The 72,089-nt window shown below is 47.0% G+C and overlaps 2 protein-coding genes across 2 annotated transcripts; one reads left to right on the top strand and one right to left on the bottom strand.

Annotated features, from left to right (window-relative positions):
• Positions 1 to 18,489: 18,489 nt before the first annotated feature.
• On the bottom strand, positions 18,490 to 35,446 carry LOC120839700. The gene is made up of 11 exons (XM_042286928.1): positions 35,362 to 35,446; positions 31,062 to 31,125; positions 29,080 to 29,291; positions 26,695 to 26,781; positions 26,531 to 26,605; positions 25,299 to 25,331; positions 24,898 to 24,951; positions 24,100 to 24,168; positions 21,600 to 21,880; positions 19,286 to 19,448; positions 18,490 to 18,698 (listed from the first exon to the last, which is right to left on the bottom strand). The coding sequence occupies exons 1-11, from the start codon at positions 35,444 to 35,446 to the stop codon at positions 18,499 to 18,501; spliced, it is 1,323 nt and encodes a 440-aa protein (XP_042142862.1). The 3' UTR covers positions 18,490 to 18,498.
• Positions 35,447 to 36,292: 846 nt separating this feature from the next.
• On the top strand, positions 36,293 to 37,462 carry LOC115317565. Its single transcript, XM_040210058.1, has one exon. The coding sequence runs from the start codon at positions 36,293 to 36,295 to the stop codon at positions 37,460 to 37,462; it is 1,170 nt and encodes a 389-aa protein (XP_040065992.1).
• The last annotated feature ends 34,627 nt before the right edge of the window (positions 37,463 to 72,089 follow it).

Below are 72,089 nucleotides of genomic sequence, written 5' to 3'. Positions count from 1 at the left end.
AGTCAGACAACTTCGTCATGAGTGTTTCTCGTTCTTTTGCTGGTGTTTCTCTTTTCATTTGTGCTTTCGATTACCTTGTCGATCATTTCATACTTTAAACGCCCAGTATGGGCTATATTCTTACGTTTTAAACATGTTTTTTAATTTTTTTTTTATTTTAAAAATTTTTCAGGTATGGAGTTCAGCGACATCAATCAGAGTAGTGGCAAGAAGCTACATTTCGAGGGATTTAAATATGCTAAGAAAAAGGCCGTCGCCTCAGGCGTTCGTTGGTGTTGCGTGAATAGAAGCCGAAGCTGCAAAGGGGCTGTTTTTACAGAAAAAAGCAACCAGCAGCCAGGAGTCTCAGTGCAACACATGCACCCGTCAGACTCAGCGCTTATACAGGTGTCGAAGTTTTGAGCAGAGTTAAAGACAACTGCACGAGAGGCGAATGGACCTCCAAGCGCAGTCTGCGCGGAAGCACTTCGCAACCTCCAGAATTCCGCGAGAGCTCGAATCTCAGCCGAAAAAATTTTCATGAGGAATATTCGCCATCTAAGAAGTTCCCTCCATCCACCAATATCAGCGAGTCTTACCGATCTTGTCATTCATAACGCGTGGACGACGACCAGGGGATCATCTCCGGTGGAATTCCTCATCTATGACAATGGGCCACAAGCACGCTCAAGGATCATTGCCTTCGGAACAGCAGAATACCCACGGCTGTTCTCCCAAAGTGACACAATCCTCAGGGATTGATACTTCACATTGGCACCAAAGCTGTTTCTTCAGGTTTACGTGCTACACGCTCCTCTTGGTGAAGGCGCAGTCCCAGTGGTGTACGCCAGTGGCGTGACAAGAAAATACATTCGGGGGGTGTTTCAAAGTGCTAGTGCAATCACGCACACAATAGTATATATAAAAAAGTAAAAGTTCGGGGGGTGTTTTGACACCTGCACCCCTCCCCCCCCCCCCCCCCCCCCCCTGGCTACGCGCCTGGTGTACGCCTTCATAGAAAACAAGACGCAGGAATCCTAAAAGAACTTCTCATCGGTGTTGTTGCCGCTCGGAAACCAATGGAGCTTCGCCTGACCCGAACCTCGTGATCACCGATTTTGAGACAGCTGCCATGAACTCTGAGAGTGCACTTTTCGAAGAGCGCATCACCAACCGTGGGTGCTATATTTATTTTCGCCAAAACACACGACGAGAAATACTAGAGCTCTTTTTAGTGTCTCTTTATGAAGAAAGCGACTTATATAGGCAGTTTGTTGGTATCATGAATGGGCTCGCATTCTTACCTTTGGATGACGTCGCAAACGGGATGGTCTTCTCTCGGACGATCACACCTCCTGAAGCAGAAGAGCTTATCGGCTACTTTGACAGCACTTATGTCAAAGCTACGTTCCGCCGGATTCTAACGAGGGATGGAACGGTGAGGCTCCGGATATACGCACCGAACATACCTCCAAGCATTTGGAACTTCCATGTCCCAACAGTGACCGCAGACCGCAAAGCAAACAATGTGCGAAGGCTTGGAATAGAAGATTTTCAAGCATGGTCGGTGACTGTCATCCCTCTGTTTGGAGAGCGATCGATGCCCTGTGATCTCAGCAGACTTCTGTCGCCCAGGTTCTGACGCAAGAGTTGACCGGACATCCACATCCAAGAAGAGGACGATGAAGGTATACCGAGAAATGCCACAGCGACTAACACTCTCCCGCAGTACCTACAAGCGAGGAGTACCATAAATGACTTTCTGAAGGGCATGGGCCATATTAACACATCCCCACAAAAAGTGTCGCTTCAAGATCGTTAACTTTTTGCTGAAACATAGTAAAACTTCTATTGTGCTCAAGAGCATATTTATTTCCATTGTTATTTTCTAACATTGTATCGGAAGATGCGGTATCTGCACGATAAATTACTTATTTTTATTGCCCCTATGGCGAATCGACATGTGACTAATGGACCGTATTCCATTTTCATCACTCACCTTAAAAATAATCGCTGCAGATATCAGCGACATTTTATACAGAGCGTCAAACGTGTTTAAAAATTGACTTGGGAACATTTTGTCCAGGTTGGCACTTGAGGCAAATTGTCCGCGACCATATTGTCCCGCACCATATTGTCTGGGACCATATTGTCCGCGACCACGTTGTCCTACATCCGCCTTCAGGTTGTGAGAAATCCCATAAAAATATGGGAGTACAGTAGAGCGGCTCCTTTATTGCTGTTCCGTTTCTCTCTTGCCTTTCATAAACATTTCTAATTGCCGTTTGATAAAACTGTCATCATATCCTACACGAGTCAACATCTTCCCCTACCTTTCTGTTGGTTCAGTGATGTGATAGAAACACGACCTTTCTAATGCGTTCCTGACCAATGACTTTACAATCCAAACCTTCATGGTCTTCGAATGACAACTCATTCTTGGCAAAACCGGTTTTGAATTTCCCTTTTTGTTGTTTTAAAATAACCCTCAATTCATAAGAATACGAAAATCTAAATACTGCAGTACAACTTCCTCCGGTTGTTCCACTGTGAACTTTAATTCTGAAGCCATTGATCTTATCACACCTCCTTTGCTCGTTGATAGACCTGCCGTAAACGTTCAAATTAAGATGTCACCAAAAAGAATAGAAGGTGTTATAAGATCAACGGCCCCAGAATTAAAGTTTACAGTGGAAAAGCCGGAGGAAGATGTTCTGCAGTATCTAGATTTATGCATTCACATGGATCGAGGGTTATTTCGGGAATACGGAAAAGGAAATTAGAAACCGGTTTTGCGAAGAATAAGTTGCCATTCGAAGACCGTAAATGCTGGGGTTGTAAAGTCATTGGTCAGGGACACGTTAGAGAGGTCATGTTTCCTTCATATCACTGACGCCACTGTCAGAGAGGCTATTTTAGTGTCATTACAAGCGAGTGCACTTCAACAAGTCGAAACACACTCGAAGTGTGTTGATGCTACACGGGAAAACTTAGATTCACTAACAATTATGGCAATGACGAAGGGTAAAGTAATGGGCATGCAAAATATTAAAGTGCATACAAATATTTTCATAAATAACTTCGTCGTCCTAATAAAAACACGTTACCACACAGTGTTGCGCTAAGTCCCGAGCTTTAATCCAAATTTAAATTCAACTTGATAATTATGGTCAGCCATTATAAGCCAGTGATGCACGTCTGCACGCCGGTATACGATGCTCAACCAGATTGAAACGGGCAGGGTGGGGATTGAACCCAGGATCCCTGGGTTCTGCAGCGCCAGCTTTCGCTCCGCGTGCTCCGAGCTGGTGTGCGCGAGGCGCCGCGACCCCACTGGCCAATCGGCCACTCGCCCCTCGCCACAGCAAAGCATCATAGAGTGTGTGGGGGGGGGCGAGCTGGAGAGCGATATCTGCGATATTGGACAGTGGAAGCGCGTGATGAGGGCACTGTTCTCCGTGAGAGCCGAACGCCTTTCAGATGAGAGGTAGCTGAAGCTGGATGCCGACACATGCAAGAATTTCGAGTGACATCAATCAGCAGTTGCGGGTCAATGCCTTCACCATAGCTGCTATCATGACCGACAGCCTACCCGTGATGAGTCGAGAACGGTGCCGTTTCCAGAAGAACGAACGGTGGTTTGAAAACATGTTGCCCCGTTTGGGCGAGTTCCATTTCAAGCAAGCCTTTGGCGTCTCTATTGCCAACTTCAGATTTCTGCTAGAGTCTCGCAGGTGCCTCCTGGCCATCGCTGGCCGTCGCGAAGGGGCCAGGGCAGGAAACTAGATTAGCCGGTTGTATTTCTACAATTCACTACTTTCTTGCCAACAGAAAAGTGCGCGGCTGATATTACTCCTATCGAAATAATACTAATTTTACGCAGCGTTATTTTCTTCTATTGTTTTTTCTCCTTGAACGTTGCTATCGATATTACACACTCGGTCTACCGGAGCGAGGGTAGTGTGCTCCCCGAACTCACTTCATCGGAAGTGTGTTCTTCGGGCAGGGCTGGGGATTGAGCTCAGGATCACTGGGTTCTGCAGCGCGAGCTCCCTCTCCACGTACTCCGATCTGGTGTGCGCTAATCCCACTCGGCCACCGATACCCCTCAATAAAGACACGTTAAAAAATCAGTCGTTTACAATTCTCTGTAATGCCAAATTGGAGCGCCGCTCTTGAGGAGGAGGAGGGGAGGGTATGACGGGGAGGCTGTGCAGCTGCTCCCCCTCTGTACCCTCCCATCCTCCTCTCCTGCTCCCATCCTTAACGGAAAAGTTTCGCTAAACTCCCCGCTAAACTTAGCGGGGAAATGTTCCCGCTGAATTGGCGTGTGACGTCATATGACAAATCAGGTAAAAATTTGAGTATGACGCCACGTGACGTCAGACGAATAAAATTTTCCCACTAAATTTAGCGGAAAAACTTTCCGACAAACTTAGCGAAAATTTTTACCTCCAAATTTAGCGGGAAGAGTTCACCCTCATTACGTCACACGTGACAACAGACGTGACGTCAAGTGTGGCGTCATTTGGAAAACATCCCATGATGCAACGGGCGGCTACGCCGGTGCCGACGCCGCTCAGACCGGAAACGGGTTCCTAGGAGCTCCGCTCTACAACAACGTTACATCATGAATAATGATTTTTACGCCAATTGGATGATTTTGATCGATCAATGCAAGCCCAGATAAAGAAAGAAGCATATCCAACTTTGGTGTTCCGCTTCATCGCACGGAAGTCTACAAGGAGGGCCTGACACTGCTTAATTAGATTATAATTATTGTGTTGTCTCGAATAGTTACATGCTGAAACGAAAGTAGGCTCCATCCTTCTCTGCTAACCAAGATAGCCTTTGGAATGACTGACTTTGTCGTCGTCCTTTATCAATTCACAGCGGCGCTAATCTTGGTTCAAATCAGCCGAAACTCAACGTTCACACCAGTATTTTTTCGCAATGCCACTCTTCTACATGTCCTTTCTTTCAAGAATTTCTTATTCTTTATAAAATAAAATCTACGCCACGTTTCTGGCTTTTGTGTTGTTATGTTTTACTGTGTAAACACTCCTATCAATGCCACGCACTCGATCGAGTGAGGTGAGTTCGTCAAACTCACTCGAACCCAAGTGTGTTCCTCAGGAAGAAGTCGTGTGGCGCACCACAGAAATGACACTAAAGGCGAAGTATACTTGGTTGAAGTGCTCTAAACTAGCCCGTCTGACAGGGGTATGGATCGGTCGAAAGGCAGTGTAAAAGATTGATTAGTGTAGGATAAGATGACAGTTGAATTAAACGCCAATTCGAATTGTTTATCACAGGCAGGAAAGAAAAGAAACCGCTTTGCTGTAATCCCATATTTTCATAAAATTTCTCACAACCTGAAGGCATATGCGAGAGAGTTTGGAGTGAACACAGTTTTTAGTTCAGATTTTAGGTGGAACGAATTGACGCCGTTTCAAACAGCTGCGAGTGGGTGCAAAAAGGCATATCGGAAAAAATCGGTTTGTTGCGAGACTGGTGTTGTGTATGAAATACCCTTGAAGTCTGGATTTAAGTACGCAAGGCAGACGTCACGCTGCATCAATAACAGATTAACGAACATCAAAGAAACACAAAGAACAATGCACAAAACTCGGAAATCGCAAAACATATTCATGAATGTAAGAACTGCACGGCGCTCTGGTCGGAGATTGAAATCATACACAAAGAGAGGATCGCTGTAAAGAGAATAGTAAGGGCGACTGCAGATAAAATCTCTAGGCTTCGCTACATTTTGGAAGCAATTAAAAGCGTTTTCTAAAATTGTAATGTCAATCCTTTCTTTCTATGTGCTACCTTGGTTATTTGGAGGGCGAAATTGACGGTGATCGTCAAAAAGAACTGTAAACCCCTATTTCTCTACATCTGTTGACCCAAAAACCGATTTGTTTTTTTGTTTTTGTTCTTTTGTTGGATTTTTCTTGTATTGGTTTTCTTAGTCAGAAGTGCGCACAGTGTTTAGAATAGAACGGGAAGATATCCTCTTCTTCAAGTTCGGATGCGTGTTACCTTATCGCGCCGACCTGTAAGGTTGTTCACATTCTTGCATTGTGCGATGGAGACTGTGGCGCTTGAACTCTATAGACTTTGCGCTTCTGTGTTGGTGCAGGGGACCTTGAGATTAAACTAGATAAGGAGGTGGACGAAATAAATGTGTTGCCTGAGTCTGAGACGCCTTCCTATCTATTTTCTGTCTCTTCTACGTTCTGATGTTTCCTCTCTACCCCAGTCTCAGGTTAACTCAACATGGTTAATATTCACCAGCTCGCGTGCACCCTTACGATATTTTCTCTGACCGAGTCTGTGTTGTTAAAATGCTTTTTAGGAAAGTGCAGGAAATGTTTTGCTGCGCTTAGTTATTTAATGAATTCACACTAAATCGCTTAATTGTTTTTAATGGTTTAGGGCTCAAGCTGTGATTTGGAAAGCTGTAGAGCGCATTAAGCAACAGACACATAAGTTGTTTGCAAGCTGACACGCTTTGCACTTATTTTTGTTAGCCTAAGAAGAGAGGAAGAAAATTATACTATATAAAATACCATATGACAACGCGCCCGCGCTTTGCGCTTGGAGCGCTCTCAAAGTTCCCTCAGGGAACGAAGTCGACCTCATCACTGACGCGCTATCCGTGACAGGGTTTTGCGGTAGCAGATGCTCGCGCTTATCTCTGCGGACTACCCCAACACGAAGCTCTGTCTCTGACGGCGCGCCAGTGCTAAGATGGGCTTCATTCCCTCAGAGCACGCCTGATGGCGCTGAAGCTCGATGCGCGGGCACCTTGTCATATGGACATTTTTTCCTGTATTTCGCGGGCTTTTTTTTTTATTCTATTTAAAAGAAGCGTGCAAAGCGCATCATGTAGTAAGCACCTTATTTGTGTATTTTTTAATGCGCTCTACAAGTTTCCCATTCACACCTCGGCTCTTAAACGAAAAATGAAAGTAAGCCAATTAGTATTAATTAATTAAATAACTAGGCTCACCAAAACCATTTCGTACACATTCCTACGACGCTTGCTAAGAACATACAGTTGGTTGCACTCCCGCAGAGCGCTTCACTTTTTTGTGTAAAGTTTTGTGAAGTTTATCTGGCACATCCTGTAATAAAAAATAACAAAGTTTTCTTTTATGGCGTTCACCCTTCCGTCAGACTGCAAGGTTTTCAAAGTTTGTGGGAAGTCGCCATTATTTCAGAGCTCTCTATTTGCCTGGCGTGGCCTGACTGTCAAACAGATCGTTTCTCGACATTCTCGAACACCCTTAAATTGCACCACCGGGCGCCGTTTAACGGCGATTTGCCGCCTATAACAGAATATTTCAGTTGTTAACCTAGAATTAAAGAGCACAAGAAATTCGCGGAGTTCCGCTGTGGTTTACTTGAGATGTACTCTTACCTGACAGGAGCTGGAGTCCACCGGCATGCTTGCCAATGGTGGCACGATCATCCTTATATCAGATGGAGAAGAGAATGTGGGACCATATATCGCCGAACAGCTCCCACGGCTAGTCGCAAAAGGCGTCACCGTTCACACCTTTGCTCTTGGCTCGCGAGCGGAGCAGAAGTTGCAAGACGTGGCGCTTCAAACAGGAGGGAGAGCATACGCCTTCAGAGACCTTCAGAAGAACAGCATTTCTTCGCTGGCGATCTCCTTCGTCTTGTCTACCACGTCACACCTCGAGGACAGCCAGAAGCCGGTCTTTGTGAGTTTGTCACAACGTTATTAGATGAACTCAGTTACGGAACTGCCCAAAGTCAATTTCGGTCAGGAATTTCTGAATTGAAGCTCAAAACTTTTTATCTTTACAGAAGTTCATTTTTGTAGCCTCATGACTTCAAATATACAAACTAGAGCTCTTTCTGAATAATTGTAATTAACTGAGGATGCGTGCTCTAATGTACACAGTGGGACTCAAGGCTAACTTTATGGGCTAAACTTTGCTCAAAAAACGTTTTTCAATTACTCAAACAAGTTGCATGCAGTGCTTAGGCATCAAAAGTGACGTCATGGGTTGTAGTAGAGAGAAAAAAACAGTCATTTTCGGAACTGATGCAGACAAAGAAGTCATACTTGCGGCACAGCTATCTGGTCTTGGAGGCACACTGCCGTCGGTGATCGCAAGAAATATGGCCTCAGCTGCAGTTACTGATGCCATTCGTCTTTCTCTTACGCGTGTCACTCGATGGCTGTTGGCAAAGCAGAAACAATTCGATTGCCATGCAAAAATGAACACTTTTTGTATTCTTCGCCACTCATGGCGGCGATAAGTTTGGGGTACACTACTTCCCCACCAGTGTATGAAAACTTTCTATTTTTCTTATTTGTAATGGATAAACGAATATAGACATCGATCAACGAGCCCAGCTTCTCATTGGGCTTAGCTTGCGTGGCGAAGCGGCAGTTGAAAAAGGGCGAAATTTTGTGCTACCCTATTGGAAAAACGTACAAGAAACAAACCTGCTGCTTGTACAGTTCTGGTATGACACCACCGTAATTTCTTTGTGTTACTTATGCAGCTAGTTTGGTTTGGCGTTCTGCATAACTGGAGATACCGGCACCGCTATGGCTCCGGGTCTGTCTATACTGGCAGCCACTTTGCTTGCCGATATGCTTCGGTGTGGCTGGTATGATTTTGCGTCCGATGACGTAGGCGACTGCCGTCGTTCCAACAAAACGCTTATACCACGGGACCACCGGTATAACCAAATCATACATGCAGAAAGACGACCGCCATCTTCCAACAAAAACGTCCATCGTTCACCACCGCTATCGTTACATACACCATACATGTCGAAAAAGAACATAAGCCACGTTTACACGAATGCGACTTAGTCGTATTGAATCCAGTTGCCGCATTCAATATGCGGTCATGTAAACGGCATAATGCGCAAAGCGCATCGCATTTTGGAACGGGGAGGATTATCGGAAGGCGCTCGCTGCGGGAGCGAGTGAACAGCTGAGAACATGGCGGCGGCCAATCTCGTCGGCGGCGCGGAGAGCGGTCCCGCAATTTATTTCCCGAGAACGCAGGCTTTTATTGCGATCATAAGTAAGCGGAATATAGCGGAGCTGCTCGGTGAGGGCGGCCCCGTCCAAACCTTTGCGAAGTACGACTTGCGCGTCCGAAGGGGTCACAAAGGCTTCGGTGCAAGCACGAATGACACCGAGAGCTCCGAGCACTGTAGAGCACTGCATGGGAGCGCAGAACGAGCAGCTCCTACCTCGGTGCAGTTCCTGGCTCCGCAAGAGCCTCTCGGACTCGGGGTCCGGTTGGTCTGGTCGCGATCGGCGAGGTCTAGCGCGGCGAAACGCGGAGGCTTCCTCAAAGCGTGCACACACACGTCGCCTCTCGTTCAGAGTGAACCGGCGGCCCGGCCTGGAGTCCTAAACGCCTTCCGTCTCCCAACTTCTTCCACAGCACCGAAGACAGCGGGCACGATCTTTACGTTCACTGAATGCGTCGAAAGGCCTCCACGTGCGATGCACCGGAAAACGTGGTGCGGCTGGTGCCGGAACGGAACTGCATAACTTCGAGCTTTGAGTCAACGTGCACGGCAACAAACCGATCGTGACACCAAGCCGCGGATACCGCATCGCCGGTCGACAGCGGCAAACGGCCCGTTGCTCGTATCGTGGGCCGCGACTCGTACTCGGCCAACTTGGCGTCTTTTCGTGGCCCCTCGCGTCGTCGCAGCCAGCCACAAACCCGACAAACCCACCAGCCCGAAACCGTAGCGACCGTAGCCTGCGTTGGAGAAAAGCGAAACCGAAACTTAAAGCTTCCGCCCAGTGGCTTCCGCTGCCGCGGGTTTTCTAGCTTCGCGGCTTCCACTTCCGGTCGTCGCGGAGATGGCGAAGATAGAGCCATAGAGCGGTGTGGGGGTTCGTTGGCTCGTTTACGGTTACGGGACAGATGTTTTGCGGTCCGTTTCTACTGCGTCTCTGGCTCTCAACTGGACGGCACCTCTCATCGTTCAACCAGGCGTGGTCAGCCTGCGTCAGGCCGGCTCGACTCGTCCGATCGCCGGACTGCAGGCGACTTCCAAGTACGGCCGTTAGGCCTAGGATCCGTGAAACGGTAAGCGAATCTCGTCCCGTTTTCGTTCTACTTTTAAATTACGTTAGGTGCGCTACAGTATAAGCATGCGTGCCAAGTGTTCATGACAATTTTGAACTAGAATAATTGTGCTTCATTGCGGTCATTTGCCGAAAATGTAAATCGAGCAATGAACGAGGAGCCATGCTTGAAAACGGTGTATGTACGATGTTAACTTCTACCTGGGCGGCTAAGAAAAAAAAAAAGACTGGTTACGGTTGGAAGCGAGGCTGGTCCCAATGCAATGGTAAGCACTTAGAGCGCCTTTCTGAACGGCATGTAAGCAATATACCGATCAACGAGACGAGCGACGGCGAGAAGCTACGAGAGCCGGCGCCGAGCGCCGAAGATTTCTCACTCTCGCTGCTTGCGCCGCTCGGTTCTTGGGCTTCTAGAAAACGTCGCTCATCGCCTCGGTCGCTCGCACCAATCGCTTTCATAATGTGTGTCTCGTCGCGCGGCTGACTGCCGTGTTTATTCAATATAAGTCGACCTTTTTTTTTTTTTTTTCTTCTTTTTCTTTTTGGAAATTGTGACTAAAGAATTTCGACACCTACATTCGCAACCAAATTTTGCGACCCTACCGGAGGCATGAAGCTATCGAGTCACCGAGCCGGCGTTGCCGTAGAGCCGCGCCGCTTCTTGTTTCAAAAAGCTTTTGGTTGCCGAAATGGCTCGCCGCCCGCGGTGGCCGGTCGGGCGTCGGATTTCGACATCCGGCCTCTAGCGTTCCCCTTGCTGGGCAACGGGTAAGGAGTGGAACGCGATGCGCCATGCACTTTACCCTCCATCCTCGCAAACGCGCACAAAAAAAAAAAAAAAAATGTTATTTTTGTTAGTTGCTTGAGGCGGCTCGGCTCGCGTGTTGCTCATGGCGACACGGCGGCTTTGCTTGCGTCTTTGTAGTTTGTCTTCCGTCGCTTCGCACCTTTTTTCGTTTCTTGTCGTCATTTTACAACGGTGTCAGTGAAGTATTGCTGCGAATTTGCGAGGATGTCTACCCAGCTGACGAAGCTTGGGACGATGATAACATGTCCAGAAGTTCTGACGGTGATGAAGTGTTTGGCATCGCCCCGTGATTTAGCTGAGAGTGATGCAAATAAAGGTTTTTTTCTTTCTTTTGCCCAAAATTTCCCCTGTTCTTAAAAATAAAAAAAAAGATCGACCTATATTTCAATTCTTTTTTTTTTTTTTTTGTTCTGGGTGGATCCAATAAATAGGGTTCGACCTATTTTCGAGTAAATACGGTAACTTTAATTTTTATTTAGGGTTACGTCGGACGCAACTCGAATGCTTGACAGCTACGTTGGGCGTAACTTTAATTTTTATTTCGGGTTCCGTCGGACGTAACGTTAGACACTCCGTTACACTTAAGGAAAATAGGGGCTGCTGGTTCATCATATAAAGTTATAAACCAACCATTTGTGTTTAATTAAAATGCATCACTGACCTAAAAAAAAATACTGCTATCCTAGAGTTTATGCTATAGGAATGTAGCGCTTCAGATAAATTTGTTAATTTTTACTTTTAGTCCCTACCCCCTCCAGATACAACATCTGGCCTAAAGCAGTGTTCCGGATCTCCTTCCAAGACCTCAGGCGGGTCGTCATTCAATCCATGAGTCGGCGGCGTCTCATGGGCGTGTTGCTGGTGCTTACTGGATGGTGCTACCGAGGGAAAAGTGGTCGTGCTTGGGCAAGGCAAGTATGGCCGCCGTAATTATAGATATTGTTTTTACCTTTGCTCGAATTCACTTTTAAGAAATGCACAGTTCGCATGTGTGCATCTCTCAATGTTTCCACAGTTGGCTGTTTTTTTTTTTGTTTTTTTTAGTGCTCTAACTCTGTCAGCGCTAGTTTCTCTAGATCATGCAAATGGGATGCAACACTAAACCACATATGCTCTCGCAACAAACAGTGCTGTGCAGAAGCACAGTGGAATTTACTCTAGCTTTATAATGCAGCACAAAATGGTTGACTCCAAGTATAGCTACTTTTGTGACTCCGTTTAACCAAAAGCTCCGCCGAAACAAACTTGCCGCCTTATAGGTAGTGCAAAAGAACCTCGCGTGCCTAACCTGGAGAAGGGCATTTTTTTTCATAGGTCAATTTTTCCTTAAACCAATACCTTCAGCCTCCTTGAAATGTTAACATTATGTGACACACGGAAGAACAGTAAACTCTTTAATGTTGGCGAACCTTTAATTTTCGCGGCCTTTAATTTTGCAGAATTCAGTGGCTGCGATTATGTCCTCTGTGACCGATTCGAGAAGAAATAGGGGCCACGAAGATAAGGGGGTTTTACTGTACATCGGAGGAAAGAGGAAGTCACTTATGTTTGTATGCAGGAGTAAAACCAACAACAACAATCATGGTGTCGACACTTTGTAAGCCTATCTGCGTATATTGAATGATATCAATTTTGTTTTAGTTCGTTAAACATTGTTGCCTGTACATTGTGGGATGTCGTCTTCAACACGAGCAGTGGTTTTCTTCTCAAGCAGGCAGCATGGACGCGTGCCGCAGCACAACATAGTTCATTTGCAGGTGGTACCGCAGGTTGAAGGATGGTTGGCACAATATGGGGGAATCACAATTCAATGTTCTACCTCGGGCGTAGACAAGATTTGCTTATTCTAAATCATTTTGTCTAAAAATCTGGGAGTTGCGATGAATGTACCCGCATGGTTGGAAGGGCCAGACAAGCCTTGTGAGCGCTTCATTTTCTAGCGTCTCAGTCCTGAACCCACTCACGCACCACATGTGTAGATGTTCCGATAGGTGGGAGCACTTATTTGGAAAATGGTGAATGGCAACTGTTATCTTTATCAGACTTTTGTATTATGGTCAAAGTTGAACTGCATATTTGCAATACTTTTTCTCACTTAAAAATATGTCATACTAAAATATGTAGAATAGCCGATGACAAAAAGAGAATGGCTGGGCGTCCTCCAGCACGTGCTTGTGCTTTTCACCCCACTTTGAACAGATGTGCTTGCTCCAGGCTCATGAGGCGCTGAAACGTCATCGAAGGTAGCAGACGGGCTGGTGGTGGAGCAACGGAGACTTCTCCCTGCCTTTCTCATGCTGTCAGTGAGCGTGTACCTCTATACTCTAACTTAGCTTAACCTGCACAGAGCTGAGGAGAATAGGCTTGGCGAGTGCCCTTACTGCATATGCTGAGGTAGAATAGCCGAGGTACAGCTGGGGCACTTTCTGAATCAAGAACATTGTGTATCTTACCTTCAAAAACACATCATTTTGGGGGTGCAAAAGGAATTGTAAGGCATATCTTTGTTTGTATTGTCCTATTACGCATCGCAGGCACGTAGCCAGGGGGAAGCTTATGAGGCCCGCCCCCCCCCCCCGATATCTTCCATTTTGCATGGGTCCTCCTCTCCCCCCTCCCCCTCATACAGCGTTTTGTCATGAGGGGGCCCCCCCCCCCTGAAACAAAATCCTGGCTACGAGCCTGACGCATCGACTCCAATTTAATGCGGAGTCAACCCACCCTGTTGATAAATTTAATGCCTGCCAGGTAATTTGTTTTGCATTCAGTTAATATATCAGTATTCAGTTAGGTATCCCAAGTCATTAGTCGTTGAGATGCAGTCTCTCTGCAAGTCAGTCATGTTTAACATTCATAAAACTGCTTGTCAAATAATGGCACTGTCGAGGACATGTACTCGGCTCGAGCGATCGCTGTGCACAAGCTGGTCGTGTGGTTACAGGCAGCAAACATCCCGGTTGGAACATCCTACCTCGCAATGTAGCTGAAGACTAGGTCAGGGCCCCACTCACAAACGTCTATACTTTGCATCTCTTTTAAGCTGGACCACTTTTGACACTACAAGCCATTGCAGCAAAAACAGTGTGAGACATGATTATAAGCTCGACGTCCCATGGCATCCAACTAGAAGGTCACATGGCTTGCAGCTTCTGCCGTGGTTAACTTTAAACTGAGATAGTTTGGAATAATGCTCATGGTTTTTAGTGTTGCCCGGCACGGTTAACAATTTGGTGATATAGTGCTGCATTGAAAAATCTGCATTCGTGACTGTATCACCTTATGAATGCATACTAGCTATTAAACTCTCTATTCTGCAGAGAAATGAAATGCACTTTGCTTCCAAGTGCAGCTACTTCTGAAACTTCATGGTATGAAGCACCTTATGGCTGCAAGCTCTGACCGATCTTGTTCTCTGGTCTTCGCAGGCCCATTGCAGGGAGTCACTCCGAGAGCCTCACCAGAGGTTCCTGCCCGTGGTCGTTCTAAATTTTTTTGTTGTAGATATGCATCCTTTCTGTCTTTCCCTTAATTGTACTCGGGCGTTTTCTTTTCATTGTCGCAGATTTGCCTCAAAATTGGTTCAGCACAAAAATGGATGCTGTACAACTGTATCCCGCATATTTTGTTCAAGATAACTTTTCTTTGCGAAAGTTAGATTTTTTTTTATGAAGGTTAGTCTTTTTTTGTTTTTATTCACAAATTTATTTGAGTTTCCATGGGCAACAACGTTATGCCAAGGGCAAGGACAAGTTCACTGCTCTAACTTGTTCTCAACTAATTGAAAGAAATTTTGTGTTAATGTCGTGAAACCTCTTTCCAGCACTTGCTTTGCAGCATGGAAACAAATTATACATGGGACATACTTTTCTTTAGACTGCTTGTTCATTCTGCAGGTCTGCCTTCTATAGATGTCGTGCTACTGGAGAGCAGGCGAATTCGATTGTTGGTTTCGCCATTGCTTTTTTTTTTAGCCGTTGTCTGTTTTGACTAGTTAGCTGAAAATATTGATCTAGTACCCTTTAGTCAGTAAAATAGATAGTGTGTGCTGCTGTTGGTGTCAAGTAGAGATGCACGCTTTTTGGGCATTTTGCGCAGAGTGGTACCCATTTTTATTGGTTAGCCTCTTGGTGCGCCAACTAAACTCTTTCTATCCAGACACCTGCCCTTTGCTTTTATTTGGCAGGCTTTGGCAATAAAATAATACAGTGTTATTCTTCGGTGGCTTAAAAACCTAAAGAAAGAAGTTTCTTCATGTTCAAACGCAAAGTTTTATAAAGGCAAAAATCAATTAAGCCAGTAGCAGACGACACATAGCCTCAGCAGTGCTTCGCGCCAACAGCGTTGCGTCAAAATAGCGGTCGTCTCCTTTTTGCTGCCTTCTCTCTCCCTCCTTCGGCGCTCTCCTCCTTTTCCTCCTCTCCGTCACGTTTGTCACCACAGCCACTGGTTAAACTCTCCCACTATACGGCTCTGCATTGCAGTAGTAGTTTTTTTTATAGTCTTTAGAGTTAAATGTGAATATTTGACAGAAATCTCCCTGGTTGGGGTGAAAGAGGGTTAAATGAATGCATTTGATCATTCGCCTTAATTCGGTACCCATCATTTCAAGGCCTGTGTGGCCTTGTCCTGGGTTGTGTCTATGACTGTGGCTGTGAAGGAGCAGTTTTTTAATAGGTGCACGTACAAAGTAGAAAAACAAAAGGATCTATGTGCTGATAACGAAAGAATATGCTAGCCATTCTAATGTAGCTCTGCCAAGTACTTGATTGTGATTTGTTTTTATTTCCAGCTACTTGGTTGCCTCAAGATCTGGGGATCCTAGTGGCCACAAGCTTGGACTCAATCTTCTTCTGTGGTCCGGCCAGGACCATGGGGGAGGTAATCCCAGCAACAAGAGCATCACAGTATCTCCCTGCCTGTGACTTTCGATTAGCATCACGACAAGGGAGTCCTCATGCCACCAAGTGTTAGGTATGCTACTCGAAATAAGCATTCTTACCTCTTCTTGAAGTGTAACAGCAAAAGCACTACTAAGCCTAAAATGCAAAAAACATTCAAATCTCGGGTTGGATGGAGTTCCAATTACAAAAAGGCGTCTGCAGACATGATTCACATGTGAACTTAAAGCCCACGGATGTAGGTTCGACAGAGTCACAGAAATAACTTCCCGCAGATGGCTTCGCTAGTGCTATACACAAACAAATTCTTAAAATAATCATTGTGTTACGTTGGTGTCATCAATCTTATGTACCTACCCCACCCAGCAGTCGGGAGATGTGAAATATAAAAAAATGGGAACTTGCACATTGTCAGCTCTGCAAAGATAATATATTGAACCGAGCATAGCACGTTCAACTTAAGAAAGCAATTCAGTGCAGGCCTAGTTTTAAGCTTCACATATTTGTTATTGCCCTTCATAATGAAGTAAAAACTGCTTAAGTTGTGGCCCACTACAGGCTTTCTATTAGTATTAAAAAGTGTTAAGTCAGTCTAAACAGCTCGCTCCAAATATTTTCTTGAAATGCATAGGTTTATGGAAATTATTATGTGGATGTTTGCAGACAGTCATGGTGAGACCAATCTTTAGTGCCAACTGTTCCACTTATTCAGAGTTGGTTGAGTCTGTAAATATTGTAGGTCGCAAATTAAATTTTTATAGTATGCAATGGGCACAATCATCCGTAATGACTAGCTCTACCTAGGGGAACTTCATACGTTTACTACGGCAAGATGGTTTCGCAAAACTAAGTATTTAGTTTATTCAACTCCTGCACTAACCTTATTTCTAGAAACTTTTTATATTCTTTACGATGCTGAGTTAGGATTCTGGAAGTAGTTTTTCTAGAACTACGCTAGACATTTCCAGTTCATAATTTTTCTCGCAAAGCATTCGAGAGAGCCAAACCCTGTAATATACGGATGGAATTCCAGAATGATGCGACTGGCAGTTTGAAACATTCGGCACTGTAACAGTAACAATGACATGTCACTTGCCTATGTAATGCTCATTGTCGCAGATCAAACTGCTTTTTCCGTCTGCACTCATTTTCAGTGGACTCATTCAGCGAACTCGCACCCGAGACTGCAGCGCTGGGTTCTGCGAAGTAATTTGCATGAATATAGATGCAACAGGTTTCTTTGAGCGTGCGTCTAACACATATTCTTCATATTGAATCTGCTACTGTATTCATGACCATGTCCTTAATTGTATCCACATTCCAGCTTATTTTTATTTTGACATTTGAGTTTTCTTCAGTACTTTTCTCAACATCTGTGCTTGTTGGGCCGTACTCAAGACCATACATCTTGTCTTTCACTAATACATCAATATATAAAACTGTTGATGCCGAGTGAGAATTCAAGGTACCGAATCTGTCGTGCGAGTTAAATAAGAACCAATAAAAAGCTCTACAAAGGAAATTTTGTTAAAGGAGGCTGTATAAGCACTAGAATAGCACTTGCCATGCTAAAAAAAAAATACAAATTCTTGTTAGGTATGCAAGGATGACACTGCTGTGCTGTTTCTGATGTGTCACAACAAAAATCAGTGCCATGCAGTGTTCCTTATGGAAGTACAAGCTGTCGAATTCAAAGCCCAGAAGTTTTATTCAAGAATGTTCCTCAATACAAATGTATTTAGAGATCTGAGCCACTGACTCATACATGACTATGTGGCGAACATTCATTTTCATGTGCATTATAGTTTACAAGGTCTAGTCTGCATTGATTTATTGCATTCATGCTGAAACTGGGAGGGGTTCTCTGGGTATGAATAAAGATATAAACATTTCTTAAAATCAAAACATTTGAGAACAGACTATACGGCTCTGCATTGCAGTAGTACCCAAGTAGCACAACACGCCGGGTTGAGGATGGGGCGGTATCGGCCTGCCGGGATACCGACACCGGCCAGTACCGGAAACGCCCCAAGGGGCGACATTGGCCGGGCCCAATACCGGAATCCGGCCGGTACCGGGAACTTATTGGGAAACCGGGATGTCGGGAATACGGGATGTTCCCAGTGAGCTCCCGACACAGATACCCGGCATGGAACCGGTGGAACGGCAGGAAACCATCAGTGTGCCAACGTGTTTCCGGGTCAGAGCCAGTCCAATTGCGGATTAGTCCCAGCGTAATAACAGATCAGGGCCGGCGTAATTGCGGGTCAGTGCCAGCGCCATTGCGGATCAGCGCCAGCGTATTTGTCATTCAGTGTACCCAGCATAGAACCACTAGAATGCTATAGCTGTGTCAGGCCTTAAAGCCCAAGTATGGCATCGTACTGCATTAAAATTTTGAAAAGATAGCTTCTCAGTAGATCAAATTCACTTAAATATGAAAATGGTAAATTTCTCAGTTAGAACTATTTTATGGTTTTTCAGATCTTTTATAGGTACTGAGCGTTTTTAATATGTTTTTTGTACTTCAACCGAAACAGGTCAATTTACTATTTGTCTAATTTTAAGAAACCATTCTGTGTGAACAATTGCCACCAATTTCAACAAGATATGGCTATGTTGTTGAAACGACACCCCAGATGCATGCATAGGGCTGAGTAGTACAAGGAAACATACAAAATTTTTTACCATGACGTTGTTCTTTATTGAGATTCAACCATAGCAGCTGGCTGCTCAGCTGAAGCCGTTCCCTCATCGTCCGAGATGGTTGGAGGCACCGAGGAAGTCTTCTTGACTCTGTTGGCCCTGCCCCCCTCCCTATCGGACGCACCCGATAGGAAGCGGCTCAGCCGCTTTTCTACCGCGTCCAGGCTGCACCCTTCAGTGCGACTTTTTATGGCACCTGTAAAGAGAATTGTCCGATCACACAGATTAGTTGAGGAATAGGGGAAGCCAATGTCTTTCACACTGGCTGCTGCTTACAAACTGCACTTTGTGAGTGTTTCCTTAGTGTAAATAGAAGGACACACACCAGCCTGCAATCCAGAGGTGACACAAGACCACCACGGAGGTGGAGATTCTGGCTTTGGTTACCACGCTGAGCTGCCGATTCTATGGAGGCATACTGCTCTTTTATGCAACATTCTATTAATCTGAAATCGGGGATAGGTGCAGAGAGGAGTTGTCTAAAACAGAGCAAAACTTCCCCGACACCCTACAGACCAGGGCATCTAAATGGTCTTCATTAGATTTTCAACCTGTAAACTAACAAGACATGACCGACAAAGAAAACTTTTTTAGTTACTTTAAAGTACTCCTTTTGAGTATGAAGGTTCCAAGAATGCCAACACTGGAGTTATAAGAGAAAATGCAAGTCGAATTAAACTGTCAACTTAACTGTCAACATATTTCAAAGCTCTCGCTTGTAGTGCTCCAATTGTATTATCATTATAACCACCAATTAAATAGCTAGTAATGAATATGCATTACCAATGACCACCTTGCACATTGTGGTGTCCTTGAATCGCGATTTTCCTCGGTAGCCCAGGAGGGAGAACCGCTCCTGGACTTGTTTTGAGAGCAGGCGCCCCACCATCTCTCGTACCACTTTTTGCAGTGTCTTCCCGTCTCCTAAAGACAGGAGCTGCTCCTCCTAGAAAGACAAAATGTGTTCTCAACATGTCAATAAAGTTATTGACACGCAGACACAATGGTATGAATATGTCTTAACTAAGAGGATGTGCATGGCCAGGTACATGCAGCAAACCACATTACGTGCATAAAAAATATACAAATTTACTGAAGAGCGAATTAAAAATATTCGAATGTGGCTTGTACCCGTCTTAAAGCAAACCAGAAAATTTAGAACATTTCCCTGCATATACTCTACTAAAGCTTATCCATCAGACACATGCATCGTTGTTCAAATCGTGGAAACTTTTAGATGGATCATCTTTACTCAATGTCTCGTCAGAATCTGTTCAGCAATTCTAATAATGTATGTAATTCTCAAAACAATGCATTTAAAATCCTACATATCCTAAATTTGTTAAAGATATATGTCCGCCGGCTAGTCACCCCGTGCATTTTGCGCCCACTTATTTACTTTACTAAGACTTAAATGGAGAGAGGCATAAAAAAGCGGGACTTGACCAAAGCCGTCTGCATAGTCGCACAAAATAATGACAACAGCACAGTGTGAGTACTTTTGTTTTCATAATTTTGTTTTGCGCTCACTCAGTTACGGCACTCCTCAGCTCAAGCCCGTCAATGTAATGATTCAACTTGCTCAGCTTGCGCTTGTGTGACTACCGTACACTACTATGCATGGGGACATAGCTACGCATGCACTCACATCCCCTGAATGAAGTGGCAGATGCAATGACAATTACTCTTTGACTTTGCAAACTTTATTTGCTGCCATAGGATGACATTCGGTTAGGATACGTCAACACCTCATTTTGGAAATGCACTACAATATGCAAAGTAAATATTGCATTGGTGAAAATTTATCCGGCAATCATTTACAAATTTGTTTGGGCATACACATATAATGGTGGGCATGCTTAAAAACCTTTTGGAGCAGGCTAAAAGTTGTAACTTCACTTCTGCAGCAGATGCTAAAAGTACAAATGAATTTATTGCCTTAAACATGTAGATATCGACTATAGAACAGGGGTAGGACCAAAAGAAGGCCAATATATACTACAGCATCTTTCTTAGCCAAGCAAGCATTAAACACAAAAAGCATGCAGGTGGGCTCGTGCGTGCTCTGCACACAGACCCACGGCGAGTTGTTGTTGGACGTGCGGAGTTTAATCTTGAAGGATAAAATGGGCAGAGGTGTCATAGGAAATTAACATGGTTCATGATTATTTGCAGGCTGACATATTTTAAGCACCCAAATGCGGGCAGTTTCAGTTTCCCCCAAATGGGCGGGTGATTTCACTTTCCCCCTTGTGAAATATTTTACTTGAAACAATTCCTCACGCTTGCCACGAGACCTGACATACCCTTTATCTTATCTCAATGGCTTGCCGCAACATAAATGCATCCCGACAGCGCGGCTGAACACGACCGAGGGCGACAGCATTATGCCATACGGTGATACGGATGAGTGGAGAGCAAATATCGGGGATGTGGACACGTGCCGCTACGAGCTCGGGCAATGGCTAGAGCCACCTAGCGATATATGTCCATAGAAACGTGGCATTACAGTCGGCGCACCTCAAAGACAAGGGGTGCAGGGGCAGATTTAGGTGGGGGGGGGGGGGGGGGGGGTCCGGATGTCCTGACCCCCCTCTTAATTTCTGCATGTGTAAAATTTAGGGCGTAAAACGAAGGAGAGGGGGAGGGGGTTCGTAAACATATGGTATGCTGACGAACACCTGAACCCCCCCCCCCCCCCTCAGGAAATTCCTGCATCCGCCCCTGAGGGGGTCCGGCGGATATGCGAATAATTTCTGTAAACCTTTTTTTCAGTGCTTTGTCTTCAATACTGGGGTGCGGCCCTTACACGCGATTATACAGTATACGCAGGCCAGTAAGGCTGACTTGTAAAACGTGCAATTGGCGTTACATGACCTTGACACAAGTCAATCGCACGATTCAGGTTAAGAGTGCCCCTAACAACAGCCTTCCCTCGTGCATTGGCTGTGCGTTCACCTGTTCGAAAATATTACGGTAGAAGGCTTCAGTCAACATTTCAACCCATCTGCATATCTTCAGATAACCCGAGTTAAATCACAAAGTAAGAATCGCAGCCCTATATCTTTCAATACTGTGAAAAAGAGGATACAAATACCAGCAGTGTCCTGTCGGCGGGGTTCTTTAGCCGCGCCTCCGCAGCACGAAACTGCTCCATGTCGCAAATGGGCATCAGGAACAGCTCCGGTGGTTCGGGCCTGGCCATTTCCTGGGGTGTCGCCCGTTCCCCAAACCTCGGCTGCTCTTCTTGGTGCTTTAATGACACAACGTGCCTGAGCACCTGTGCCACAGAGACTTGCGTCTCCCTCATCTGCTGCTGCAGCTGCTCATTTTGAATCCGTAGGTCAAGCACGACCTTGAGCAGCTGAGCCTCGAAGGCTGCAAAATAAGCGAGGCATAAGAAAGCATTAACCATATTGCTGACGAACATTATGCACTGATGATGGGGAGAAACTTGTTCTGAAACATGGGTTTTGGGAAGTTTCAGAAGAGTGCCCACACCTTTAGGTGTTTTGGATGGGTTTGGAGAGCTTTGAATTGGTTGCCAGACAGAGTAAGTGTGTTTCAATGTTTTGTAAAAATTTAAGAGATGTTATAAACTGTATGCAATGTTCAAAAGTATAATATAAACATTAGTTTTAATTAAATAATCTTTCTCAAAGAGAGACACAGCCCCAATTTACCGAATTTATGGCCAAAAAAAGGTGTTTTTTTAGAACTTCACAGTTTTGGCACGTATGGTCAATAATTAATGCTCCCCACAAAGTTTTATAATGTCTGTTGACAAACAAAGCAAAAAAAAATTGATATGTCGCCAACACATGCAAGACGCGCTGCATTTGGTTGAGCGGAGGAGAGCTGCGATAAGCACCAGTTTCAAAATCTGATCGCTCCATGGCCACTAGGCCCGAAAGCCCGGGAAATGGCGATTTCTCAAACTTCTGGGACAGTTTTTTTTTTTTTTTCTTTCTCAATTGTTTGAGAATGGGAAAGAACCTCAGTAATTGAATTAAAACGTTTTAATTCAATGTAGATTACCAACACGCTCAAGTCTATAAAAGCCTCAGTAAGAACACTTGTACCAGGATAAAAAACGAAACTCGGGCTGCGAGTAGCTGCTTTGTGGTCATGTGATACTTTGTGCCTAGGCGACGCTTCAGAGCATGTTTCCTCGCTGATCTGTGCACTTATAGCTCCGCTTTTTTCTCCAAATTCTCTTGCCCATTTTTATTAGAAAATGCCCCTAACTAAAGCTCCTTTGCGTGAAAGCTTTGGTAAACGCTCTCGTTTTACGAAACTAAGCGGTTGAGTTTCCTTAAAGGGGTACTAAGAGGAATCTACAATCGCCTGTTCTTAGTTGCAACTGATTCTACAGGCCCTAAGCACCCTAAAAATTCTAAAATGACAATCACGCGACGCCGATTTTCTTATTACAAACGCGATGAAAGGTCGGGACACACCACTTTCTGAGCTGATTTTTCTGCTCAGGAAAGGCAAGACATACCCCAGCAGCGGTGTCAGTGCGATGACGATGGGCACTCGACAGCAAATCACAAACCGCCTCTCTTGGAGAGGCAGGTTGCGAGTGGCCGACGAGCGCCCACTGTCACTCTGCTGACACCAGAGGTGTGCACTACACATTTGGGAACTAATGTTTCACGAGTGCCGTGCGTCATGCTATGACATCAAGACCTGTGACACCAAGACAACCTGCTATGGCTCTGGTGGTTGTGAATGGTGATCTGCTGTTTCTGGGCTCCTAGGACTAGGACGGCCGCCCTGCCTCCATCCTTGGCTGCGCTTCTCGACACAATGCACTTTTCTTGTGTCAATAAGCTCCCCAGAAAATCTCGCAGGTTTATGCAACAGAAGCCGAGTTAAAGGAGCAGTTCACCATGCGACCATTTATCTCCAAGGTTCTATTTTCTTTTTTGTCGGGCTGGCCAGAGGATCGTTTGTGCATACAGGCAGTACAGGTTTGAAATTTCGTGCAGATTTCTCTTACCGTTATAAACTCGAGGTAAAATATACCGCTATATATACTGAACTCAGAATTACAAGCGTTTGATTTTACAGCTGCTGTATCTACGTTATCTGCTGGCCATCAAAGTGGTTTGTTTTGTTATGTGCCGTCCCACTTCAGCTTGACACACTGTATTTACAGCTCAAAATAAAAACTTCTACAGCACGAAATACATCTGTTTTCATATGTGTCAAGGGAGGAGCACCAAGAGCGGTCAGTTGCGAGTGAGGTAAAAATAAAGAGGCCCGTAGCCGCTCCTCTAGCCCCTAAACAATGTTAGTGCCCAAGTTTTGCGTTGCGGGTGGTCGCAACGTGCTGCATGCCATGTGTCTTGTTTCGCACTTACCCACGCACCATGTACCATGCGGCGGCCCGATATCGCTTTGGTCTTGGTCCTTAAGCGTCTACAGCTTTAATGATATATAATAAACATCCCTCCCCAAAGTCACTAACAGCAAAAGAATGGCAGGGAGTATCCCTACATTTTTGTCTCAGTACCCTCAAGATGCTCAGCAACATGGGCACAAGACCTTGGTGTGATCAAAAACGCGCATCTAATGTTGTGATTACTTACGAGTGGCAGTGTCCTTCGGTACTCCTGTCAACTCCCCGGTTCCGCCTGTCTCCAATGGCCTGTGCTCGGCTGTAAACAGATATATTAAATCGTGAGGCACTTATCTAAGAAAAATGGCGAAGGAGTGGGAAAGATTATACAATTATCTGCTAGATGCCGTGTACAAAAAAGTGTTCGCTATGTCTTCACACGCAAACAATGCACTTTTCACATGTGATGCCTGCATGAGATAAGCCCAGGGTGCACAGCTGTCAGTCCCCCACACCATTTCAGTTGATGGGACCTGAACGCACAAAGCCATTTGAAAAGCCACCTCCTATTAGCCGTGTTTCCCTACTTCAGGATAATTTTTGATATTGAGAAAACAATGCAGTTATACTCAGTATCCTCTGAAAGGCCCACTCGCCAAATATTACAACATAAAAGGGCCAAAAAAGTTTGAGCAGCCCCCAGTTGCCAAAATCTGATCGATCTAGCAGGCAACGTGCGGTGCAGTCAATGCCACTGTGTTGGTACAGCCAACACTGAGCGAAACGTCGCAAACAAGCAATGGCAGTCACCATTGCTTGCTCACGAAGCGCCTGATTGGATCCGAGTTCACGCCGAACGCCGACGCACAACTTTGTGTCCAATAAATGCTCATAGTATGGGAGCAAGCAATGACAGACAGGTTGTGGTGCGGACAGTTGAAAAGGGTCTATTGAACAGTGTTGCCCTTTAAGCAGCCACCATGCAAAACAAAGTATCCTTTTTTTTAACCGGTTTGATTCAGGTTCAAAATATGATAGCGAGACTCACATGTCAAAGACTCTGGGTGCTGCCTCCTTGGCTTTTTCCTCTTTGGTGCCTGGACTGATTTAAAAAATTTGAAGATACAGTAGTAAGAAATCAAATCTTAACATGCACTGAGATTGCGATTCATACTTTCTATGAATGACCTGAATGTGCATCTAATGCTACCAATGCTAGCATTTGGAATAGATTGAAAGCGAACATAACAGTGAAGGACAAATTTGCATCCGTTGCCTGCACTTGGCAGGGATCAAAAGGAAAGATAACTAAAGAAATCCTTGCATAGCATAGCTTGCTCATGTTGCTTCATCTTTCCAATTCTCGAGTTCATAGACGCAAAGATGCAAGATGCATGCCTCTAAATGCCCTCAAATACAGTATGGAGCAAAAAGTTAAATGATAATTACCTGGGGCGCGTGCTCCACCAAGACGACTTGGAACTGAAAGTAAAAATCTTGTTTGAGCACGGATAAAAAATATTACAAAATATGGTGATCATTGGAAGTTTAAGACAGTATGATAACATTTTTTAAATTCTTGTATTTTTCCAAATATATGGTATATTTCCTATGGGATTCATATACCTAATGCATGCTGGAAAGTTCCAAAAGTGTGCCAGCCCCTGGTGAGCGAATAAAAATTTGAAATATGGGCTGGGTGAACTTACAAGAAAAAAAAGGGGACAATTTTGAAGAAAAACAAAGCAGTCTAAATGTGTGAAAGTGCTATGTGAGGGGTAGCCAGATTGACATGGCCTAAAAGCTGCAAACAAAACTGCTACACTTGAGAGAGCCACTAAAGCTGGGGAGGGGGGGGGGGGCGTCAAGAAACGATAACGAGGGATAGGCCCGTATCTTTATGGGATAAGTACCATTGTTGACACCATCGAAAGAATGTGAGGCAGAACATTTTTTTTAACCGCCAAGCAACTGCAGTCAATGCCCCTGACAACATTTATTTGTTGTGTTAAAAATCTTTTCGAGGTCAGTAAAGAGCACGGGTTTTAGACGTATATATAAATCATAATCAGTTTAACTATATGCCTGGTAGCACAAGGATTCCAAACTGCAATCTGTCATTTATTCTAAAGCCCTTTCCTTCTCTTTCTAATGCAGGGGGTGGGAGAAGAGGGTACACTTTCAGAAAAGGCGCGAGTCAGAAAAGGCGCTTCCGTGCAGCCACATATATTCGTGAGCCGCAGCTTGGCCACTCCAGTGCTATGTACACATCGCGACACTGTTAGCGCGAACACGACATCGGCGCATTTTCGCATTTTACTTCTAAATAATATTAGCGAGCACGAAATTTTATCACTTACGTTATAGAACTAAATGAGCTCTTTCCGTAGCAATAATAGCTTGGATGACATCCCTTGGTTTCAGAGAGAAAAACTGGAAAAACCGGCGATCGCTTGTTCGCGCTAACAGTGTCGCGCTCTGTACCTGCATGGCACGAGAGCTGATACTGTAGGTCACAAGATGCATTGAAATCAGATTCTACCACGCAGTTTGATTGTTTCTCGACTTCAGGAATGCTATCACGAGCAATTACACTCGGGCCAAAAGGTCCAATGCACGCCCGGATCATTTGTTGGCACATCTATTCCAACAATAAATTTGCGCCAGTGGCCGAAACTCACGTGGGGTTGGTAAAACGACGCTCGTTTCCTCACCACTGGGAGGCCGCCGAGTGCCTCCAGATGTGCTGGCTGGTTCTGACGGTAAATCAAAACAAGAATGGTTGACACTACAATCTACTTGCCGATTCTTGTACTGAAGACAACTTTTAACAAAAGCAGGTTACCTTCGTCCGGCTCACCAGCATCTGTCGATTCAACACAGGACAGTCTTTCGGCGATAGTTGTTCTTTTTTTTGCCTTCCTGAAGGTCTCTGTAAAGAGAGGTAAGGACTGTAAGTACTCGCCCTTCAGCTATCCCCAGTAACCAAATGAAGTGCACTTGGACATTCCCCAAGCATAAGTGACAAACAGCTGAGCCCCGAGCATAAAAAACAAACAGCTGAAACATCACGGGTGCATTTATACAACATGAGGTCTGGCATTTAAGTTTAGTGGATGAAGTCTGTAGTGATGACTGCCAGTATCTTTCAATACGCTTCTGGTCACGAAACTTCCGCTGAAAGTTTACACAGGAACAGGGGCAGCCGCTAGAGGCACCACCGCAAGGCAAAGGGAGGCGTAGCGAGCCCCTGCGGATGCCGTTGATTTACAGCTGTAGTTGCGATACTTCCAACACACTAACATTTATTTCAGTACAACAATAATTTCACCATTCCCTTAGTACAACACCCTAACTCAAAGGGAAAAAAATGGTGCCAACGTAAGCCTGCTGTTTTAGGAAATCTGAAGCCGAGAAATTATAGGAATCATAATGGTGAAGGGGACTGTTTCTTCAGCGTGCAACATGTGTAGGAGCCCCATGGTTGAACTGACCGGTACATAGTTTAATCACAGTTGAACCAACCAATGTGACTGGTACATAGTTGAACCATATGGTTGAACTAATGTACCAGTCCCAAGAGAAAACACCTCTTGTATCTGGTCATGCACTGCACAGCTACTCACACGCACCCCACGAGTCCAAATCTTGCGCTTACGTTTCCAAGAAGTATACTAGACTCAGCAGCACAACGCTCACTCCTAGTGAAAGTGTCAAAACTATCAGTTATTCACTTTTAAAAGCTGGAGATTAAAATTAGTAGATGTGGTCAGCTCATGTCGGGAACTGTTACAACCTGCCTTTAGGCACTTCCCAAAATCTGACCAGGCGCTGCTTAATCCTGTCTACCAAGGAGGTTGATGTCACCATACCCACATCTCCAGTGAAAGGAGAGCACTTCGTGACCTTCTTTGCTCGGAAGGCTGCTCCGAGGGGCTTTGGCTCGGCATTGTCTATCTAATCCAAAGCCAGACCCACAAGCAGACATCTTCTTGGACGGCCTGTCTCTTCCTCGACACCCGTGACCTTCCCCATGAGCTTTGGAAGCAAGGACGGCGGCTTGCAGTTAGATTATCCTATTCAGCAGGCACGGGCTGATTAATAGTCGGAGTAGGCAGCTGCCTAGGGCGGCAAAATTGTGGGGCAAGAAAATTTCAAATTTCTTTTTTTTCTTTTTTTTTTAGTGGAGGTTTTTGCGAGGCATTTAGTGCTCTCTGCGCGATGAAAGCATACTATGCTTTTGTTTCTGTGAAATTAAACCCTTACTACAAAAGTAGAGAAAGGGAAGGACATCCCATGGGATGGACTACAAAGAATATCTTCCATTCTCAAGCGTCGCCATGAGTGTCTGTCTCACGGTTCCCATGGCAGCCAGCGCCGTCTACATACATGAGAGCAGAGACAATGTTTTTCAGCGGTGTGCATGCTAGGCTTCGTCCCAGCCCCTGTAGCACAAACAGACACGAAACAACAATTAAAGCGAAGCATAGCACTTCCCTGCGCACACACGAGGTGGCCTCCAGTTTTGAAACGAAGGCGAAAGGGCTCCAAGGCAAAGATCGACCGGAGAGGCACTGAAACTGAACCTGACGGTGGCAGTGCCTCAGTGCTGCCAATTTGTTTTTTACGTTATCTCCAGAAGTGTAAACTCAATATAAAAAACAGAGATAATATTATACATGCCAGAGGTTCAGCTAACACTAGCCTGCTGTCACAAATTAAAGCCCAGAGCAAACAGTCTGGACTTCTGCTAATGCATCTCTATGGGTAAAGGTGGGTGAATTTACACTCCCAGCTCAAATATACAAACAAATCTGACAAAAACATCAAACTATGGAGATCTCAATCTCACGGAAGACCAAAATCTGACAATTGGCACAATATTTCAAAGTACAAACAGCACAGCACAGCACCAAAGAAAATTTGCTCAACAACAAGCCTCTAAGCTGTCTGTCGAAAATCTCCAGAGTACGCCAGGACTGCAGCCGTGCTTGGCAGCGTGCAATGCTTTCCGACAGCATTACGGAAAAGTTTTGTGACTAGTAGCGTATTGAAGGACTCGGTCATTACTGTAATGTGCATTTAACAATATGAAGATTTTGGAGCTTGCTAAATTGAGAAACTGTAAACAAGCTGATGTGGGCAAGCATGCTAACAGAGAGAAGATCAAAAATGTGTGCTAGCACATTAGTAGTTGAGATGAAAAGGAGCAGTTCAAAATAATTCTTACTGCATTTCCGCAAAATCGATCCTCTGAATGAAGGCCAGCCAGGGTCTGGTGCTTGGCCCGCTTGTACACGGGACAGGATGTCCACGCCGGACATGTTGCTTGGCCACACGCATTGATTTGTCTTCTCGTTGAACCACGAAAGAGGGACGGGCGCCACCGTAACTTCCTCATTATCTTCAATGAACTCTACCACGGCATACTTGTACTCCTCACTAGAATGAAAGGCATTGTCACACATGATGTTCATTCAAGTTACTTGACACTGTAACGTCTTTGCGATGCGACTAGATCGCATCGCAAAAAATTAGATGGTCACAGTGGCGTGCACGATGACAGAGTCCAACGCCTTCGTTGGCGAGTCGCTTCTTGAAAACTCTCGCCCTGAACGCCGTTGATTGGCTCAGCCCACTGATCTCAATGACAATTGCTGGATCGCGCTTACCCGCTTGTTCGCTGCAGCGCGGGTGAAGCCACCGGACGGCAACCTTGCTGAGATACGATATGCGGTTTTGCTAGCCTTTTGCTGCGGTATTTCAGCGTGCTGTACAAACGTTTTCTACTCGTTCGTCGTCATTCGCCGAAGAAGTTTTTTAAGACTCAGTGCATCGTTGAAACTTGCCATTGTGAACACATCAAAAATTTTACGAAAGCGCAGTACCACAGGAAAAGGCACAACTCGTCGAAAGCAAGGGTCTGGCAGCGTGTTCAAAGCTTCCTTGGCACGCCGAAGTGCCGTGTCTCTGTGCCTTCGCACGCTTAGATACCAACCAAGAATCGACGCCATGTGGATATGTTTTGTGAGTGCAATGTGCGTGAAGCCATACGTATCTAAAGTTACAACTCGTCGAAAGAAAGTGTCGCCGGTCTCGCGGCGTGATCAAAGCTTCCTTGGCACGCCGAGTGCTCCATCTTCGTGTCTTCGCACACTTGGATACCAATCAAGAATCGACACCGCACCAAAGTTCTAAACGTGCGTCGCACGTAGATGCCTTTAGATCATTTATATATATATCACCCATGGAGTTCTGGATTGTCCAGCTGTTCCAGTGAGTTGCTATCAATAAAGGGGGGGGGGGAGAGAGAGATCTGTACTTGTTCTTATGTACTATTAACCATGGCAATGTTCCCAATCTACTCTAACGGATCACATGGGAGCACGAATAGAGCAAAGCTGTGGTGCAAGGAGGGTTTTCGAAGGCGGCAAAAGTACAACATGGCGAGAATGAAAATCTTTGAAGCACGGCCTATATGGTCGTGCGCAATTTGTTGACCAATCACAATTAGGCGAGCCGCGCTCAAACGTCAAGTGCAATTAAGTAGGTTGAAAATGAGCCAGCACTGATCAGTGATGAGGAGCTGCTTTGTACAGCATTCTCTAAATCGTCCAAGACGAAAAAAAGATGTACCTTCCCCCTCTTCCGTCGCTACTGGACGCTGGAATAAGCTCGTTCCTTGACCGCAAGTGCCGCAAGTATAGAGTCGTCAGAGTAAAGTAAGACACTGATCCAGAGGCACATACGGCTTCACGCACATTGCACTCACAAAACACATTCACACGGCGTCGATTCTTGGTCGGTATCCAAGCGTGCGAAGGCAGACACACAGGTTTCGCGCGAGTTGCTCCCACCGGCGATGCGATCTAGTCGCGTGATAACTTTCATCGCAAAAGCGACCATCGCGGGCAAAAGGCGACGCGATTTGAGCAGTCGCTTCTCGACCCGAATTTTTTGCGATGCGACCTAGTCGCGGAGCGGCTGAGCCAATCAACGGCGTTCGGAGCGAGTTTTCGAGAAACGACTCGCCAAGGCACTGCGAAGTTGGCTCACTAGGCCTATGCACGACCAAACCGACAGAACAGCAACATCACAATTAAAGCACGGGCGGTTAACTTCGAGGTATTTTTGCCCCGCGTACGGTTACATGCAGCGCTTTCACTCGCCGCCACGGTCACATGAAAACTTTGATCCCTTTAGGCACTGTACCTGAACCATGCTACGAACCCGGCTACCCGACCGCCAACTTCGACTCGCTCGCCATTTTCGTTTGCTTAACTTTATTCGGCTTTGGATTGGATACTGAATCGGATTTGAAGCAGTCTATCAACAGCTATTGTAGTATGCGTAGTAGGCTGGATCTTGGATCGAGGCCCGTCATGGTAGTGTCGAGTGGCAACCACCTGCAACCGTTACTTGACACCACCTACTGCATGGGACTCTAGTAGAGAAAAAAAAAAAAAAAAGGGGGGGGGGGCCTTTTTTTTGTTTTTCAGCCTTTGCTGGCAATGTAACTTTTCTTTACGGGGTGCGGTGCCGTCGGTGCCGAGAAGCGCTTCGATTGCAAACCGAAACTTAAAAACAGATCGAAGTTGCGCGAATCTTCGGAAAGCCGTAAAACACCGCGCGTGCCTTCTATTTTTCTCCAATTTGTTGATTTAGTGTTTTTCGATGATGCTCAGCAAGATTCTAATTGAAACCATGCCCTTAAACTCAACATTAAAAAAAATAATAATTACGCGAAAAGAATTAACAATGTAATTATCTCGACCTTTAATAATTATCTTAAATAGGCCCCTGACCTAGGACCAAATCAGCACAAGCCTTTTTTGTGGTGCGATGCGTATTTTTCGCAATATCGAATTTGTCCACCTTCCGTGAAACACCTTGTGTGTGTGTGTGTGTATATATATATATATATATATATATATATATATATATATATATATATATATATTTCTTTTTTTTTTTGTACAGAAGGATTACGCTGGTCGACAAATGTAGTGCAGCTCAATTAGACAAGAGTTTTGGAGTGCTACCGCGGTGTCGGTCGCGGTTTCGATGTGACTGGTTTAGCAGAAGACAAGCTTGAACGCTTTGCGACGCGGAATTCGTCCACTTCTGGATAGCCACTGTCAACATGGAAGCTGTCAAACATTCAGTGACATCTGAGGTTTATTGAGGACGCTCCTGTGGGTGCTCTCGCACATAGTTGTCTGCGAACTACGAATGAAGGGCAGCCCGACAAGCCTGATCCTCATCAGAACACGTTGGCATCGTGCCGCTGTATCGGTTTTCAGTGCCTTTTATACCCTATATTACAAATACAAAAAAACAACAAAAAAACGTAGCGTCAAAATAGATTAAATACACGCGAAGATAGATTCTGACGATTGTCGGTCGTGCGGGTCAGTGCCTACGGAAATGGCGACAACGGGAAGGTAGGCCCAGGGAAGGAGTACGTATGCGCAGAAGCTTACTAGAAAAAGGTCAGGTTTGCATAAATCTTCTAACATCCGCAGTCAACCTCCGTGTTTAAGCCTCACAGTTTTTACGTTTCGCGTTTCTGGATCCCATGCATTGAGTCATTCAGTGGTGTCAAGCAATGAACGCTGTTAGTGCCACCAGCGGGCTCCCGATCCGCGAATAAAGATATGTGATTTTAACGGCTGTTTAACTGGTACATTTAGCGCGCTGTTGGTGCGCAACCGAATGACATTGCAAGGCGAGGCTGGAGCGCCGTCGGACGACACGCTTGACGACTTACAGAATGCATAGAATAGTACTAAACACAGAATAGCTTATTCAAATACGGCCAGAGCCGTGAACGAAGTGAAACACATGAAATGCGACGGCGGAAAAAATTACCTTAGCCCTTATGAACAAAAATGAACAAATGGTTACGCAATCTGTCAGGCAGCGCACTCACCTTGTCATAACAGCAGATCTGCCTGAAATCAACAAAGCGATCCTCCAAACTGGCAAGAAGCCTATCAACAAAAAAAATTACACGGAAATACTGAAGATTGAACCGGACACGTGCAGACCTCCCAAAGAAACACACGCGGTGCTAGAAAACAATCAAGGAAGAACCGGGCGCCACCGGGATGCGACGGTATTGGACAGAGGGAGGGAGAGAGAAACGGAAAGAGAGAGAGATCCTAGAGACGCTGTTAGCCACCGTAACGCTGTGACGCGATCCGGAGTAGTTCTCCGCGCAGCCTTTTTCGGAGAAGTGCGATCTCTAGTCACTCGTACCATTTCAGTTTCGTTATGAACATTCATGAGGGGGAGTGAAGGAGCTTCGCAGCCTTTTTGTTTCGATTGCTAAATGGGCTCTCTCGCTGTGCTGCTTTCGTTCCTCTCGTCATGACCGACTCGCCTTATCATACTGCGGCGATGACATCTTTGCAGTTAATTTCAGGAGGTCTAACGAAACGCAGTGACAGCGAAATTAGCGGCAGCGACGAAGATACCAGCTTAGCTCCATTTCGAGTGACGACGAGGCAGCCGTTCTCGGCGACGTGTTTGCCGAGTCATTCACCTTGCCCCTGAAGAGGCCCAAAATATGGCGTTACGTCGAAGTCGTTGAACGCGCGTATTCAGATGAGAGCTATAGGTATCTCGTTTGTTGGTTGTGTGGTTTCTGTGATGTAATTGGAATAATTAGAAGGCAATACGCCAGATACTCCGTAGATAAAAGTCGCCTTCGGAGATGACGCTCGCTTTACGGCATACATGTTTGGTATTGCTTAATTACATCCTACGGCTCGTACAAGTACTTCTAGTTGTCTTGTGGGATTTCCCTTGCTGTTACCCGTCTCAGGGGATGACACAGCATACCGGTTCAACAAAATACGCTGCAACAGCCCTTTATCAGCGGTGGGTTGCCGCTCGCGTGGCCAGTTGCCCTTGGCCCCCTTGCGCTGCAGATGACCACTGACGATTAGTGATGGGACGAATCACCGGAGATTCGGATTCGGGCAGATTCAGAAATTTCCGAACTTCCCGCGATGGAGATTCGGCAGATTCGTCGCTGGTTGCGGACGGCAGCGTGAACGTTGTCGTAAACCGAGAATAGGGTCAGTTGTGCTTTTTTTAGCTACTGTCACTGCATGCAACCAGATTTCGTCTTGTTTAGTTCAACGTGTGGTGTGTACTGTACATTCATTCGAAACCCTGGCACGCGCCCCGGTCCAGCTGAGCTGATCGGTGTGGTTGACGTAGGCCTAACCAATCCGCGGTCTCGGTTTCTGTGCGGTTTCGCGGTGACCGATAAAATGTAGCGAAATGCTATGTATTATGCATAATGTGGCGCAACGCACAATAAACATATTCAAGCGAGGAAATGATTCGTCTCCTTTTCTAGAGCTGCGTATGTCCGTACCTGTACGGCGCGAGAGCGAGATGAATGTTGCTCGTCCCAACTTCGACCGCGTACCGGCACCGGTGGTGTTTCTCCGTTCTCAGCAGCAAGTCGGCCGTGAAACGTTACGCGCTGCAGTTGGTGAAAAAGATACACAACACAGGGATGTCCAACGCAACTTTATTGTTCGAAAACAAACACTGTAACTAAATCGGATATCATTAACCAGAAAGGTGTACGGCGCAAGGAGTTTCAGATCGCTTCCCGGGTTCCGTGGACACACGTTGGAGATAATCGAATCGAACATACTCACTTGTGTAGTGTGTGTCACTATAAACCTAATTATGGGCACGGAACGTGCCTGTACCGAACAGCACGTATGGCATCGATCTTTTGCAGCGATGAAAACATGCACTTGTATTTACATTTTCCACGTGCACAAAGCATGCCTATTTTGGTCGTAATCCGGGACCGAAACCAATTTTTCCGCGATACCATTCTCGACAAACATCCAAAATAATATAAACAAAGCGCACAATTTTATTTATTACTATGATATTATATTACAACATTATTTTGAGCGCTTTGTAGAATTTATTGAATTTAATATCACAAGGAGTTGAAACACTCATCAATGTGATCTGGCAACTATGGCAACGCTCCGAATCTTTCCGAACTTTTCCGAATCACTTAAGATTCGGCTGCTTTTACGATGCTTTCCGTATCTTCAGATTCGGCTCCGAATCTCGATTCGGATAAAGATTCTTCCCATCACTACTGACGATTAACGGCGGGGCTACCTGGGCCAAACACTTTGAATCCCCAGGTTGCCCACAGCCTTCAGAGGCAAAAAGCGAGGGGAGATGCTCTGAAAGCGGCGGCGCTGGGAGCGTTGCGCTCAGTGGTTGCGCTCGATTTGCTCCGCAGGACGTGCCACTGGGGTGGATCACGTGACCGAACGCTCACGGAGGCCGACCGCTCGACGATCGCTAGCGCGTAGCGCTTGGCATCTGCTAGGGGAAGCGGCTATGATTTACTAACGGACTTCAAGATTGAAACATTAACAGTTACGTTATAAACGGTAAAAATCTCCCTCAGCGCAAGTAACTCTAAACGGCGGAACTGCTGAGCGCTAAGCGCAACCGCAGTTGGGTGGAGTGCGATGATGAGCGACTCGGATGACTCTAGTGACTCTAGCTGACTCGGTCTGAATTTGTTGCTGTGCCATTTTTGTCTCCTTTGGCGTGTCCGTGCTGTTTGTCTGGCTTTGAACTTTGTGCGTGAGTCGCCGCCCGAGCTATTTCGCGCGGTGTTCCTTCTCATCTTCACGATGAGCTCGCGATGGAAGAGACCAAGGGTTCTTCGGGAGCAATACCAGAGCATCATGCGGGACATCGCGGCCAGCAGCGCTGCGACCGCCACGCCGTGCATGAACACTGGTGCTGCGTCTTCCGCAAACGATTCTCCGACCGAGTCGTGCTCGAGTACTTCCTCAAGCGGCAGTGAAGCTGAAAGTGATCACGACACGAACAGCGATGACCTGCCAGCTGAGCAAAGGATGCAGGACTCTCCGGAAGAGATAAGTAGCGACTCCTGCTCAGACGTCGATGAGGAACCCCCTTCCAAGCAACCAGAGCCTTCGGCCACGGAAGAACTGGCCACCATAGCGCGCAGATTTGGTCTTACACACGAGACCGTCAACGCCTTTGCGGCCTCACTGCGAAGGTTGGGCCATGACGTTCCGAAGGACGCACGGACCATCTTGGGCACGGAAAGGAAGGCTCAGCTTGAGCAGGCCAACACCTTCATACATTTCGGCTTGGTGAAAGGCCTTATGGAATCGCTGGGTGATGCTCTCCTGCCGCAAGAGTTGCATCTGCAAGCAAGCATCGATGGACTGCCGCTCTTCAAGAGCTCCAGCGTCGGCTTCTGGCCCATTCTTTGCCGTGTAACGAACTGCGGCGACTCCACACCTTTCGTGGTAAGCCTCTTCTGCGACTCAGGCAAGCCACCGAACCTCGAGACCTTCCTCCGACCTTTTTTAGACGAGGTGTAGGAGCTCACGACCAACGAAATGGTGTTTAAAGGCACACACATCGATGTTTGCTTGACAGCCATGGTCTGCGATGCCCCAGCCAGGAGTTTTGTTAAGCAAATTAAGAGCCACGCTGGATACCACGGTTGCGAGCGGTGCTCCCAACGAGGACAATACGTTGAAAGACACGTTACCTTCCCCGAACTCAATGCACCACTTCGCACAAATGAGACATTTCGCGATCAAGCGGATCCCGCGCACCACATCGGCGAGTCTCCAGTGGCTGACCTCGACGTGAACATGGTCACAATTTTTCCACTTGACTACATGCATTTGGTATGCCTTGGAGTGATGCGTCGCTTGCTGAGAAGTTGGACCTGTGGTCGTGGAACTCTAAGTGTTGCTCAACAGCGTGAACTCAGCAGAAAACTTGTGGCCTGTGCCAAGGAGTTCCCGTCGGACTTCCAAAGGAAGCCAAGAGGTGTGGACGAACTAGATAGGTGGAAGGCCACAGAACTGAGGACTTTCCTCCTTTATGTGGGACCTGTAGTGCTGAAGTCCCTTCTTCCGGAGACCCACTATGAACATTTTCTCCTTCTTCATGTGGCCATCAGGATCCTTGCGTCACCAGCATACTACGTTTGCCACAACAGCTTTGCGAGAGGCCTGCTGCGCTACTTTGTGCAGCAGTTTGGTACTTCTGCATTGTATGGGCCTAAACAGCTCACCTATAACGTACACACTCTCAGCCACCTTGCTGAAGAGTGCTTGATCCACGGGCCCCTTGATGCGTTTAGTGCGTTTGGTTTTGAGAATTTTCTCGGTAAACTGAAGAGAATGCTGCGCACTCGCAACAACCCCCTGGCTCAGGTTAGTCGCAGACTTTCCGAGCGTGCTGGACCCGCATCATTCCAGACTGCAACCAAGACTCATGCAATCAAGGAAGGACAATGCTACCTGTTAAATGACCGACCAGCAGTCATTGTCAAGGTTGGCAGGATCAGCTGTGATGTAGCAGCTTTGACAAACCCCAGAGATTTTTTCAAGGCCCCAGCACACTCGTCCGCAATCGAAATCTACAGGACAGACTTCCAGAGTACAAGCACGAAATCATGGCAACAGGATGCTGTCAGAAATGCCCCAAGATGCCTGAAGCTGCCCTACAAGAGGGGATTTGTTGTAACACCACTGCTCCACCTTCAGGGATAGTTCTACCTGTTCCACCGTATGACAAATTTCCTTGGATTCACCTGCAGCATGCACCATGGCTGTCGTTTTCTGGATGCATAAAGTGTCGGTCATTTCGTATATTTAGTCTTCAGGTTCGATCAGACACTGAGGAGTGCTCGTGGGGAATCGGTCGCCGAGTAGGCTAATGCGCACACTCAACTCAAAGTAAGTGGAGTGAAAGCTCGTGTCGCAGGACCTGTGCTCCAGCCCCGCTTTTGCCCATTTCGATCTGGATGAGCATCGTTCCGGTGTGTGGTCGTGTATCGCTACCGTGTGATGCACGTTGAAGAACCCAGGCTAGCATTCGTACTGCACTGGATAAATTGCTCATCTACTGCATAGACCAGTGTTTCTCCAGCTGGCAGGCTGACCTTACGTTGCCTAAACATGAACATCTGATTCCGAGCAGCGCTTTTGCCTGTGTTGTTGGGTGAACAGTGCTCGTGCCCAAGTTGTTGCGTGTGAGGGTACTGAAGAGTCCCCGTGTGTCGAAGAAGGAACGTTGGAGCCCTGGTGACATTCTCTCGAGGAATTTGAAGTCCATCTATCTCGAGTTATCGGCTGCTTGTAGAATCTGCTGTGCACTGTCTTCCTCTTCGAGTGCAGACTTTTGGGTTGTCTTGACTACTTGATCTTCAGGTGCGTTCAGACACTGAGTGGCTGAGTGGCGCACGTGCCCGTGTTGTTGCATGCGAGGGATATTGAAGAGTCCCCGTGTGTCGAAGAAGGAACGTTGGAGGCCTGGTGACATTCTCTCGAGGAATTTGAAGTCCATCTATCTCGAGTTGTCGTCTGCGTGTGGAATCTGCTGTGCACTGCCGTCTTCTGTGAGCGCAAACTTTTGGGTCGTCTTGACTATTTGATCTTCAGGTGCGTTCAGACACTGAGTAGCGCACGTGCCCGTGTTGTTGCATACGAGGGATATTGAAGAGTCCCCGTGTGTCGAAGAAGGAACGTTGGAGCCCTGGTGACATTCTCTCGAGGAATTTGAAGTCCATCTATCTCGAATTGTCGTCTGCGTGTGGAATCTGCTGTGCACTGTCGTCCTCTGCGAGCGCAAACTTTTGGGTTGTCTCGACTACTTGATCTTCAGGTGCGTTCAGACACTGAGTAGCGCACGTGCCCGTGTTGCATGCGAGGGATATTGAAGAGTCTCCGTGTGTCGAATAAGGAACGTTGGAGCCCTGGCGACATTCTCTCGAGGAATTTGAAGTCCATCTATCTCGAGTTATCGGCTGCTTGTGGAATCTGCTGTGCACTGTCGTCCTCTGCGAGCGCAAACTTTTGGGTCGTCTTGACTATTTGATCTTCAGGTGCGTTCAGACACTGAGTGGCTGAGTGGCGCACGTGCCCGTGTTGTTGCATGCAAGGGATATTGAAGAGTCCCCGTGTGTCGAAGAAGGAACATTAGAGCCCTGGTGACATTCTCTCGAGGAATTTGAAGTCCATCTATCTCGAGTTATCGGCTGCTTGTGGAATCTGCTGTGCACTGTCGTCCTCTGCGAGTGCAAACTTTTGGGTCGTCTTGACTATTTGATCTTCAGGTGCGTTCAGACACTGAGTGGCTGAGTGGCGCACGTGCCCGTGTTGTTGCATGCAAGGGATATTGAAGAGTCCCCGTGTGTCGAAGAAGGAACATTAGATCCCTGGTGACATTCTCTCGAGGAATTTGAAGTCCATCTATCTCGAGTTATCGGCAGCTTGTGGAATCTGCTGTGCACTGTCGTCCTCTGCGAGCGCAAACTTTTGGGTCGTCTTGACTATTTGATCTTCAGGTGCGTTCAGACACTGAGTGGCTGAGTGGCGCACGTGCCCGTGTTGTTGCATGCAAGGGATATTGAAGAGTCCCCGTGTGTCGAAGAAGGAACATTAGAGCCCTGGTGACATCCTCTCGAGGAATTTGAAGTCCATCTATCTCGAGTTATCGGCTGCTTGTGGAATCTGCTGTGCACTGTCGTCCTCTGCGAGCGCAAACTTTTGGGTCGTCTTGACTATTTGATCTTCAGGTGCGTTCAGACACTGAGTGGCTGAGTGGCGCACGTGCCCGTGTTGTTGCATGCAAGGGATATTGAAGAGTCCCCGTGTGTCGAAGAAGGAACATTAGAGCCCTGGTGACATTCTCTCGAGGAATTTGAAGTCCGTCTATCTCGAGTTATCGGCTGCTTGTGGAATCTGCTGTGCACTGTCGTCCTCTGCGAGCGCAAACTTTTGGGTCGTCTCGACTATTTGATCTTCAGGTGCGTTCAGACACTGAGTAGCGCACGTGACCGTGTTGTTGCATGCAAGGGATATTGAAGAGTCCCCGTGTGTCGAAGAAGGAACGTTGAAGCCCTGGTGACATTCTCTCGAGGAATTTGAAGTCCATCTATCTCGAGTTATCGGCTGCTTGTGGAATCTGCTGTGCACTGTCGTCCTCTGCAAGCGCAAACTTTTGGGTCGTCTTGACTATTTGATCTTCAGGTGTGTTCAGACACTGAGTGGCTGAGTGGCGCAAGTGCCCGTGTTGTTGCATGCGAGGGATATTGAAGAGTCCCCGTGTGTCAAAGAAGGAACGTTGGAGCCCTGGTGACATTCTCTCGAGTAATTTGAAGTCCATCTATCTCGAGTTGTCGTCTGTGTGTGGAATCTGCTGTGCACTGTGCACTGTCGTCCTCTGCGAGCGCAAACTTTTGGGTCGTCTTGACTATTTGATTTTCAGGTGTGTTCAGACACTGAGTGGCTGAGTGGCGCACGTGCCCGTGTTGTTGCATGCGAGGGATATTGAAGAGTCCCCGTGTGTCAAAGAAGGAACGTTGGAGCCCTGGTGACATTCTCTCGAGGAATTTGAAGTCCATCTATCTCGAGTTGTCGTCTGTGTGTGGAATCTGCTGTGCACTGTCGTCCTCTGCGAGCGCAAACTTTTGGGTTGTCTTGACTATTTGATTTTCAGGTGTGTTCAGACACTGAGTGGCTGAGTGGCGCACGTGCCCGTGTTGTTGCATGCGAGGGATATTGAAGAGTCCCCGTGTGTCAAAGAAGGAACGTTGGAGCCCTGGTGACATTCTCTCGAGGAATTTGAAGTCCACCTATCTCGAGTTGTCGTCTGTGTGTGGAATCTGCTGTGCACTGTCGTCCTCTGCGAGCGCAAACTTTTGGGTTGTCTCAACTACTTGATTTTCAGGTGCGTTCAGACACTTAGTAGCACACGTGCCCGTGTTGTTGCATGCGAGGGATATTGAAGAGTCCCCGTGTGTCGAAGAAAGAACGTCGGAGCCCTGGTGACATTCTCTCGAGGAATTTGAAGTCCATCTATCTCGAGTTATCGGCTGCTTGTGGAATCTGCTGTGCACTGTCGTCCTCTGCGAGCGCAAACTTTTGGGTCGTCTTGACTATTTGATCTTCAGGTGTGTTCAGACACTGAGTGGCTGAGTGGCGCACGTGCCCGTGTTGTCGCATGCGAGGGATATTGAAGAGTCCCCGTGTGTCAAAGAAGGAACGTTGGAGCCCTGGTGACATTCTCTCGAGGAATTTGAAGTCCATCTATCTCGAGTTGTCGTCTGTGTGTGGAATCTGCTGTGCACTGTCGTCCTCTGCGAGCGCAAACTTTTGGGTTGTCTCAACTACTTGATTTTCAGGTGCGTTCAGACACTTAGTAGCACACGTGCCCGTGTTCCCTTAGCAAAAAGAGGCCGTACTTCAAACGAAGTTGAAATATATTTCGTATGAATATTCATTTTGTATTTATTCTGTATTATTTTGGCCGCATTCGAAATACGCGCGTAATGTATTCAAAATACATAATAAATATGAATCAAAAAATATTTTATATATACCAAAAATATTATTCCTTCACACTCAAGATGCCATTTGTGGATTAAAAACCGGTTACACAATTTTTTTTTATTTTCGATTTTGCCAGCAAATGGTGTCCCTGTGGTATTTGAAGGCACTACTAAATGCATCTCACAAAGCCACATTAGAAACGAACACAAACACAAACACCATGACGCACTGAAGAGCTCATTCACAGTCCCGTTGACTGCTCTAGAGCCTTATATAGCCTACATATTAAAGGTAATAATTTTTTCGGTGACCACCTCTGCGCTTATTAAGGTTACAAGTATTCGATCTCCTCCTCGGGAGTCTGTCAAGGGGGAAACAGTGTTTTGAAGTTCGTGGACGTTATCTCTTACTAAAAGGCATTGGTACAACTAATAACAATCCGGCACAGTCCCTAAAACAATATCCACACAAACGGCTCATAAAATACGTGTTATTGCTTCTCTGCGTAGCACCACTCAGGGCGAAGCGAATCAAGGCAGTTTCTTCACTTTAAAATACTGTAAACGACTTTATTTTCGTGAGGACCTAATTCTCGCAAAGTTGGCGAATCGCCTACAATTCCGAAAAATATGTCCCGTGAAGAATTCCGGCAAAATGTAAAAAACATTAAAATCTATATTGCGATCCCAGCGCGTCGCGAAAATTAGAATTTGCGAATTATTCCTAAACTCCAACTTTGACCTAAATCGCGAAATATCGAGCCCGCGAAAAATAAATATTTTACAGTAGTTGTTTTGCCTTTCCTTTTTAGTAGTTGACTATTTAATATGGTAGTTAATGTCACTGTATTAAAGTCACTATTCACATGCCGTACAATGGTGAGTATACACGTTCAGTGAACTAACATTGTGCTAACAAAACCACGCCAAACGTATCTGTTCACAGCACCTGCTGAAGCTTTCCAGCATCAGCAAATGTTGTGGTTGGAGTTCCCGAACCCCGTTTGTGATTGGTGTGCAAGGAACTGATCAGGTGTGTTCTTGATAGAAAAAAGGAAACAATAACATAAACTGGGCTGATTTATCAGTGCGATGCTGCGCAATTCTTTTGCCAAACTAATCAAATGTATTTAGGCGCTTCAGTGTACTCCATATCTGCTTGAAGTGAACTTCAGAAGGGGAGCTTTTAAATATTTTGGTAGTTTAAGTCAAACTACCAAAGTATTGCAGTCAAAAGGTACTTAGAGTATAACACAACAGTATTTACGATTTTCAGGTATTTTAAGAGTATTCTGCACGTATTCTTGATTGCTCCATTTTTTAGGGTTGGAGTATATTTTGCATGAATTAAATAAATATTTCTAGAAATATATGTGAAAGGTATTTTGTGCCTATTAATTTAGTATTTACATATTTCAAAACGCATGAAGGGAACTTCAAATGTACTTTAAGTAAAGGTATTTTAAAATGATTTTTAGAAGTATATTTTAGTACTAGGTAACAAAAAAAGAAGTTTATATTTTCGGTATATTTTTCGTGTACTTACAATTATGAATTGTATTTCAAATACACTCAAATTAGAATGTGGTATATTTCAAACGTATTAGTTTTCGCTAAGGGTTGTTGCATGCGAGGGATATTGAAGAGTCCCCGTGTGTCGAAGAAAGAACGTCGGAGCTCTGGTGACATTCTCTCGAGGAATTTGAAGTCCATCAATCTCGAGTTGTCGGCTGCGTGTGGAATCTGCTGTGCATTGTCGTCCTCTGCGAGCGCAAACTTTTGGGTCGTCTCGACTATCTGGTCTTCAGGAGCATTCAGACACTGAGTAGCACACGTGCCCATGTTGTTGCATGCGAGGGATATTGAAGAATCCCCGTGTGTCGAAGAAAGAATGTCGGAGCCCTGGTGACATTCTCTCGAGGAATTTGAAGTCCATTTATCTCCAGTTGTCAGCTGCGTGTGGAATCTACTGTGCACTGTCGTCTCGACTATGCGGTCTTCAGGTGCGTTTAGACACTGAGTAGTGCACGTGCCCGTGTTGATGCATGCGAGGGATATTGAAGAATCCCCGTGTGTCGAAGAGTGAACGTTGGAGCTCTGGTGTTGTTCTATCGAGGAATTGAAAGTCCGTCTATCTCGAGTTGTCGGCTACTTGTGTGGACTCTGCTGTGCGACTGTCGTCTTCTGCGAGGACAAACTGATCGGTCATCTCGTCTATTTGGTCTTCAGGTGCGATCAGACACGTTGAGTTGCACTCGTGCCCGTGTGTTGTGTGCGAGGTTATTGAAGCTATCCCAAGGTGTCGGGGATTGAGGCCCCGCTGACACTCTTTTGTGCAATTTTGACGTTCGGGTAGCCTCTCCATACTTGCTGATATTTGGCACGTTATGGGTTTGTGACATCTTTACATTTCCGAGGTGTTGTCGAAGATTTTATAGCTTGAGTGCTTTGCATGTACCTTTCATGCAAGACTGGGAGCTGAGATTTTGACTGATTTTTGTTTACCATCAATGTCCAGTTCTGTAGCAATGTTTTGATACTTCTTTGGGAGGACATTTGGGCCTAAAGACCTGAACTGTGGCAATGGATCCATAGGATGGCTATCATTACACAGAGCATTACACACATTGCACACATTACACACACATTACACATTGCACAGAGCATTAGAAACTCGCAGATTCTCAGGGGTCGCCGCCTTGGAACCTTAAATGAGATCCAGAGTGAGTCGCTGGAGGCGCATAACACGATTCAAGGACAAAACCTGCTGTTAGTCTTCTAAGAGTGGTAAAAGCAATGGAAGTGGCGTATCTCCACACAAGGGGGCTACTTCAAAGGAGAATGCTTCATTGTATATTGGCCCAGTCTAGTAACTTTTTGTTGTACCTCGCATATGCACATCTGTGGTTTATGACACTCTTTCTGTTATTCCGAAAGGAGACCATTGTTTACAATGTACAGCATTTTATAATCATTTTCTTTTCTATGAACGAAAACAGTGTGACCAATTGGTTGTTCTGGGGCATGACACAAATGAAGCATTAATTGATTGATTGAACATGTTTTATTAATAAAAAAACAAATACAGCACCTACGGCTCTCTAATCAATTGTCCACTGACATCGGAGAGAGAAGGGGGTGGGGGAATGGGGTGTGGATAGGTTATAAATCAATAATATTGTTTGTATGAGCGGTTCGTGTTTTCAATCTGGATGATGATGAGAGTTGGCTCGAAAATCTCATTTCGGCGGTGATCTAGAATTGTTTTTATTCTCATGACAAAGGCAAAATTCGTCGAAAGCAAGTTTCGCCGGTCTCACGGCGTGATCAAAGCCGCCTCGGCACGCCGAAGCGCTGCGTCTCTGCCTTCGCACGCTTCCCAATGACTGGCTAACTCTCTAGATATACGGCTCTGATTGTAGTAGGAAGGATTGTGGATTAAGGCCTATCTTGGTGCGATCATAACACGGTTGCAAAAAATTATCTGAAATAATTGTTCCTTCGTTGCTGTTAGATATGTGCACTTCAAGGTTGTAAAAATAAGAAATCTGCTTTCTCAAGTCTATTTTAATCATCGTCTGAAACTATTTGTCTTGGTTACTCGTATCCAGGGAGAGGAAATATAAAGACGATGGACATTGGTTGCTTACACGATTGATCCAATAATGAAAAAGATTAATAGGTGTAAACCAAACTAAATTTTCATTTCATAGCCGTGTTTCATCCCATCCTATTTAACAAAACTGAAAAAATTAAGCCTTAGCTTGTGTAAGGATGATGTGGCATTAATATTAATTAGGCTAAGTATAATTTTAGGTGTCACCGTTTAGCATACTGAAGCCACGTCCAACATAACGGTAATTTGTAAGTTGTAACCATCATATAGTTTCTATGTGAAAAAATTAGACTTTTACAATTCCCCCTAATGCCGAATTAGAGCGCAACTTTTGAGGAGGAGGAGGGGAGTTTACGGAGGAGGAGGCATAGCTTCGTCGTGACCTTCACTAGTGACCGTGACGTCACGCGTGACATGATCATGGGAAACGTCCCATGATGCAACGCGCGGGTCTCGAGTGACCCACGCATTGCATCATGGAACGTTTCTCATAATGCAACGCGCAGGACCCTCGTGACGTCTGGTGTGACGTCATTATGGGACATTTCCCATAATGCAACGCGCGGTTACGCCGACCCGCGCGTTGCATCATGGGGCGTTCCCCATAATGCAACGCGCGGGATTCTCGTGACGTCACACGTCACGTCATTATGGGACGTTTTTCATACTGCAACGCGCGGTCACGCCGACGGCGACGCCGCTCAAGCCGGAAGCGGGCGCCTAAAAGCTGCACGCTAAAAGATTAATAGATGTAAACCAAGCTGCGCGCTAAAAGGTTAATAGATGTAAACCAAACTAAATTTTCATTCCACAGCCATGTTTGATCCAGTCCTATTTAACAAAACTGAAATAAGCCTTTCTTAACTGCTGTAAGAATGACGCGGCGTTATTATTAGGCTAAGTACAATATCAGGTGTCACCTTTTAGCATTTTGGAGACATGCATGTTCAACCTAACGGTCATTTGTAACCATCATATATAGTTTCTATATAAGCGAAAAAGCTATGTCGGTTACATATCAAAACTTGCATGGCTCGAATGGCCTGTCAAAGCAGCGAGAAAACGATGTCGGCCAGTCACCGGGAACTCCGTGGCTGAACTGGCCGGTGATTACAGAAAGAAAACGATGTCGGCCAGTCAGCGGAAACTCCACGGCTAGACTGGCCGGTGACTACAGCAAGAAAACGATATCGGCCAGTCAACGGAAACTCCATGGCTAAACTGGCCAGTGACTACGGCAAGAAAACGATATCGGCCAGTCACTGGAAACTCCATGGCTAGACTGGCCGGTGACTGCAGCAAGAAAACGATGTCGGCCGGTATCGGGAACTTTCCGGCTGGTACTGGCCGGTTTAGACGACGAGTCCCCGATATCGGCCGGGACCGGTTTCTTACCGGCGTCCCTGGCCGGGATCCGCCGTACAGCTCCCGGTACTGGCCGACGTAATCCCAGTATCGGCCGACATGGTGTGCTACCTGGGTAGTTTTATTTGTAGTCTTTACAGTTGAATGTGAATATTTGACAGAAGTCTCTCATGTTGGGGCGAAAGAGGGTTAAATGAATGCATTTGATCATTCGCCTTAATTCGGTACCCATCATTTTAACGCCTACGTGGCCTTGTCCTGGGGGGTGACTATGACTAAAATAAGAGCATCTATGTGCTGATCACGAAAGAATTTGCTAGCCATTCTAATGTAGCTCTGCCAAGTACGTGATTGTGATTTGTTTTTATTTTCAGCTACTTGGGTGCCTCAAGATCTGGAGATCCTAGTGGCCACAAGCTTGGACTCAATCTTTTTCTGTGGTCTGGCCAGGACCATGGGGGAGACAATCCCAGCAACAAGACCATCGCAGTATCTCCCTGCCTATGACTTTCGATCAGCGTCACGACAGGGGAGTCCTCGTGCCACCAGGTGTTAGGTATGCCACTTGAAATAAGCATTTTTCTTACCTATTACTAGAACAGCAAAAGCACTACTAAGCCTAAAATGCAAAAAAGATATTCAAATCTTAGGTTGGATGGAGTTCCAATTACAAAAAGGAGTCTGCAGACATGTTTAACATGTGAACTTAAAGCCCGCGGATGTAGGTTCGACGGTGTCGCAGAAAAAACTTCCCGCAGATCTCTTTGCTCGTGCTATACCCAAACAAATTCTTATTATAATTATTGTGTTTCGTTGGTGTCATCAATCTTATGTCCCTACCACACCCAGCAGTCGGGACATGTGAAATATAAAAAAACAGGAACTTGCGCATTGTCAGCTCTGCAAAGATTTATACAGTAAACAGAGCATAGCACGTTCAGCTTAAGAAAAAAATTCAGTGCAGGCCTATATTCATGGTTCACATATGTGTAATTGCTCTTCATAATGAAGGGAAAACTGCTTAAGTTGTGGCCCACTACAGGCTTTCTATTAGTGTTAAAAAGTGTCGTAGAAAACAAGATTGCGCTTGGAAGACGGGGACATAGGAAGGACAGACACAACAGAGCGCTAACATTCAACTGATTTAATTCAAGAACCTCAGCGTAGAAACGGACTTTGTCACCGCACCACATCTCAACCAATCCGTTCTGCCACGGACCGCAAGTACGCCAACTCCTTATCCGCCAAGTCAATTGACGCCATACTGACACAACTTGTGCCGGAACTATTTATAGTGTCAGCCTCCATAATCTCGCTAACAGTCCTATCTTTGTGCCTCTCAAGAACAGTAGACGAAGCAAATAATTGTTTGCACCCGCAGTCATGACAGTGACACGACAGATCATCACTGCGAGTGCAAACCATTATTTGCTTTGTCTACTGTTCTTGCTAGGCACAAAGATATGACTGTTAGAGAGATTATGGAGGCTGATGCTATAAATAGTTCTGGCACGTGTTGTGTCAGTGTGGCGTCAATTGACTTGGCGGATAAGGAGTTGGCGTACTTGCGGTCCGTGGCAGGGCCACGGATTGGTTGAGATGTGGTGCGGTGACGCGGTGTGTTTTTACGCTGAGGTTCTTGAATTAAATCAGTTGAAAGTTAGCACTCGGTGGTGTCTGTCCTTCCTATGTCCCCGTCTTTAAAGCACAATTATGTTTTCTAACGTACCGTACGAACTTGCCCAACAATCAGCACTTGTTAAAAAGTGCTATTGTGTTTTAAGCAGCTCGCACCAAATATTTTCTTGAAATACATAGGTTCATGAAAATTATTATGTAGATGTTGGCAGACAGTCATGGTGAGGCCAATCTTTAATGCCAAGTGGTCCACTTATTCAGAGTTAATTGAGTTTGTAAATATTGTAGGTCGCAAATTAAATTTTTATGGTATGCAATGGGCACAATTATCTGTAATGACTAGCTCTACCTAGGGGAACTTCATACGTTTACTACGGCAAGATGGTTTCGAAAAACAAAGTATTTAGTTTATTCAACTCCTGCACTAACCTTGTCTTTAGAAACTTTTTATATTCTTTGCGATGCTGAGATAAGATTCTGGAAATAGTTTTTCTAGAACTACTCTAGATATTTCCAGTTCATCATTTTTCTCGCAAAGCATTCGAAAGAGCTAAACCCTGTAATGTACGGAGGGAATTCACAGAATGATGCGACTGACAGTTTGGAACATTCGGCACTGTAACAGTTATAATGACATGTCACTTATGTAATGCTCATTATCGCAGATCAAACTGCTTTTTCCGTCTACACTCATTTTCAGTAGACTCATCCAGCGAACTCCCACCTGAGACTGCAGCGCTGGGTTCTGCAAAGTAATTTGAATGAATAATGATGCAACAGGTTTCTTTGAGCGTGCGTCTAACACATATTCTTTATATTGAATCTGCTAAGTGTATTCATGACCATGTCCATAATTGTATCCACATTCCAGCTTATTTTTATTTTGACATTTGAGTTTTCCTCAGTACTTTTCTCAACACCTGTGCTTGTTGAGCCATACTCAAGTCCATACATCTTGTCTTTCGCTATTACATTAATATATAAAACTGTTGATGCCGAGTGAGAATTCAAGGTACCGAATCTGTCGTGCGAGCTAAATAAGAACCAATAAAAAGCTATTCAAAGGAAATTTTGTTAAAGGAGGCTGTATGGGCATTAAAATAGCACATGCCATGCTAAAAAAAAAAATACAAATTCTTGTTAGGTATGCAAGGATGACAGTGTTGTGCTGTTTCTGATGTGTCACAAAAAACAAAAAAAATCAGTGCCATACAGTGTTCCTTATGGAAGTACAAACTGTTGAATTCGAAGCCCAGAAGTTTTATTCAAGAATGTTCCTCAATACAAATGTATTTTGAGATCTGAGCCACTGACTGATACATGACTATGTGCCAAACATTCATTTTCATGTGCATTATAGTTTACTAGGTCTAGTCTGCATTGATTTATTGCATTCATGCTGAAACTGGGAGGAATTCTCTGGGTATGAATAAAGAGATAAACATTTCTTGATATCAAAACATTTGAGAACGGACAAAAGGAAGGATCTGAGAACGGTATCTTAGATTCTCCTTTTTCTTACAGTATATCTAATGTTCACTTTATTTCACCTGATGCATTTAGTTTTTAGCGCAGCTGTTAGCACCCGTTTCCGCGTTTCGCGGCGTCGCTGTCGGCGTAACCGCCCAACTAAACTTGGCAGGAAATTGAATTAATGTTGTGGTCATGTGACGTTAATATTTCCGCTAAGTCTAGCTGAGAAACTGAGTGTTTTTATGGATGACGTGACACGGTCATGCGACGTCATTTTCCCCGCTACTTTTAGCGGAAAAACTGCATTTGTGTTGAGGTCATGTGACATCAATTTCCGCGCTAAATTTATTGGGTAACTTAACCCGCTAAATTTAGTGGGGAATTTCCCCCTAAATGGGAGGGAGCAGAAGAGGAGGAGGGGAGGGGAAGGAGGGGCATACCCTCCCATCTTCCTCTTTGAGAGCTGTATTGTATTTTCTCATTACAGAGAATTGTAAACGTCTCATATTTCATCTCATGTTTTTTCAACTTTTATATTGCAGGTGCGCTTGCAGCACAAATCTGGGTTGTGCTGATCCTCTACGCACAAGTTAGGAACTCCTGAGTGACAAGAGTGGGAGTTTGGTCTGACAGCTCAAGGGACACCATTGTTCAGTATTGAATTTTTAATTATCTTCTTTTGAGCAAAGTTAAGCTTTGCTGCATGCAGTTCTTCTAAAAATAAATACCTGCAATTAAATTTACCAGGTCACGACATTTTGCCTCTGCTCTTAGTGCTCCTGGTGAGCCTCGGATGAGAGCTTACTGGGGTGCAAACATCATAATTGTTTGAAACCACTCACTGATGTAGAGACTTATTGACATTCAGCATTCCAATGAAACGCTGGATATCCACAAGTCTTTCTTGAACAATGCAAGCGGGAAAGGAACCATACAATCATATTGTATTGGGGGACATTGTACAGAGTGTTTTTTTGTATATTTTACAGATTTAAAAATAAGAAGCCGTAAAAGCTACATTTACGCAGTCTGTACATGTGAATTATATGGCCAGGGCGGCATAGTATAAAAGGCTAATTTGTAATGATCAGTCGGCTTATTACAGAGATGTGCCAGACTTCTTTCAGAAAACTAGATGGAGGTTCATTCTCGCGTGGTTTTATCCCGCGAATCTGAATATCCCGTTCGTTTTCCACAAAGATATAACTAAACGTGAGAAAACACAAAAAAAACATCCTACCAATAGTGACATCGTAAGAAGACCTTTCAGCCGCCAAGTGTATGTCGCTTAAGGGCCGCGCGTCCAGTCGCAAGTTTTCTAGGTATATTCTGTTGCATTGGCACCAGTCGTGACACATTTTTCTGCCCCTTTAAAAAATAGCATGTGCGTGCATAGCTTTCATAGGCACTGAAGATGCGTGAACAAAGATTTTGAAAGCTGCTCTTGTGACGTCCCTCTCTAGGGAAGTGCTTTCAAAGCGCTTTAAAAATGACTCTATGCAGCCTCGATTAATTAAATTAGCAAATAATTTTGATATTTGAGATTCTGGAGGTCAAATGAAGAAGATTTAAAAGTGTTTTCTCAAATACAAAACCGCTTCAGCCTCTCTCTAAGTATAGTATGTTCCTAAAATTTTTAATCAGTGAAAATAGACCCATGGTTCCAATTAGAAACTTCTAAGCATCATCAAAACACACTAAATCAATTTTCTTTGTGAAGATATAAGACAAGAGCAGCATTTTATGGTGCTCTAAAAGAATGGTCTATTTGGACGCGTTTCCAGACTTCGGTTTCTTACCAGAGCGCATCTTTGCACCTACGGTCCTGCTGCCCGGTGGCCGCAGTGCGAAGCCGCCCCCTCGCCTCCCTCGTAGGATGGAGGGAAGCAAGGCGCACGTGTGTGGTGCGCGTCTAAGCCCCTGGGGAACAGGACCGTGGGCGCAAAGATGAGCTCTGAGAAGAAACTGAAACCTAGAAACTCGTCCAAATAAAGCATTTTTACAGAACGCGTAAAATGCTACCCCTGCATTATATCCTTCTAAAAAGAGTTGATTTTGTGGTTTTCAGTGACTCAGCAAGTTTCCAATAGGAACCATAGTTTCATTTTCACTAATTAAAAAGTTAATTAACAAATTGTATTTAATTATCTGACTGATCGTTACGACTAGGTCCCTATACTACGTACGCCTGGCCATATAAATCTCCTGCACAAATCGCATTAATTTAGCTTTCACGGCCTTTCTGAACATATATGTAAAGCTTAAAACTAAATTGCCGTGTACAACAGTGAAAAGGCGAAACCACAATGTTGGAGCCATATGGCTCCAACATGCCGGTATCGCCTTTTCGCTGGTATAGGATGTCCCATATTACGTTATCCATGTATGGTTCCGTCCGCCTACATGGTTCCGCCATAATCCACTACGCCGGTATAGGCTGTCCCATAATACGACACGCTTGTATGGTTCCGCCTACCTGTATCGTTCCGCCTTAATCCACTATACTGGAGCTGCCTTTTCGCTTGTATAGGATGTCCCATATTACGGTTACGCTTGTATGAGCCTTTTCCATCATCTTTCCATCATCGATATTTTCCAACAGGGTAAGCCCGTCGGCGGATCACTGATAATTAGGGGGCATGCGAATATTTCAGTTTAGAATTGAAATCGAATACTGATTGACCGAAAAATTCGATTTGATTTCAAATTCCTATTAATCGAGGTTTCAAATAACTCGCTTCATCGAATATCGGTGCAGCTTGCAAACAATATTGGAGGCTGTTCATATCACGGAATAGCCCTCACAGACTTGTGTGGGATTTAAATCAAGCCTGCATTAAGAAGCCTTGACTGACAATACATCTCTGCAAACTACATTTGGCACAAATGTATTGTTAGTTAAGGCTGCTTAATGCTGCAGGCTTGATGCAAGCAAAGCCGCTATGCTTCAAACTTCTTGAATGCGCTCGGCCAAAAACAGAAAACTACCCACGTAGACATTTGTAAGTAAAAAATATCGCGTCCTCTGCAGCGAGCTCTGTGCACCATAAACCTACACTCGTTTGTTACGTTCATATTGCCACCTATGGAGAAAGAGCGGCAAGCGCCAAACTGAAAATAAAAGTTTAATCGGAAAAGTTGTACCAGAAACAGAAGAAAGAACGAGAATTGAGAAACGAGCAGTAAAAGCAGCAGCAGCGAGCGTCCAGGTGTCGGCGTGGCAGCTCGCTAGTAAGTCAGCACAGCCATGCTGTTCTCCTTATCCACTACACTCGCTTTCTCTAACACTCGACCTAGAATGGTCGAGCGTCGACCATTTTGGAGACTGATTGGACAAGGTTATGCTGGGATCTTTATCCATATCTTCTAGGTATATCTCGAAAATTCGAATCGAACGTCGAATAATTTGGGGCAACAGTAAATGCGAATCTTCCAGAAGTACGAAGAAGCGTTCATCCATGCACGCGGCAAATATTATGACAGATGATTGTCAAAACACAACTAGCAGCGATAATTGAACCGGGCTCTTCTGCTAGCCTACCATTGCCCGCGGTGTCGCGCGAGGGGCTATGCTTCGTTTCAGCATACGCCCGGCCGCAGCGGATGCTACGAGCCACCGGAGCCAATCCAAAAGCCGTATAAGTCTCCAATCCAAAAGCCGTATAAGTCTCAAGTGACCTTCGAGGGAAACTGCCGCGACACGAGGATTGTGTAATCACGTGCGGAGGCAGAGTAGAGAGCGGGACAGACATGGGACTAGCTCGGGGGGTCAGCTTCAACCGATGTAACGTGAAAGGCATTTAGGGCTCAGTGGTGTAATACGCCACCAGATTCAAACGATTCAGTCAGATTAGTCCATTTATTCTGCACGTTTGGTATCAACGCCTGGGCGGGAGTACATCAGTTGTGTTTAAGGGGGATTCAACCGCTATTTATTTGTACCCTTTTCCTCATAGATGGCGCGGAAATTTTCCGGAACAAACGAGTTGCATGTTCGCAGCTGCGCATGCAGGTCGAAACCTCAAGGTGGGCTCGGGCCACGGGCTGTTCGCCGCCGGTCTCGAGCTCGCTCTTCTTCGCTCTGCGTCCGCCGCTGCCGGAAGCGGCCGACGGGCGGCGCGAGATACGAGCCAGTACAAGCGTAGATTATAATGGCTGACATAACGTGGAATAAGCTCTGATTTCCGACTGGAGTCGAAGTTTTAACCACGTTCGAAATTATCTAAAGCACAGGGTGCGGCGTTGGGGCCGTTTGGACCGCCACATTTAAAACGCAAACGTTGTTTTGCAAAAAAAAAACAAATTCTATTTTTACATATTTATTTAAAGCTAGAAAAAAAAAATAGAAATAAAGCGGCAGGTTTGCGCTTTGTATATTCTCTAGCGGCCTGCTCTTCGTCTGAATACTGGTTTGCAAACCGGCGATCCGGAGGTGTGGAGGAAAGCCCATCTATCCCGAGAAAGGGGGCGCCATTCATTGCGATGGAAATGCTCGAGACACGTTCTGCGCGCCACTTCTTGGAAGAGCATGGCGTCTGAAATCTAGCTCAGTGCTGCGCCGCCCTGATCTTCTCAAGGGCTGCACGTTGCACGTGCATCGACGCACCTTGCGCTACTTTTGAAACATGAAGGGGCTTTAGTGTGAAGTAAAACCTCTCGATGTGTTAGCGTTTGTCTTGCAAGTGTCGTCAAATGCGCCAGTGCACGAGGCCCGTGTCTCGAGCGGCCCTTCGAAGCAAATTGCGGCGAAACATAGAAATTAGCAGCCCTTGGAAGCGAATGGCGGTGGAGCACCCGCTTGTTGCACGTGTCTTGCGCGTTTCCACAACAATGGTTGGCGGTACTTGTAAAAAAACATCAAGGGGCTTTAGTGTGAAGAACGCAAAAACGCCCAGAGAGAGACTGGCGGCGAGCAGGATAACCGCGGCAAATAACGATTTTAAAGAAATATACGAACAATAATGCTGTTTCAGTTAGCATTTAGAAACAAACTAACTTTTCTTGCTCGCTAAAAAAAGTGTGATAAGGCAGACAATGTTTTTGTTATTTTGTCGTCTGCTGTCCGTTCGCGCATGTCTGCTGGGCGCGGACGACGCGTAGGGAGGAACTAAAATGTTATACAAATAGTCAAATACAAAGTGCACCCCTCGAGGGGCATTATTACAGTATTACAATTTTTTTTTTTTATTTTTGCAGAAATAAATTACGCTTTGCCAAACGATGATTTTCCCCCCAAATGTAGTGCGAGAGGTCTGAACCAGATGCGAAAGTTTGAGCACTAACCCTTATTTTATTAAAAAGCTATGACTGATTTCCTGACAATATATTTGGGAAAATGACTACAGACCGAGCTCTCAATTACATGGAGCTCCATGGCGAAATTTACCGAAAATGGTCCCCATGTTCCCATTGAAACTTTCGGAAAATCACTTATAACTTTTGCATAAGATACCGGTTAGTGCTGAAACACTGGCACCTGGTTCGGACCTTTAGCGCTATATTATGTCGCAGAATGAGCGTTCCGCGGTACATAGTTCATTTTTTCAACTAAAAAACAAACAAAAAAACAAAAAAAATACTAGTTTTTTTTGTTTTTTTTTTGGACACGTTTAGTTTTGGAAAATGAGAACTGTGTTCTTTTGGCCCGGGTAAGTAAACTATGCATCGCAGAATGCTCAAGCGCCATGTGAAGGTGATAGCGGTTGGGAAAGAACGCGGAAGTTTGAGACATGAAGTTACCTGGATCAAAAGGTAATTGAGAAAAACAAAAAGTTTCTCTGAGGCGACGAGCACCAAAGCCGAACATCGCCCAAGCAAAAAGTAGCACTGCGGGCTCCTGTAATACCTATCTTAGTAAAAAAAAAAAAAAAGAACTTGTCAGCAAGAAGGAAAACAATATTCTCTTTCTTCCTGACAAGTGTTTTTCACTCCTATAAATCCCAGAAGCGTTCACAACGTCAGTTCTTCTTTTGACAATATTAGGCTTAGGTAGACGTCGACCCAAACAAAATTCGTGTTTCTTAATATGTTCTTTTAGACACGGAGCGTTACGTTTTCAAGTTTCCGCGTCTATCAATTCTAACCGCTAGCGTCACATTCTAACTGAGTTTGAGCTTTCTGCGATGCATAGTTTATTTACCCGGGCTGAAAATCACGGGCCTCTTCTCTCGGAAACTTACTTAATTTGCTCGCTAGTGGCATTGTTCAAACCTTGGGAGCTACAGGCCTATACTTCTGTTTTATAAGTAGTACCTTCACTCGATTCTGCCAAAGTCGCGCCAAGCTCCCAGTATTGTCGCCATTTTGGTTCATGGTGTGAGGAGTTTATCCTTGACTTCTCTATTGCGGTGAGCTGATTCGAAATCGGGGTGACAGGTTCTTTATAAAGACATTTCTTGAACCCTAAGATTGTGTTATTCAATCACCAGCTCTCTAGAGTCCTGCTGGTGCCACTTCTAAGTTGTGCGTCACCCCCCCCCCCCCCCCCCCCCCCCCGGCCTGGAGAGCTTCTTCCGGCTCATCATTGACACGGGGGGAGGGGGGTGGGGGGGGGGGGGGGCAAGTCGGGTTGTGCCCAAGCAGGACCAAACCTCCGGCGGATTCCACGACGCGTCCAAAAAATGGCATCACTCGATCCATCGGACCCGGCAAATCGCGACTTCACGTGGACGCACGCGACACCGTGATAAGCCGATACCTGATAGAATTCGACTTTTCTTCCGACGCGCCATTTTGCAGTCATTGATAATTTGGATGCAGCTGCCCAGGCGTGGGTATGCCCCTCTACTAAAAAATGGTAACGGCCGGCCGCTAGAAAACTGCTGCACCGATGGTGCAAGAGCATTCGGCTACATGGGGAATATAACGAGAAAGTTGTCATATCTACCTACCTCTAAGTTGCCGGTATCGGCAGCGAAAAAACAAGGTCTTTAGAAAACAATCCTGGTGCCAAACTCATATTGCACTGTGAATTATGTATACAATGAATATTGCATACATTAGGTTGCATTAAAACCACAGAGACAATCTGAAAAGAAGAGTCAAGCTACAGGCCATGTTGTTTGTACCCTTTTTGTTCACTCGTATCTGTGTTTTTTTTCCTTTGTATGAACGTTGCTGTAGTTACACAATATACTAAACAAACCCTTCACATAACAGTAGAACACACGTCAAGGTCTTTCCTACCTCTCTGTTAGCAATAGGGTGATGTAAATCTGCATAACTATTTTACGGCAGTTTTATCTTTTTAGCTCTACATTAAGGCGGAAGAGGTGCTGACCTCGCTCAAATTGACGGGCGTTGAAAAAGTGCACTACGATGCTGTGATGCGAGCATTCGCGAAAAACTTCCTGCTGCGTACGAACGTTATCTAGGAACGGGCCAAGTTCCACAGGCGTAAATAAGAGGCAAATGAAACTGTTGAACTGTTGACGACTTTGTCGAGGACTTCTACAAGATGACAGAGACGTGCGACTACAGGCACAAGATAGAAGAGCTAATAAGAAATAAACTCGTTGTGGGGCTCAACAATGTCATGTTGAGTGAAAAACTTCAGCTCAATGCAGTCCTGACATTATAGAAACCACCATCTCCACGGCGAGCAGTTCAAAGACAGTGAAGCAGCAGCTAAAGAAACTGCGACCACTAGCGCAGTAGAGCACGATTGTCGGCGATGTCCACACTTCTGCGTGGCGTGTCGAAAGCAACAAGAAGCAACCGTTTCCCACCCGTGAACTGTACCAAGCAGTTCTCTGTCCATGCAACTGGCGCGGCTCTACTATACTCCGTTTCGCTTTATTTTGTACCGCAGACAAGGCTAGAAGCGCGAGCTCATAGCGTTGGGAGTTACTCTTAACGCACGAGAGCTTGTGCCCCCGAGATGTGTCCTAGAGCAAGGACCTCGCGCTTGTAGCCTTTCCTGCGGTACATCATAAGGTGAAACAGAGTATAGTCATCCACAATCGCGCGCCAAGTGCCCAGCAGCTGACAACCTTGGCAATGGGTATGGCAAGAAGAAGAGGTCACCGAGGGCAATCGTCTTTCTGATTGCTCTCCCATTTTTCACTAAATTTCACCCTAGTTAAAGCCCAAATACAATCAGCAAGCAGTCCAAAGCGCAAGTTCAGGCCCTGGCGACATCGCAAAATCGGTCCTCGATCAAGACGGGACCACCACCGTTTTCAATAACCTCGGTTCCCGGATATGGTTGCCCATTCCCTCCTTTCTACATTCTTTGTGGTGAGCTAAACATCTTGCGACGCCGGACGAGCGAGGCCATTGACGAATAACCCCAACTTAGGTGGTATTTTTAGCCTCGCCAACTAACAAGATGTCGCCATTCCAACGCTTCGTAGTGGGGCTCGCAGTAATTTCAGCAATTCACTCCGGTTTGCTCGGTGCTGTCGCTTCATTTAAACAAAGTGCGAGCACACGCGCCGGCTCCCTTGCACATTTCAACGAAGATATTTTTTGGATCAGCGCTCTTCTGCGCCGAACCTCCACTGGACCAATGTCGACTGGTGTGCCGGCGAAGCTCTGTGCCCAGATACATCATGAACGCCGCCTCCCGACTGTCTCATTACTCTCCTGCCGCAGTACCCGGAATCTTGCCATCTGGTGTCTTTTCCTTTTGGTGATATCGCGTCCAACAATGGTCCCAGGCGCACCTGCTGCCGATGTGAAAGAATGGTATCTGCCAACGTGGCGGCTCTTCGATGTGACGGCTGTGGACGATGAGCACACCGGAAATGCGAGCTCATGCCCCTTCCTGTGTACCGACGACTGCCAGCCTCAAAAGAGTCTTCGTTTTGTGGTTCGTGCCAACTGCTCCCTTTTCACGACTCGTTTTTGGAGCTATCAGAATGCACAAGCCACTCAAGCATCGACACAAGTGCCACAACCGGTGCGCCCGATGCATCTGTGCACTCAAAGCCAACGGACATTAACAGATCTTCCACTTTCTGGTATAATAACTGCCGCAGTGTAAAAAACAAGATTTTAGACCTTCAGTCACTTGCTTCCTCCCTCCCACCGTATTCGACCATCCTGCTAACCGAGACATGGCTTGACGCGAGTGTCGCCGACAGCGAATTGCTTCCTCTCGACTCATACACCGTGTTTCGCAAGGACAGAGGTGGCAAAGGTGGAGGTGTGCTAATGGCGATTCCATCGAACATCCACGTTAATCGCCGCTGTGACCTCGAACACAAGGACCTCGAAGCGCTTTTCGTCGAGTTTTTTTTTCCCTCGTGGAACCATCCTTGTGGGCTGCATTTACTGCCCGCCCGCTTCACGAGAGGAAGCCTATAGATTACTAGAAGAACCCCTGGAATCTGCCGCATCTAAACCTTATTCAAACATACTTCTTTTCGGCGACTTCAACGCGCACATTGACTGGCTTTCTTACGGGGACCTAGTCCCTCGCGACCGTTCCGACGACGTCCTCCTTGAGACTATGAGCGCCGCTGGCCTGGCCCAAGCACGCCAACAGCCAACGTATACGACCCACGACGGTACACCAAGCTCTCTTGACTTGGTGCTCGTTTCCAACCAGACGAGCGTCGAAGCTGTTCACGTATCGGAAAGCCTCCACGGCAGTGACCACAAAGCCGTGGAACTTCGCTACGCAGTCTCCTTTCCACGCACAGGTCATTACGCTCGAATGTTGTGGGGGTTCCGGCAACTTGACTTTGATCATATGGTGCAATTGGTCCACCTGGCACCGTGGTGTATGACCTCCACAATATCAGACTGGCTGGGTATCCAACTATCACCTCTGGTGTGACTTCATGGTCGCCATTCAGAAGGAATGTGTTCCTTGCTCCGTCCGCTCATCAAAGCGAAAACACTCGCCGTGGATCACAGCCGACATCATCAAGGACGCGCGAATCAAGCGATCATTGTTTCGGCGGGCACGCCAATCCCAGTGTCCTGCCACTCTACAACTGGCAAAAGATCACCAACGGACACTTAAGGCTACGATCTACATCTGCCACCAAAACTACATTCGCGATATTGCTGAAAGGGCTAAGAAAGATCCGAATGTCTTCTGGAACTCCACTAGATCCCTACGCCATTCATCCCAGCGACCATGTTTCGGCGTCCACGGCAAGATGGCTGACTCCCCACAAGAGATCGCTAATCTTTTCGCCGACCAATTTTCCTCTATAAGCAACAATGGCCCACCCCCGAATCACCCTGGACTGATTTTGCTCAACGAACATTACGCTGATGCCCCCGAAATCCCCGCAGCGAGACCCTCGGCAACGAGGGTGAGAAGCCTCGCCCAGTCGAAACTTGACACTGTGTCCTTCACAACCGAATCTTTACAGGAGGCGCTCTCCAAAATTAAGCCCTCTCACAGCTGCGGTCCAGACGGTATCGCGCCGACGTGGTTCAAACGACTCTGTCCGCTAATGCTGCCGACCACGTGCCAGATTCTGCAAGGGCTGTTCGACAGCGGTACTGTGCCAGTATCGTGGCAACGAGCTTTGGGCACTCCGCTACACAAAGGAAAAGGGAAGCCGACGAATGAACCAAAATATTACCGTCCTGTGTCAATCACCTCGATTGTCTGTCGAACAATTGAAAGGATAGTTAACGGCCAGCTTCTCAACCACCTTGAAGAGTCCGGCTATCTCTCCGACAGTCAGCACGACTTTCGAAGAGGTCGCAGCTGCGAATCAGCGCTGGCAACTATTACCCATTTTATCAGTGATCACATGGATAATCTAACGATGACAGATCTAATCCAACTTGACCTAAGCAATGCGTTCGATACGCTCGACATTAATCTCCTGCTTCAGAAGCTCACACATGCAGGCAAACACGGTTTCCTATTCACCTGGATATCAAGGTTTCTGCGGAATCGCAGTCAACAAGTTGTGTACTGTGGGGCACGCTCTACAGAGAGGGTCATCTCATCAGGAGTGCCACAGGGCTCTGTCTTCGCGCCGACGCTCTTTCTCATGCACGTGAACGACATGCCACGCAACGACAAGTGTATTCTAGTGCAATACGCAGACGATACATCGATCGCGACGACAATTTCGTCCCAGTCTGACGCACGTCACTTGCAAAGCTATCTAGAAGATATAGAGAGATGGATCTCGAGACAACACCTAAGCCTGAGCGCATCAAAGAGTTCCGTGATACGTTTCTCAAACTGCAAAAAAACCGACAAGCCCTGTATATTGTCACGGGTGGTGACCAAACAAAAAAACAGGCAATAAACAGAAAGAAATAAACGTTTAATGTGGCGAACTTGTGCCAAAAAAAAATAAAGAAGGAAACAGAAGAAAGCAGAGCGTCGCGGGCGTCGAAGTCGGCGTGTGAGCAGAATCGAGCGCTAGGGCGAGACTGACTCGACAAGGTCGCGGGCGGCCTCTTATCTAGAGTGCGCCGCTATCTCGAAGATTCGGCGAAAGCGGTTCGAGCGTCGCGTGATCGGGGCGAGAATGAACACGCACTTTCTAGAAAACAAAAGCAGGGATAAATGATAGAAGTTACGTGCGGTACATGAATAAACGGGAACTTTCTGCAGGACCGTGACCGAGCGTTGCTTTCTCAGCCTTGCGCGCGGCATTACTCCCCCCTTTAAAAGTGCATCGCCCCGATGCAGTGTAAAACAAATCAAAATAAAAAAAGAACGATAAACTAAAGAGTCTTTTGGAGCACAAAAGGTCCACAGTCCTATCGAGCGTAGTACGGCTTCAGGCGCACGACGTGGACGACCTCAGGTCGTGGTGGGCGGCGTGACGATGTTCGTGTTCCGTCGGGCATCACCTCGTAGTTCAGCTCGCCGAGGCGACGAAGTACCTTGTATGGTCCAAAGTACCGTTTCAGCAGTTTCTCACTGAGGCCGCGGCGACGGATGGGCGTCCATACCCACACCCTATCTCCGGGCTGGAAGTGGACGTCCCTGCGACGAAGGTTGTAGCGGCCGGCGTCGACGCGTTGCTGGTCTTGAATCAGGAGTCGGGCGAGCTGGCGAACTTCTTCGGCGCGTTGAGCAACCGCCTGGGCGTCGTCGCTCTCGTTGTCAGATGGCTCATGGGGCAGCATGGCGTCCAGCATGGTCGTTACCTTCCGACCATGTACCAGCTGGAAAGGGGTGAATCCAGTGGTCTCTTGAACCGCCGTATTGTAGGCGAACGTGACGTAGGGCAGCACCTCGTCCCACGTCTTGTGCTCTACGTCGACGTACATAGAGATCATATCGGCGATTGTCTTGTTGAGTCGCTCCGTCAGCCCGTTGGTCTGCGGGTGGTACGCAGTTGTACGACGATGGCTGGTGTGACCGAGTCGGAAGATTTCTTGGGTCAGTTGTGCCATGAACGATGATCCGCGATCTGTAATCAGAACTTCTGGAGCGCCGTGCCGGAGGACGATGGACTCAATGAAAAACTTGGCAACTTCCACAGCAGTCCCCGAAGGAAGAGCTTTCGTTTCGGCGTACCGCGTGAGATAATCTGTGGCGACGATGATCCAGCGGTTCCCCGACGTCGAAGGCGGAAAAGGACCAAGTAGATCCATTCCGATCTGCTGGAAGGGTGTAGTTGGAGGAGAAATGGGCTGCAGAAGTCCGGCCGGCCTCGTCGGCGGTTTCTTGCGTCGCTGGCACTCGTGGCATGATCGTGTGTATAGGTGGACGGTCTTGGGGAGCTTCGGCCAGTAATACTTTTCACGAATACGGGCCAGTGTCCGGCTGTAACCAAGGTGTCCGGATGTCGGGTCGTCGTGGCAGGCTTGGAAGATCTCCTCTCGAAGGTCACTCGGGATTACCAGCAACCAAGGTGTGTTGTTGTTGCCGAAGTTCTCTTTGTAGAGTACACCTTGTCGGATGGGGAAGGTCGGCAGTACTCGTGAGAAGACACGTGGCACGGTACTCCTGCCCCCTTCCAGGTGCTCGATTAATGCGCGCAGCTCAGGATCGTCCCGTTGACGTCGTGCCATATCGTCGGTGTTCACTGCCCCTAGAAAGCACTCGTCGTCATTGTCGTCGCTGCAGCCGGAAGGGGTTTCGACGGGGGCTCTGGACAGGCAGTCGGCGTCGCTGTGCTTGCGGCCTGACTTATAGACCGCTGTCATGTTGAACTCTTGTAGTCGAAGACTCCATCGAGCGAGGCGTCCTGACGGGTCCTTCAGCTTCGCAAGCCAGCAGAGCAAGTGGTGGTCCGTGACTACACGGAACGGGCTGCCGTACAAGTACGGACGAAACTTCGTTATTGCCCAGACGACCGCAAGGCATTCTTTCTCAGTTGTGGAGTAATTTTTCTCCGCCTTGGACAATGTCCGACTTGCGTAGGCGATGACTCGCTCGATGCCTTCTTGCACTTGGACTAGTACTGCGCCCAGTCCCGCGTTACTTGCGTCCGTGTGAATTTCTGTTTCCGCATCCTGGTCGAAATGTCCAAGCACAGGAGGAGTCTGGAGTCGTCGTTTCAGTTCGTCGAATGCCTGCTGTTGCTCCTCGGCCCATTCGAACTTCTTGGCGTCCTTCGTGAGATTCGTAAGTGGTGCGGAAATCCTTGCGAAATCCCGAACGAAGCGTCGATAATAGGCACAAAGTCCAAGGAATCTTCGCACGGCCTTCTTATCTGTCGGCGCTGGAAATGCCGCGACGGCGCGAGTCTTCTCGGGGTCTGGGCGGACGCCTTCGTTACTAACCACGTGGCCAAGGAACTTCAGTTCGTCATAGGCGAACCGGCACTTTGACGGCTTGAGAGTGAGTCCGGCGGTCTGAATGGCTTGAAGAACAGCTCGGAGTCGTCTCAAGTGCTCGTCGAAGTCGGCTGAAAATACTACGACGTCGTCAAGGTAGACGAGACAACTCTGCCACTTCAGCCCTGCCAGTACGGTGTCCATGACACGCTGGAAAGTTGCTGGCGCTGTGCATAGTCCGAAGGGCATCACCTTGAACTCGTACAGTCCATCCGGCGTGACGAAGGCTGTCTTCTCTCGGTCCCGTTCGTCGACCTCGATTTGCCAGTAGCCGCTCTTCAGGTCCATTGATGAAAAGTATCGAGAGTGGCGCAGCCGGTCTAGAGTGTCGTCGATGCGGGGGAGTGGGTAGACGTCTTTCTTCGTAACCGTGTTGAGCTGCCGGTAGTCCACGCAGAACCGAAGAGTTCCGTCCTTCTTCTTAACAAGCACGACTGGAGAGGCCCATGGACTGCTTGAAGGTTGGATTATGTCGTCATTCAGCATCTCTTGAACTTGCTGATGGTTCACCTCTCTTTCCTTAGCGGAGACTCTGTACGGCGATCGATGCACAGGGCGCGCGTCGTCCTCAGTAACGATGCGGTGCTTGGCAACCGCGGTCTGGCGCACCTTCGACGACGTCGCAAAGCAGTCGCGGTATTCGGCGAGGAGGTTAACCAGCTGACGCCGTTCAGGGTCCGGAAGCTTAGGGTCAATGTCGAGCTGCGCTGGCGACGTACTGTCTTGCTGGGGCGGCGAGGATTCGTCAGTGATCGCAGTGATTTCGGCGGGGTTTCGGAGTTTCTCGACGTGGCCCACGGCTGCACCTTTCGTGAGATGTTGCGTTTCGTTTCGGAAGTTCGTCACGAGGGCCACAGTCCGCCCATCCTGAAGTTCAGCTACTCCCCTTGCGACGCCTATGCCTCTTCCCAGGAGCAATTGGAGGCTTCCCTCGAGAAGAACTTCGCCACAGGAAGCTTCATCGATCCCGACTGGTGTGATGAGATGTCCTCGGCGGTTCGTATTTGGGGTCCTTCCCACGGCGTCATGACTTTTCGAAGGCGGTGGCAGAGCCTCCCACTCAAGACTGAGTAGTCTGCTCCGGTGTCCACGAGTGCCGATGCGTCGTGACCGTCGATGACGACGTTTAGGTTGTTGGACACCGTTGCAGGGGCGTCGTAGCGATGCGTGGCGTCGGGAGAGTGGGAGCGCTCCGGCGTTCTTGGAGGCTCTTTACGTCGGTCGTCTTCGGCAACTCCACCTCCAGGGGTTGCCGCGCCTAGTTTCCCCGGCGAGGAGCGAGGGGCGACAGGCTTTCACGTCGGGGTCGGTGCATCGGCGAAGCTGGACGTCGTGGCGATGGCGACCGGAACTCTCGGCGGGACGCAGGCTCGGGGGACTGGGGTCGTCGCAGGTACTCGTCGATCTCCCGAGGGCGTTCACCACACCGGGGGCGCGGGTCGTTTGGGTGGAATCCGCGCAGCCCGAGTCGTCGGTATGGGCATCGGCGGTACACATGGTCGGCTTCCCCGCAGTGGTAGCAGAGCGGGCGTCGGTCGGCCGTTCGCCACACGTCGGTCTTCCTCGACGAGGGTTGCTCCGGGCGAACGTCGTGGACTTGTCCTTCCTGGCGTCGAGGATACTGTGGCATCGGAGGGTCTCGTCGGGGTGGCGCCGTGGTCTGGCGGTTAGCTTGCGGCGATCTTCGGGCCATGGCGGCGTAGCTCAAAGTAGGCTCCTCTGGCGTCGTCGTTTTGATCGGAATCTCAGGTTGGAAGGCTCGGTGGACTTCCTCTCGGACGACCTCGGCGAGCGACAGGGAGGACGAGCGATCCGTAGCGGGGAGCATCTTGCGGATTTCTTCCCGGACGACTTCACGGATGATGTCACGGATGCCTGGGAGGTCGGTACCAAGGTCGTATCCGGATGTCGCCAGAGTAGTCACGCCAGGGTGCCGCTCGTAGTGTCTGGCGCTTGCAAGTAGCGCACGCTCCATATTCGTCGCCTCCGTGACGAACCCGTCGACAGTTGTCGGAGGATTGCGAATGAGACCTCCAAATATCTCGCTTTTGACACCCCTCATCAGGTGTCGCAGCTTCTTCTCCTCTGTAGCCTGAGGATCGGCGCGGGCGCTCAGGCGAAGAACATCCTCAACGAAGCTGGTGATGCTTTCATTCAGACCTTGGGTCCTTGTTCGAAGGATGTCTTCGGCCCTCTCGCGTCGGTGTTGGCTGGTAAACGTCTTCACTAGCTCTTGCTTGCACACCTCCCACGAGGTTAAAGAAGCCTCGTGGTTCTCCAGCCAGTACCTTGCAGTACCTTCCAGCGAGAAGTAAAGGTTCTGCAAGCAGTGCTCAGCTGACCACCCGTTATGTCGGGCCACACGTTCATAATGTTGCAGCCAGTCCTCGATGTCCTCGTGGGTGTCTCCGTGGAAAGGCGTCGGAGTTTTGGGTGCGACGGGCAGGTATACGACGCTGGCGGTGGACGGGTTCTGGGACGACTGGCTGTCCATCGTTGGCCTCGTTGGCTGCTTAGTCTTGGGCGGTAGAGGTCCGAATTCCGGGTGTAGACCTTGGGTGCGACGACTGAACCGGATCTCGGAAGTGCTTTCGTCGGTTCTTCGTGGGCTAGGCGTCGGACTTGCACTGTGGGCCCTCGGAGGGGTACGCGGCAGGGGCATGCGGTACCCCCGCACCTCCACCAAATGTCACGGGTGGTGACCAAACAAAAAAACAGGAAATAAACAGAAAGAAATAAACGTTTAATGTGGCGAACTTGTGCCAAAAAAAAAAAAAAAATAAAGAAGGAAACAGAAGAAAGCAGAGCGTCGCGGGCGTCGAAGTCGGCGTGTGAGCAGAATCGAGCGCTAGGGCGAGACTGACTCGACAAGGTCGCGGGCGGCCTCTTATCTAGAGTGCGCCGCTATCTCGAAGATTCGGCGAAAGCGGTTCGAGCGTCGCGTGATCGGGGCGAGAATGAACACGCACTTTCTAGAAAACAAAAGCAGGGATAAATGATAGAAGTTACGTGCGGTACATGAATAAACGGGAACTTTCTGCAGGACCGTGACCGAGCGTTGCTTTCTCAGCCTTGCGCGCGGCAATATACAGTAGAAGGCACTCCATTACCCACATCAGACCACCTGTCCATCTTGGGTGTCACGTTTTCCCAAAACTTAGATTTTTCCGCACACATTGCCGGCGTTATCGCGAAGTCCTGCAGGACGCTTGGCTTCATCCCCCGTGTCGCAAGGCCAGGTGGGCCGGCGGTCCTGCAGCCACTATATACATCCTTAGTCCTGCCTTCATTGGGATACTGCTCTGCAGTTTGGTCTCCCCCTCAACAACACCTAATCGAGAGACTGGAGAGTGTGCAGCGCCGCGCAACCCGCAAAATCTGCGCTTGGTCCCCTGGCACGACCGACGTGCCGCACCACACGGGGCTCACAACCCTTGGCTGGCGGCCCCTCGATCAGAGATGGCGGATTTCTCGAGTTCGCGTGCTGTGCCGATTGCTTGACGGATCTCTTTCGGGGACTCGCCTATCGGCAGCCGTACGTCTCGGTAGAAGATCAGGTCAGCCCGAACTTCTTCGAGGCAGGACTGTTCGTCACACCGAATCCTTGCTGCTTGCGTCATTAGAGACTTTTTGACCATACCATTAGCTTCTCGTAGCCCTCTGCCCACATCACACGATGAATCCCGGGAACTTTGCAAGGTATTCGCTAGACTAATGCCTTCGCATCAGCTGCCATCATGATCTTCACTCCCTCACCCCCTCTTCCTCTTGAATCATAATCATCACCATCGCCATCGTCATCAGCAACATCCTCGTCATCACCACCACCTCCATCATCACTTCCATCATAATTTTAATGCTTCTAAAGCCTGGGTAGTGCTATAACTCCCAACGCACACGGCGGCAGGCTGGCAGACGCACACGCGTAAGGGTTTTTGCCTATCTGCTTTGCCTGGCACGCCGCCGTGTGCGTACCAATTTAAGTGCAAATAAATCACTCACTCACTCACTCATTTTACGTCACTCTGCCTGCCACCGAAAAAGAACATTGAAATACACAAAGCCATGTTGCACTCCAGGAGGCCTACTCTCCTTGTAGATTCCTAAAGTTGAAGGTGCTGCTGGCAAGTGCACCCTAAATTCCTTTGATAAAATTCACGCTTACGAGTACCGCCAACTATTTTTGTGGAAACGCAGAAGACACGCGCCAGGAGCGGGTGCTCCGCTGTCATTCGCTTTCAAGGGCCGCCCATTTCAGTGCTGCGCCGACAACTGATTCTAAGGGCCGCTCGAGACACGGGCCTCGTGCACTGGCGCACTTGACGCTACTCACAAGACACACGCATGCACATCGAAATGCTTTAGTCCAAAGGGGGATCGGTAGCCGAGTGAGCTAGCGCACACTAGCACACACCAGCTCGGAGCACGTGGAGTGAAAGCTCGCGCTGCAGAATCCAGGGATCCTAGGTTCAATCCCCACCCCTGCCCGTTTTCAACTGGATGAGCATCGTTGCGTGCGGTCGTGTATCACTACTGCGTGGTACAGGCTAAATACTCTAGGCTAGCGGTTGTACTGCACTGGCTATATTGCTCGTCTACAGCTGAGAGACAAGTCGCCAGTTGAGCCGACTTGTCTCTGAGCTGTAGACTTGTCTCTCAGCTGTAGACTTGTCTCTCAGCTGTGTCTCGGTGCTTTTGAAGTAAGCACGTAAACCTGTCAAACATACATTGGAGTGCGTGATTCATTTGTTAAAGGCGTGTCGGTGTTGCTTGTTTCTATTAGTAACCCTCGTTGGACTTGGGCATGAGCATAGCGATCCCGCAACTGCCCAGAGCGGCAGTACAACCGGGAGCTCGCGCTTTTTCAAAGCATGCTCTGTCATAATCATCATCGTAAACCTTAATATCGAAAAGTGAAAGGACTTTGCGGTCCCTGGTCGGTGCCCTTAGTACTGCAGGGCTCGGTTGGCCGCCCAGATCCGGCGAGCTCGCTCAACCAGTTACTGCTGGTCACCGAGCTTTGTGCCGGATAGGGCCGCCTCCCTGGAGGAAAAGGTGGGAGAAGGAAGGGGGGTTTTACCCTCCCTGGGGGGGGGGGGGGGGAGGAGAATTCCCAGATGGAGTGTTACACGTTGGTACAACCTGTACCATACAGCAGTACAACTGTACAACGTGGCCGCAATCGGTAAACCTCGGGAAAAGCGGCGCCATTCATTGTTGTGGAAATACTCGAGATACGTGCCGCGCGCCACTTCTGGGAAGAACACGGCGTCTGAAATCTAGCTCAGTGCTGCGCTGTGTCGCCATGATCTTCCCAAGAACTGCACGTGGCACATGCCTCTTGCATCGACGCACCTTGCGCTACTTTTAGAACATGAAGGGGCTTTAGCGGTAGGCAGCGGTAACGATCTTCTAAAGGCTCATAAACAGTTGTGTTTGAGAGCGTTTGTGTGTGCTTGACTGCATTGCAGCTGCGAAAAACCAGGACATCCCTGCTTCGTATGTCGCGTGCCAAGATACTCTTCCACGCTTCATACGTAGCCTAGATGGGCAGGTAACTCGCTTCTGTTTCTTGACGCGACGCAGTCAAATGCACTAAAACGCAACTGTGTGTATGGGTATTTAAGCACCCTATTGTGCATTGCATTAATTGTTCGTCAGAATCTAGTTTCGGCAGAGCTTGCAAGCATCGATATTTCCCCCGTGTAATCAAGGAACACGATCGCTTTCACTGATGTAACGCATAAAACCAAAGTATTCGTTTGTAGGTAGGTTTGTTTTTATTTGTGCTCATAAGAGCAGCTGCCACAGAGAGGCATGTAGCGCGTACAATAAATGCCGGAGAGGCACGTATAGGGGGTGATAATGATAATACAGTGCGATATAATGTGGGGCACTGATAATGTACTGTTAGCCATCACAGTACATTGATCGCAGGTGTGTGGCAGCTTCGCGACAAAGTTGGGAAACCTCGGGTCGGTCACTAATGGGCAGGTTAGTTATTCTGTTTTGCAACGTTCAGAAAATGCCAACCAACGGAGCCATAAATTGATATTTTGTTAAGTGTACATTTATACTACAGCGGGAAGTTAGTCAACCCCGAGGGCGTCTGGTGTCTTCGTTGGAGATGAAAGCCAGTGTAGTATACCGCTGCTTGTCTGACGTCTTTAACGTGCACCACGCAATTGAGTCCGTAAGTGTGACGTCATGGGCCCAAACAAACCGTTGCTAGGGTCGTTGTTATGGACAAATACATGTGGCTAGGTTTCGCTACGAAAAGCCTACCGCTCAAAAATCAGGGGTAAGATTTAAACTTCTAAAATCACCGATATAGAAAGCTTGAATGTCATATATGTTTCGACAGAAGTGTGCCGGTAATCGCTTGTTTCTGAAATATTTACGACTGCAACTTCCGGTCCTCAAGATGCCTGCAGCAGGCGACGAATGCAAGAAGTATGCAGTCTGCCACACGCCGGCAGGCCAAGCCGGCGCCGTCGTTTGAATCGTGTGAATAAGGACAATACTCTGATATTGCATTTGTTTTAAATATAATGATTTTCAGTAACTTAAAAGAATTCAGTGGGGTGCGATGCAAACCGTATATTGAAAGTCCGGGCGTCAATCCAGATGATCGTCTGCTAAAAGATCGCATTGGACCCGTGAAAAAAGCACTTCAGGCGATCGGTCGAGATACCAAATTTTGTTTGTGGACTCGCGCTATGTGAGGGTGCGTCTTACCTGGTTGTAACCATCGCTGCAATGGTTACTGAAAAATCGCGATAGACAAAGAATTCTTTAATAACCTGAGAACCTGAATAATAATAATAAACGAATTACCTTGACGGCGTACGATTTGTTTCTCATACTGGCCTGCACTAAGCCGGTAATGCACTTAAGGTAGTCGTCGTAAATGATCTGCATGACGTGGTTTGATTTTACGGCATTTTCTCCCCTCTGAACTCAGCTGGGTTCTTCACGGAAAAAGAAAAAAGAAACGCACATTGCGGAGGCATGTACGGCCACGGCAATGCACTTGTTTTCGTCGCTTGTTTACCGCCGCAATTCAATGAAGAGGCCCGCCGCAACAAAGGCCAGAAAATCTATCGTGTCGTCTGCTACCAAAGCAAAGCGGAGCGTAATGCTTCAGAAATGGCTTTTATCGTTGCAATACGACACTGAGACGACAAGAACATCTTCATAATTAGATATCAAGAAGTTAGGTTGCTTAAAAAATTTTCTTTACTTACTTGTAAGCAAAAATCTAGCCTCATGTGGAGTAGCAACGTCCCTAGCAACGGTTTGTTTAGACCCAGACGCCATGTTGTGACGTCATCACTTACGGGGTCAATAGTGATACATGATAGAACGCCGGTACGATGTTCATCCAGATTGAAATGGACAGCGGCGGGTGATTGAATGTAGTGAGCTTTACAGCGCGAGCTTTCGCTACTGGTGCTACCGATTCCGAGCAATCAGACATCGCGGTCGAATTGGAACTCAAGAGAAAAACAGCAACAAGAAGAAAATCTCCGCTATGAGGCATTTAGTACTTGTGTCATCATCTCGTTTAACAGGTTGGAAATAAAAGTAAGAGGGTAATTTTATTTACACAAATACAAAAATACAACATTATTTTGTTTTCTAGTCTTGGTCTTAAAATTAAGATTAGAGGCACCCCTAGTGCGTACGGCCAAGCGTTTTGTCCCGTTCGTCTTCTAAATAAATGTATTTTCAAAACTGCCTAAAAACGCGCTCAAAACAGTCAAAACGGTCGTATTTCTGGATTGTATTAAAAATTTCTAGCGCACTTAACGAAAAATCTAAGGGCCGCACGACCTTCATTACGTCTTCATGAGTAAGCCCCAAAAGAATGAATACTCTTGCGCATTCCTGAAACTCAGGTTTGTGTAGTGAAATTTACCCATTGAGTGACGAGCGGTTGAATCCCTCTTAAGTTTGTCGTGTTACGCCCGTTTCACATGGTGCGATTTTACTTTCGATCTTGATGTTTTCACGTCACTTGTGCGGCAGCAATAAGCGTGGTAGAAGCTGCGGTGCCCAACGTCACAGCTCCGAAAACAAAAGCATATGAATCGGGCTTAACATTAACGCCACTTCTATTCGTGCTACCTTTTTCTCATTATATAGCTTTTAGTAGGGTATTATTTTTCAACACCTCTGGCGGCTTTTAAAAACTGGATAGAAACTTTTTAGCGTTCCCCGTAAAAGTTTGATATATACCGCAAAACGCATTCACGGCAGAGAGATAAGTGAATAAAGTGAAAATAAAGAGCGAAATCCTTAATATCCCTCAAGGAGTGTTGAGCCCAGGACTCCAAAATGTTGAACTCGACGCTCAACCACTGTGTCGAAGGGACACCCGTGAAGCGATAGCCCGACATTCTGCCTTCCTTATCGCGCGGATGCACTGGTCTGAAGGCTGTGAGTTCCTTGTATATGCTCCAGTCTAAACAATGTCCTGCAAGAGAAGGAAAGGAGTGAAGAGTAGGTAAGTGAACAGAAGCGATGACGTTCTGAGTCATAATGCTATCCAGGCTAATGCGCTGTCATTACATGAAAAATGAATTTGGTGAGCGAGCGGGCACACATGCCGCGCCATAAAAACATCGACTTAAGCGCGAGACACATGGATGGCAGAATCGTCCGATCCGACAGTCCGAACGCCGCTCCGAATTGCCGTAAGGGACAGTTTGAGACACACACTTCCGACCTTGTATGCGACACGACGATGCTTTCGGCTCTGCCCAGGAGATCCAAGCACTCCAGCGGAGGTCTGCGTTCGTAGATTTCTGGTCCCAGATTGACGGTCTAGCTCGCACAAGCGAAGTTAGGAGCTCTTTCTCGCTAGCGCGTGGATTTTTTGCCGGTGCCATCTTTTTCGATTGAATCATCGGGATCCACTCGTCCGGCTTCCCGTCGCCTGTCCCGTTTACTTGTTCGTCCCGCCAGACCCAGTACGTAATCATGACGTTCGCGCTAGCTGCGCTGTCATTGGCTGGACGCTTCCGAC

The sequence above is a fragment of the Ixodes scapularis genome, unplaced genomic scaffold (genome assembly GCF_016920785.2).
Source record: "Ixodes scapularis isolate PalLabHiFi unplaced genomic scaffold, ASM1692078v2 PGA_scaffold8__174_contigs__length_109621045, whole genome shotgun sequence".
NCBI lineage: Eukaryota > Metazoa > Arthropoda > Arachnida > Ixodida > Ixodidae > Ixodes > Ixodes scapularis.
The sequence above is the reverse complement of the archived record's forward strand: the minus strand, read 5'-3'. Positions and strand labels throughout refer to the sequence as shown.

Bases quoted from the DNA above. Each gene is read 5' to 3' on its own strand.
- LOC120839700 (XM_042286928.1), bottom strand. From the start codon at position 35,446: ATGGCACAGCAACAAATTCAGACCGAGTCAGCTAGAGTCACTAGAGTC. The intron at 31,126-35,361 runs GTTGCGCTTAGC...AATAAAGTTAAG, and splicing joins TCGCACTCCACCCAACTGCG to CAAACGAAAATGGCGAGCGA. The intron at 26,782-29,079 runs GTAAGAATTATT...CTCTCTTTACAG, and splicing joins ATCGATTTTGCGGAAATGCA to AGACCTTCAGGAAGGCAAAA.
- LOC115317565 (XM_040210058.1), top strand. From the start codon at position 36,293: ATGGTGTTTAAAGGCACACACATCGATGTTTGCTTGACAGCCATGGTC.